At 44.8% G+C, this 72089-nt stretch overlaps 1 protein-coding gene across 1 annotated transcript; it reads right to left on the bottom strand.

Moving 5' to 3' along the window:
* Positions 1 to 25943: 25943 nt before the first annotated feature.
* Positions 25944 to 63401, bottom strand: CYB561D1 (cytochrome b561 family member D1). The gene is made up of 3 exons (XM_078644765.1): positions 62369 to 63401; positions 47005 to 47042; positions 25944 to 32876 (listed from the first exon to the last, which is right to left on the bottom strand). Exons 1-3 carry the CDS (start codon positions 62541 to 62543, stop codon positions 32373 to 32375), a joined length of 717 nt encoding a protein of 238 aa, XP_078500891.1. The 5' UTR covers positions 62544 to 63401; the 3' UTR covers positions 25944 to 32372.
* Positions 63402 to 72089: the final 8688 nt, after the last annotated feature.

Below are 72089 nucleotides of genomic sequence, written 5' to 3'. Positions count from 1 at the left end.
TGAAGAGACGGGCCTTCCATATATCTGTGATACCCTGGCCGCTGCTCTTTTGGCTTAAAAGTTGGTTAAATAAAGATCTAGACCTTACCCACAAACTACTAAAAGAGACTCTGAGCCTGGACCGCATGACTGATATACCATGGCTAAATTATCTAAAGGGGTGCTTTAGTGAGCTGGGCCACCCTGACCTTTTCTTATCGCCCAATCGTATCACTAAGGCAGACGTGGCTTTTGTGAAAGAATCTTTTATAATGCGTAAACAGGCGAAGCGAGAAGAGACGGAATTGATGAAAAATGGCGTCCGTAAACATTTGATGCTTAGAACATCTCCAGCAATGGAGCCATACCTCTGGTGGCCTCTGAGCGATTTTTACTAATCAGGTTTAGATTGGATTTCTTCCATCTTTTATTAGCTGTACCTAAGGGGAGCTACAAAGGAAAAGTGTTAGCACCCTGTGGCTGCGACAATATGTCTCCTCAGTACTTGCTACACTTTGTGTTCTTTTGTCACTATTATGAAGCCCCACGGAGCCTGTTTTTAAAATCACTTTTAAAAAAGCTAAACTTTTTACAGGTACGCCCCGCTCTCTATTTTTTGCAACTTTTAAAGCCTAAATATATCCGTTTGTTGTTGGCTTCTTGAAATGCTCCTTAAGGTATAGGAAATGTTTGGAACCCTGAATGACTTGGATGCTGTATTTTTATGAATTGATTTTCATTACTAAATAACGTGATGCCCTTTGACCCTATAATCACCGGATGTAAAATGGAACAATTGTATTTTTTAACTTGTATATACATTTTTTACCCTGTTTATTTGTTATCGATGTTATGGTTTTCTATTATGTGAACCGAATAAAGTTAATGAATGAATGACTCAGAAAGCTGTAGCACATGATAGAGAGAAAAAGGAGTTAGGGATGTGACGTGAAGATAGGAGGTTTCAATTACATATCGATAAATCGTATGTGGCCCAAGAAGGAAATGATACCTTCGTGGAGGAGTTATTAGATAATTGACCCCCAACCCCTTACGCCGCTTAAAGGATATATCCCACTGTTCCTTGTCCTCACAGCCGCCTGTTATAGTTGCTTCCACTGTCTCTGTTCCTGTATCTACTGCTGCTTTTTCAGCGGCCGTGACATCGGCTCCTTCTCTTCTTTCTCTTCCTTCTGCTTCCTTGCCGTCTGCAGCAACTGTTATGTTATGTTATGTGATTTTTTGTAGAGCGTACAGCTACTCAATTGAGTGTCCCGGCGCTGAAGCAGGATGAAGGCTAAGCCAGGTGGGAAAGCTAAGCTCCGGAGTTTACAGCTGAAACAACCAAGTTTTTAGGGATTTCCTGAACAACAGGAGATCCTGAGTTAACCTTAGATCCACGGGTAGATTGTTCCACAATTTTGCTGCTTGCACCTGGAAGGAGCGACCCCCAATACGTGCCCGAAGGTATCTGGGTTCCGAGCAAGTTGCAGTGCTACAGACCTGTGCTACAGACCTGAGTGCACTGTGTGGATGGTAAAATTGGACTCTCTTTGTGATGTACCCAGCTCCTAAACCGTGGAAATCCTTAAAAGCCAGGACCATGGCTTTAAAATGAATCCTTGTGCGGACAGGGAGCCAATGTAGAGATTTCAGCTGTGAGGCCATGTGGGCTCTGGGACCAAGCATGAGTATGGCTCTTGCTGCGGCGTTCTGGGTCACCTGCAGTCTAGTCAATAGATACTCAGGCAACCCCTGATAGAGTACATTCACGTTGTCCAACTTGGAGATTATTAATGCCTGGACCACCGTTTTTCTGTGGGTGATGGATAGGAGGGGCAGGAGCTGTTTCAGCATTTTGAGCAGGCCAAAGCACGACCCAGCCACAGATTGGATCTGAGCCTGCATGGAGAGATTTTCATCAAGCTTCACCCCTAGATTTTTCACTGTCTGTAATGGAGATGTGGGGGGGGGACATTATTATTATTATTATTATTATTGTGTCTTTTATAAAGCGCGCAGCTACCCCAACGGGGTGTCCCGGGACATGTCAGCAGGCCACCAACTGCGCCAGTGGTTACTGGGGCGGTGTCCGAAGAAGATAATCTCCGATTTACCAGGATTGCATTTAAGCTGGATGTGCTGGAGCCAGGAGAATACTTCTGTTAGACAGCTGTTAATCATGTCACCCTTGAAGTCCATGTCTTTTCTGCTGGTAAAAAGCAGCTGCGTATCGTCAGCGTACGATACAATTTTTGTGCCGTGGTTCTCAGTCAGAGTTGCTAGGGGTGTCATATACAGATTAAAAAGGATGGGGCTCAACATGGAGCCCTGGGTCACACCCACCTCCAGAGGGGGGATCGGAGCAGCAAAAGGTGGAACCCACACTGTTTGCTGGCGGTCCTTTAAAAAGGAGGTGAACCAATTGAGTACCGTACCCCCAAACCCGCACTCCCGGAGTCTCTGCAGGAGGTGGTTGTGGGGGACGGTATCAAAAGCCGCCGGTAAGTCCAGCAGTATCAGGATGGCTTTGCTGCCTCTATCCACTTCCTCCTTTATAGCTTCAGATACTTCCAGAAGTGCAGTCTCTGTGCTGAAGTTGGCCCTGAACCCGGAATGACTCTGGTGGAGTAGGGAATTCGTTTCGATAAAATCCGTGGTGACCTTGTTCACCACTTTTTCCAGGGCCTTGGACATAAAAGGAAGCAGAGATATAGGCCTGTAGCTGGAAGCTAGTTCAGGGTCCAGGGTAGTTTTTTTTAAGAGGGGCAAGATTTTGGCTCTCTTCCACCTGTCGAGGACCTGGCCCGTCTTCAGGGAGAGATTCAAGATCTGGTTGAATGCTGGATTAATAATATCCGCGATTGATGCTAGCGTATGCGCCGGGCAAGGATCGGAGGGAGAGCCGGATTTAAGGCCTTTCATGACTTCTAGACTTTGTCCCATTGAGATCAGTGGGAATTGTTCCAAAGGAGGGCCCCTAGCTTGATTTTGAGGGGGACTTGGTACACCCTCACTCTGCGCCAGGGGAGTGGTCAGGAAGGATTCCTGGATGCTTACAATTTTGTCATGGAAATAGGACGCCATGCGACTCGTCCATGCCTCAGTAGGAGTGAATGACTTAGCTACCACTGCCGAAGAGGAGAAATCACTAACTATTTTAAAAAATTCCTTATTTTTGTTTGACGCACGTTCGATTTTGGAAGATAGGTCTGTGACTGTTAGCACCCACTCATGTCCATTATTTCAGCATCTTTCTTGTCAGCTTTTTCTCCTGTGACGCAGCCCTCAGCATCGTTGGTACCGGTCACTCCGGTTGCCTCTCCTTCTCTGGTTTTTCATCCTCCGGTTTCCTTGAGTGATGGGACGCCTGTGTGCGGGTTTGGAGACAAAGATTGGGCATAGTTTAAAGAGCACATATGTGCGATCTGAAGAGGGAGATGCAGAGAAAATGGGAGTGGCTAACCAGCTGTGCAGTGGCCCAAAATACCATTTACAGCGTGGAAGTTGTGTGGAATTTGATTTAAGATTATGAGCCCTTTGTACAACAGCATGCCCTTAAGCCTATGTCTGCTACTCTGATTAGTCTTTTGGAGCAGTGTTTCAAAGATGCAGCAACACAGATTTTATATGATATTAAAGATTGTGTACTTGTCAGTAATATGGAGCCTGGTAAAGTTTTTGCCAGTATTACAACATTGATTGCTTACTGGGGTAGGCTACTTGAGAAGAGCCCTACTTCGGTATCTCAGTATCACCCCGAAATTCTAGAGCTAACGGATCAGCTCAGTAATGTTACTAGACCAGGTGTGGCGGCCTGTTTCCAAGGACAATGGGTTTATACTCCATGGAAAAGAAGTGAAGGTTTGTCTCTTAAGACTCAGTTACCTGATCCTAGGAAAAATCCTCCTGCATATTATAAAGAATTGACTGAAGTTGCCTCTTCAACAGTCATGACACTTGCTGATATTGAAATGTTCTTTGGTTTACCGGTTCTGGTTGATATTTGGAGGCAAGTGCACACACAAGATCATGTTGCGAAACTGGGTGGTACATGGGATCAGGAGAGGAAGCCCAGTGATAAGCCTATGGCAGAGATACTTGCCTTGCCCGGCCGCAATATCATGTATATGCATTCTCTTATTACACTGAGGATGGTTGATTGGGACAAGCTTATAGCTGGTCGCCAGAAGAAAGATGAGAGTGTGTCTGATTTTTTGACTCGGTTTGAAGATGTGTTTCTGGAGTATAGTGGGCAGGATTTGTCTGTTGAGGGAGGTGTCCGGTTGTTAGTTAATAGGTTTGTTTCAAATTTGCTTCCCGAGGTTGCAACTCGATCGCAGGCTTCCGAAAGCACTTGCTCCACCTCTTCCCCTTCTGTTATTTTTAATATGGCGCAGTATTATGAGCATAGGGAAAATGAGGACAAGGAAAGGACAGAGAAGAAGCACAAGGATTTGAAGACAAAGGTGTTGTTGCAGCAGGCTTCCAGAGGCAATGGTAGAGGACGTGGTGGTTTGGCCCGACAGCTTCCACGCACTAGCAGGCAGCCGAATACTATGCCTTTAGGGCCGAATCAGTGTGCGTATTGTAAGGAGGAGGTGCACTGGCGTAGCGAGTGTCCCGTGTTGCTGCAGAAGGTGGCTGTCCCTCAAAGACGAGGTTCCCGTGGACGGGGTCGTGGAGCTGGTGGGGCGGACAGGGTAGTTCTGATAATAATTACTTTGATGACACTCAGGGCGGATAGTATTATCATGAAGATTATGACACAGATAAGGTGATAGGCAGTGGCAGTGGCAGCCACTTCATTAGGGCGTTGGAGCACCATTCCACTGCTTTCTCGCAGTGCGAGAAGCAAAAATTAAAATGGTATTTTAAATACCATTTTATTTTCTACTTCTCGCACTGCGAGAAAGCAGAAAGCAGGGGTATTCCTGCTTGGTGGCGGGTGGGAGGGTATGCCTGGTTGGGGGCGGGCGGGTCAGGTAGGAGTGGCTTGCACAACTCTGAGTGCCCTGATTGCTTGGTCGGCCCTGGGGCCGACCAAGGCAGTCATGCACACTCCACATTTTCTCTATGTAGACTGCATGCAACCTACATAGAGAAAATGGCCTCTCTACAGGTGACTGGCTGGGTGCTGCCCGGGACTTCCCATCAATCACAATGCTGCATGCTTGTTCCTGTTTAGGAGCAGGAGGGGCGGCGCGGGGCTAAGGAGCACAGGTGGCGTGGACCAGGTCAGGTAAGTTTTCTTTTTTTTTATTTTAACGTCCCCCCCACCCACCCAACTCTTGGTATCCCCGAGTGACCAATCCCCCCCGCCCGTGAGAATCAGAGCCGAGACTGGCTAATTAACACTGATGAGCTACCCTATCAATAACATTTTGTTGGTGCACTCCAGCTGTGTTTTTTAGCTTAATTTCTACCTGTACCAACTGCCACTGTTATTTGTTCCACTGTAATACTCACAGTATAAAGGTTGATATTTGTGTCTGAGTCTTTGGAAGCTAATAAACATTCCCCATTCTAATCTCAGAGATGCTGAATAAATGAATTATTAAATACATTTATTGCCTATTGTTTTTAAAATGGTTCTTTTGTTGAACTAAAGTAGGTTTTGATCGTCTTTCTACAATTGTATTTCACCAGTGAGGTTGCAGTTCAAAACCTGCTTTGAGCTGTGCTAATGATGATGTTCAGTAGTGCGTTCCGTCGCTTTGTCCAAGAGCCCAGCTCTCTTGAACACCTCTTAATTTGTCTGAACGAGTGATGAGTCCGTGCTTTGTTGCCATACCGGAAGACAACTGCCTTGCACCTGATTTCTAAGAGTTCAAAGGTGTCGTCACAGTCTGGGTCTGTGGAGACCATGCAGTTACTGAGCCGCAAGAGTTCCCTGAGCAGGCTGAACTTCCAATTACTCTTGTCCCTGATTAGCATGAGCACAGCATCCTTCACCGGTCCCTGGTGAGAGGCGGCATCCCGGGGCATTCCCTCCAAGCAGGACTTGGACTGTCGCCTCATGTTCGCCATTAGCAGGACCTGCAGGTTTTGAAACTTTAAGACTTTACTGCCCTTTCTGACCCATTGCCCATCTGTGGGTTTTGCAAGTTGCAAGGCGCCTTCCATAATGAATTGTGTCTCTTCTCTCAACCAGCCCACTGTCTTGATGGCCTTCTCTCTGATCTTAATGTTGATAACCTCCCTGTTCTTCCTGCTTTCACAACAGAAGGAATGCAGAGTCCATGCATTTCCTGCAGTATTGGCACACTCAGGGGCGGTGGGTGACATTTGAAAGTGGTGGGGCGCAAAGTGATTTGCATACAGCACCGTATCGAGCGAGCGTAGCGAGCGAGCCCGAACCCCAAAAGGGGGGTTTGGGGGGATAACCCCCCCCAAGAAAATTTTAAAAAAAAAGAAGAAAAATCGTGCATTTTCAAGCAAATTTGAGAAAGCAGGAAGGTTAATAAAGCAATTGTGAACGTGCAATTATTACATTAATAGATGGCATAACATAGGTAGCTGCTTATTCAGTATAACCACAGAGCTTCATACATTTCGTCCTATTACGCTCAGGTGCTGAATTCAGACTATAAGACTTTCATGAAAATCTCAGCTCTAAGAGTAGAAGAAGTTGCACGCAGTTGGGAAACAGCCTTCACAAAGCTTTGGGAAAATGAGAGGCAATTACTTTAAAGCAAACTGAAAGCAATGCATCAAGTAGTAACTTAAAGCAATGCATCCAGCAAAACAGTACCTGCAGTCAACCATACAAAAGTAAACTAAAGCAAGTGTGAACCTGTGAACCTTCACTTTGAAAGCAGGGTGCTAGTCAACAAGCCAGTCACATACATTTAAACTGAAGAAGAGTACACCTCAGCATGCAGGCACCAACATAAAAGCACCAAGCAAGTCAAACAGTTTAATGAAAGAAAAATGAAAGCAATACATCCAGCAAACTAGACAGTGACTCAAAAGTAAACTGAAGAAAGTGCACACTGAAAGGAATGTACAGTCATAAGTCAGACATTCACATAAAAGCAACTTACCAAGACACCCAATCAATTACATGGGAAAAAACTTGAGCCAATGCACCCAGAAAACCAGACCAGCACACCAAAGCATCCCACCCCTGATAGGATGGCAGCTGTGCTCTTAGGGTCACCCCTCAGTTTTTTGGCAGGGTTGAGAACCCCTCAGTTTTATGCCCTGTGCGCCTGAAGGGGAGACAGGCAAAAGGGGTCATAATGGGACATCTGGCACATCCACTTTGTAATCGAGGTCACTGACCCAGCTCAAGACTGAGTTACAGGCTGATCTTAAATCTTTAAACAACCACAAGGGTCACCAGCTAGTTGGTTCTTGAGCCAAAAGAGTCCTCAGCTCACTCTTTACATCGCGCCTGAGATGACATGACAATGTCCAATAATCCGGAGCAACTGTGGGGACTGGTCTGGGTCTGACTTGGTACGAGCAGGATACAAAAAGTAACGGGTAGGTGGTAATCCACTTCAAGTGAAGGAGCTGTAAGGAACCTAAGCGCGCTGGTGTTGATACCACTAACAGGGCAGCTCTGGCTTTCTCAGGGTGGGTATCAGCTGTGTGATGAAACCAGCATGTGAAGCAGTTACCTCAAACAAACTAAAACCAATGCACTCATCAAGACAAGGAGTTACATGAAATCACATAGAAAACCACCATCAAGCCAGGTAGTCACCTAAAGGCAAATTGAAGTGACTGCACACTATGGGAAGTGCACTTCACCAGCCAGCCTATTACACTAAAGGAAAATAAAAGCAATGCTCCCAGTCTGCTAATTAGCTTCCGCAACCCATGGATGGGTGGGGTTGGGAATGGGCGTAAAGTGCCTTTTACTTCAACTATATCACTTCTGTAAATACAACACAATTTCCAGTAAAACCAATAGCATTAACATCACAACAATATGGAGAGGAAAACAGATGATCAGTAACAGTAAACACATTGACTGATCAGGCAATGTGCCTTTACGGGCAGGGAATGAACCCTTGGTAATGTAATGTGTACTCTGTTTTCATGCTGGTTTCATACCCTTTCTGCTAGATACAGGAATCAGAGACTGGCTGATTGTATAGCAGTCGTGAACATGTAAATGACTCTACCATAACTCCACTGGATGGAAAACATGCTGATTTCTTAAATTGCTAGTCCCTCGCCGTTGATTGCTAGACTAGTGTGTTACATCTTCTAATTTGTGTATATGCATAGCCATGGACCAGAAAGGGATGACAGTTTGGAGCAATATGCACTTCAGTAAGAAGTTGAATATGAACAATATGAAAGTTATGTCAAGTATATCCTAAAAAACCATTGCAGAATGGATCTGCGAAGGTGTCTCTAAATTCCCCTTTATGTATCCCTTGTCTTTTGACAATTAGATATGCCTTGTCAATCGCTGCATCATTCATGCATCCAAAAGCATGTGGAGATCTAAATTCAAATTGAATTGCCAAAATTAAATAATAGGACACTTGCTGTCATAGCCATCATCTTTTGCCCAATCTCCATTGCTCCATCCTCAGCAAGACCAATACGTCACTAATCAATTATGTAGGAATCACAACCTGTAGTAAATACAATATCTAACATGACAAAATTGATATAAATGATAAACCTGGCCGGTCTGCATGCCACATTGAAAGGTATGCTGTCATCAACTCACTTCATAAATCAAAGGCAGATACTGCCCTTAATATGCATCCCTGGGTATTCAAGAAACCTGCAATACAGCAGTGCCTGTAGTGAGGGAAATGTTTGTGTTTCATCACTATTCTGAGCATACACAGATCTAGACCCACCTCACACCACAAATTGGGCCCTCCTACTACCTCTTACCTCAGGTCACACACGCCCAACACCACGGCAGAGCATGCATCATGATCATAAAAGTATCATATATGGGCCTAGAGTTGCAGCACATTGAACTCGACACCACAATCATAGCACCATTTTCTGATTGAGAATTTCATATTGCTGGCATGGAAGAGTTAAAAACAAAATCTATTACGAGTCTGCTATGGAATTAGAAAGCCATGTTCCCTTGTTGTGTGTAAATGCGTCTGATTCCTCGCCCTCTTTATTTCCAAGAAGGCTCCTAATGTAGTCACACCCACAAGGGCCATTAAGCTACAGACTTTGTTTATTTACCATATGCTGCTAAGCGTAAATCTAAGGCCTCCTAAGCTTAATTAAGTTGTAATGTCTCAGACCTGGCGTTTCAATTCTTTGTGGGAAAATGCCTAAGAGTTGGCCAGCAGAATAAACCGATAGGATATGATAAGAAGCATTCCAGGGTAAGCAGTGTGTTTATGTTTCAAAAATATCATGCATTAACCACAGTTAAATCTAGAGACGGAAAGCGCTACATATTTCAAGGAGCGAGCCTGTGCAAAGGGGGTCTGTCTGTCTGATATCCCGTGGATCTTTGGCGGTGCAACCTAAACGCCGCACTGAAAAAAAAGAAGGGTGAAACACTGATACTTTGCGCGATCGTGCTCTACCCAGGAGACAAATGGATGAAATATAATATATATGTAAGAATGGCGTTTTAAAATATGTAACTTTTGAGTCGAAGCACTTCACAATGTTGAAAGATAGCAGCCCCTAAGGAATAATGACGACACACACACTAGAATAGTCATGCAGTTAGCCCTTTACAGTTTAGGCTTGGGCATTTGGGGAGCCTGAAGAGTCCAGTGACATAGGTTTACGTACGCAAATGTGTTTCTGTTGTGCAGACCTAGCTGGAAAGCATGGGAGTGTTGTAAAACATTCACCTTGGAATCAGATCTGCTCGGGCATATACTTTCTAGAAAAGAGGTGTGGTCACTGACACTGAATCCTGCTGGACTAGTGAGACATATGAGAGGGTAGGGGAAGAGGTCTCAGTACATTAACAGGGCTCTTGTGCTCTTGAGCAGATCAATATATGCTCAGAAAGAAGAGCTTCTGGTAAGCAAGCCATTCCAGAGCGTACTGCCCTCATTAAAGATTCTACGGCTTCCTATCGAGGGCAGCTGTAAAGCATAAGGCCAGGGAAGACTTTTATTTGCTGGGGTAGTAATCTTATGCTATGAGGGAAGATACACTTGTGGGCAGCGTAGGAGAGGGCTCCATGTTTTTCACTGTGGAGTAGAGTTAAGCAGATTCTGATTTTTAATATAGGCTTCTACCTACAAGAAACCTTATCGTGTGTTTTATGCTGTGCTTTCAATGCCAAGAGCTATCAAGAACCATGGCGCCATCACTACCTTCTTGATGTCTTTCACGTGCCTATGGCCTTAGTAGAGCTTAAGGGCGGTCCGAGCTTGAGGGAGGAAGGGATGGAAGATGCAGGTGTGTGCGGAGTGGTTTTCTGTTCTGGTAAGCCTCATGGTCTGGCAGACTCTGAGGAAGCCCTAAGAGGGAGAAATGAGGGCCCACCTCATTCTGGGATAAGATTTGTGATAGTGCTGCAGATGTGATTGGAGTGTATCTCTTATAATCCCAGTGTGAACCTCTCAGAAAGAGCGGAGAAGACAGGCTGCCATTAAAAGGAACTCACTGATTGCTGGGAAACATCAAAAGTAAACAGCTACTTATTATACTAAGCTGTTAAAGGGGTAAATGTATATTATGGGTGAGAAAAGAGCCTCAGACCCCAACGAGAATAAACTAAAGTCCTAATCATATTATGCAGCACAAAGGATGTAAAGTATTCACAAATACTGTCACTGATACCGTAAATGATACCCAGATTTTATCTGACAACTCAAAATGGCCTACTCACTCTTAGGTTAAGTGAGCATAAAATTCTCAACATTAAGAAAGGCAAGTAACAGATTTGATGCAACATTAGATTAACAACATGGTGCCTGGCTTTTAAAAAGCGTTTTCCCCGACACTGATATTACCCATGCCGTGACCGAAAGAAGGGCAGAATGTATTGTGCCTGGATTGGAAGCTACAATTGGTAGAGAAGAGAGACAGCTGAAAAGTACAACGTGGGACAAATTAAAAGACCTGAACCAAAGTAAAAAGGTGGGAAGGAAGCCTCTCAGTATTACCTCCAAAACACAGTAGAAGCTAGCCCCCAGCAGATGAAAGGGAACGGACTTCTGTGGGAAAAATTAATTAAGACTACAGTGGTACTAACTTTTTGACCGAGTCAGGGATGGGAGAGGTCGAGGAACATATTAAAAGTATTATAGCAACAGAAAATGTATCCCTAAAAGGTAGTGAAAATGCAAATTCACACGCCAGTGTTAAACCAGAGCAAAAAATAAAGCAAGCTCGGCAGTGCATAAGATGGCTTAACATTAACAACCAAGAAAGGTGCAGTACTGCTGAGGTATGGAGCAGACCACTGCTGGCTCGGGGAGGACTGACTTTAGGGACTCTCTTCACCACAGGAGGAGTTTGTTCACTGTGGTTTTCCGCAGATCCGCGGTGAACCACCGAAGGAACTCTTAAGTGGTTGCACATGTTTGCAGTGTTTAGTACAGAGTTGGCATCTAAGGAAGGCTGCCCTCCAATCATGGCCTGCTATCATGGCAGCGTCCCTCCGCCTAAAATCTGGAATTTAAAAACAATATTCGATTCCTCAAAACTTCAATTCATTCAATGGCAAAATAAAATAACTTTAGGTTGCTGCATGAACATAACACCTAATCCTGCACGTGAAAAAACGTGAGTTTTTACAATCTTTGGGCGAGAGGTACAGAATAAATTAAACTTTTAATAAGCACCTTGTAGAGCGCGACTGATGGTTCCTGACAAAAGGAGTGAGGCCTTGCCTCAGCCGGATTAGCGCTTAAATTCTGCATGACACAAAGTGAGATCTGTGTCTGACTGCCAGGTGTGCTTTGTACCGTTCTGGCACTTTCCTGGGATTCTGCGGCGCTGATCTTTGCAAACGTCATCATTAGGAAGTTAACTGCCAAAGACATGAATAACAAAGGAAGCTCCAAACTAGAGAAAGAAATGACGCTCATTAGGGAGCGAAGCATTGAAGGCGCTCCATGGGAAGGACACGACCTCTCCCGTGAAAATGTTCATAATGATGAATATAATGGAGAAAGACTCAATGCATATCGCCTGCACCAGAAACACGTAATGGACGGTGGAATGGGGCGGGGGTTGGGCAGGTAAATACAAAACCAGCGTCCATCCACTGCTGAATCCGACCCAAGGCTTGATTCGGAAGCGGTCATAGAAAACATTCCAGGAATGTAAAAGAAAAGCTGACGCTGTTCATATGTGAACTTCAACCTTGATAATGACACTTACCGGAGGCGAGCGCAGAGCCAGTCCCAGACCCCGAACGTTGAGTGGAGACATCGCTCCCGGGCCCTTGAGCTGCAGGCGCACTGGCATCCGTACCCCGCCCACCCAGGCACCTACACGAATGCCGAGCCACCCCCAAGAGCGGCATCCAATGGCAGCGGGATGCTGCGCCGGTGGACCAGCCAATCCTGGCACTTCAGCGCTAGGAGGGCACATTTGCTGCTCGCCCTGTCGGCTGTTGAAAACCCGGGCTGTGGCAAGAAACAAGCACCCCTGGGTCCCGCTGGGGAACTTACAGTGCGCATGCTTGAGAAAGTTGTCAACTTTCTCAAGAATGCGCACTGTAAGTTCCCCAGCGGGACGGTCTGCTGCAGCCTGAGTGTGGACTGTCACTCAAGCTGCAGCAGGCCACGCCCCCCTGCGCAATTCCCGCCGGCGGCTGATTGTTGCTTGCAATAATGCGATATTTAATTTAGAAAATACCAGGATAGGATTGCGTCCGGCAGCCGCGATGCGGGTCCATGGTGGCTGGCGGGGCTACGCCCCTACGCCCCAATGGACGCACCGCTGCTGGGCACACTGCAGCCCACTCTCACAGATAAAAGAGGCGCGTGCAGTATCCGTTACCATAACTGTGTATACATCGCCAGTGCTACTCTCTACATCATTTCTACCCACCCCCCACACAAACACACAGAGAAACTAAAAACCCCTTCCTTCCAGTGGCTCATACCGCTTCAGTTGTTGTGACTAGATAACACTTCCGGGCAGAGCTGTCTGTGCAGGGACACAGGATCTGACTATAGCAGAGGAATTCGGCCCCATCGGCATGCTGCACACAGTTTGTCCTTCTCTGGTCAGCACACTGCACAGGGCTGCCACACTCTGGGAAAGCCTGCACAGCTCCATCATGTATTTAGTAAATGCCTTGTACTACTCAGCCCTTCCTTTGGTAAACACACTCCACTGGTCTCCTATTTCTTTGATAAATATACGGCACAGCTCTTAAAACCCTTTGGTAAAGAGACTGCACGGTTCTTCCAGTTCTGTGGCGAACAGACAGCTCTTCCTACCTCTCTGAAGAAAAACTGCCCATGTAAACAAACATCCTGGCACCCAGTTGTGCCATGGGAACACTGCACTCACTGTTGTGTGTGAAATCCAGTTTGTTAAAATATTAAAGTATTGCAGAAGTGTCACATTCGCAGCAGGGATATTATAGATAAGGACCGCTGCTGATTTTCATAGGTTTTTGAAAACACACTTAGCGGTCTCCAGAGAGCCGAGGAGCGCTTGTGCTTCTGTGCTGCTGCCGGAGCATGCTGAATTTTCTCTTTAGGGCTGGTGGGCACTACCCAGGATCGGAGGGGCCTTGTCAGAGCACTGTCACAGCACTAGAGTGCACTGAATACTGTAAAGTATTTTATTTGTCATGTTTCTAGTGGTACAACTTCCCACTATAAACACTAACACTCTTTGAAGTGCAGTGCTTATAGAGCAAGAATGCAGACTGGTGCAGAAAATGTTTCTCACTCTGAAGCTACAGGCCCTGCCACACGTGATGTACCTCTGAGAAGCATACATACTGAGTGCCAGCACTGGGCCTAGCTTCAAAAACAAAACAATAGAAACGTTTCTGACGCTAAGCCAGGCTGGCACACAGCGTGTATATTGCTCAGAGGTGCATGGCACTGGCAGGGCCTAGCTTCAGAAACATTTCTATCTATATGTTGTTATATGACATCCTTGTATTAATGTAATAACTGTACTTTCACAATTGCTTTATTAACATTCTTGCTTCTCAAATTTGCTTGAAATGCATTATTTACCCACTCTTTTTTAAAAAAAGATTCTCGGGGGGAGAACCACCCCCCCACGAACAACCCTCCTTAAGATGTTCGGGTCGCTTGCTGTGCTTGCTCACCATGGTGCATTGCGACAGAAAGTTTACGTCGCACCACTTTCAAATGTCACCAGCCACCACTGGTGACAGGAATGTCTTACAGCTAGGACAGCCAGGGACAGAGTGAGGGACTGCGGATTTGCATGGCTCAGCTACGGAATCTTTAGTCGATACAGGTGCAACAAACAGTTCTACTTCTCGTTCTATGGTCCCTCGGGTGGCTCTGTCTGGCCATAATAATGTTTCGGTAGGTTTCTCTGATGTACCGGTTGTAAGCCCCATTTCAAGACCTCTTGCTTTGACTATTGGTCCTTTCACTGTGGATTCACCATTCTTATTGACATCTAATTGTGGAGAACATTTGATGGGTTTGGATTTGTTGAAGAAATTGCATTCTACCATTTATTGCTCCACGGCTGGTGTTTACATGACAATGGGTCCGGATGTGGTACGCGCTAAACAGTGTCTGTCCAAAGATGCGCCCCTTCGTACTGAATTTAAAGATGTGCCACCAACTCTGTGGGCAACAGGTGACACAGATGTGGGACTGTTACAGATATTGCCGGTTTCGATCCAAGTTAAAGACAATGCTATTTTGCCTCGTATCCCTCAGTATAAAATACTGCAAGCAGGTGAGCTAGCCTTATTGCAAATTGTACAAGATTTGATTGAGAAAGGAGTGGTTGAGGAGACAACTGCTAATATTTGTGATAGTCCTATTCTTTCCATTCTTAAATGGACACCTTCAGGTTCCTCTGATGATCATGCAGATGTTTATTGTTTTGTGATTGATTGATTTGCGCAAAGTTAATAAAATAGTAGTTCCCCAGTTTCCTGTGGTCCATGACATTACTACTCTTTTAACAATGATTCCTTCCACTGCCAAATTCTCTTCTGTCATTGATTTGACTATTCATTCAGACACCAGGTATTTGTTCGGATTTACACTAGCTGGCAGAAGATTTAGATTCCGTCGAGCTCCTCAGAGCTATACTGAGAGTCCAAGTATCTATAGTCAGGCTTTAAAGAGCCAAAATGGATTCCCTTTAGCTTCCTACAGGTAATGTAGTGGTTCAGTACGTTGACGATCTCCTCATAGCTTCTCACACAGAACAAGGTTGAAGGGATAGTACAGTTGCATTGTTGTTGCATTCGGCACGGCACGGACATAAAGCGTCCCTTTCCAAATTTCAGTACTGTCGACAGGAGGTCACCTATTTAGGTCACCTACTGCTGAAGGAGGGTAGGAGATTGACTCCTGAGCGCATCAATGCAATTGTTAAAATGACCATCCCACAGACTCAGAAAGATGTGCGCTCTTTCATGGGTATCACTTCCTAATGTAGGCAGTGGATACTGAACTACTCCTTATTAACCAAACCCTTGCTTGCACCAACCACTAAAGATGTGCATGAGCCCCTGCCTTAGACGCCCGCATGTCAGCAGTCTTTTGAGTACTTAACAGCTGTGCTTTGTTTGGCTCCTGTGCTTGGCACACCCAACTATGGCAAGCCGGTTGAGTTGTATGTCCATGAGATGGCTGGTTGCGCGCTTTCTATTTTAAAACCAGACTTTGGAGATAAGCAACAGCTGTGTGCTTATTTCTCCTCTGTCCTTGACCCCGGTGCGAGAGCCCTTCGGAGCTGACTAAGAGCGGTCGCGGCTGTGGCCATTTCTATTAGACAATCGGCTGGACTCGTACTCGATATTGATCCCATAGTCATGGTACCCCATGCTGTGGATATACTTTTGAATAAGACCAAGACACAGCACCTCACCAGTGCACGTCTGACAGGTTATAAATTAACATTGTTCGCAAAACATACTATGATTAAAAGATGTGCCATGCTGAACCAAGCCACATTGCTGCCCCTCCCTTCTGGGAATGATGAGATTGATAAACATGATTGTATCTTCCGGACGGAAGAAGAGACAAAAGGACGGGTAGACTTGACTGATGTTCCTTTAACTGATCCACAAGGGGAACTACATGTCGATGGCTCTTGCTTTAAATTACCAGATGGCACTACAACTGCTGCATATGCTAACACCATGCTGCGCACAGTAGTTGAGACATCTTGAGTTCCTTATCAGTCAGCTCAATCTGCCGTGCTCTTTGCCCTAATCCGAGCTTGTGACTTAAGTGAGGGACTGGTTGTCAATATTTATACTGATAGCCAATATGCTTTCGGAGTCGCGCATAACTTTGGGCGGCTCTGGACTGAGAGAGGGTTTCTTACTTCTCATGGCACCAAAATCCAGCGCGGGCACCTTATATTGCGGCTTCCATCTGCTTTGACACTCCCTAAGAAATTGTCCATAGTGAATTGTAGTGCTCACCAGAAAGTTACTGATGATGTATGTAGGGGAAATGCTTTTGCTAATCAGACAGCTAAAGAGACGGCCCGGACCAAAGTGAAAGTAAAGTTTGTAGCAGGACCTGCTAGGTGGGTGCCTGATGTTACTATGTTTGAAGACACGCTTGAAAATGTGAAGGAGATTCAAAGCAAGGCCACAATAGAAGTTAGCAATGTGGCAAGAAGGTACAGCACAATTGAACGAGGAGGGATGTTGGATTGACAAGTCAGAAAGCAGAGATGGATGTTGCCAGATGCGTATGTTCTCCCTGTAGTTACAATGGCCCATGGACCAGCACACTTTAGTGCTCAGGGTATTTGCAAGTTGCTAGATCCTGTAAGGCAGAATGATAACATTTCGAAGACTGCTGCACATTCAGTGTAGTATTGTATGGTGTGCATGATGCACAATCAAGGAAAAAGTACTCCTATCCCACCCAGCAACTTCGCACCACCTACTTTTCCTTTAGAAGTCCTTCAGATGGACTTTATAGAGATGGAGAAGTGCAATAATCTGAAATTTGTTTCAGTAGTTGTTTGTGCTTTTAGTAAATGGGTTGAAGCTTATCCTACTAAAGACAATATGGCTGTTATGACTGCAAAGGTATTCCTGAAGGAGTATTTTCCTCGTTTTGGCTTGCTCCGTTTGATTTGGAGTGATAACGGAAGTTATTTTAATGCCAAGGTCATTCATTTAATTTGTGATGGTTTGCACATAAAACAAAATTTTCATGCTGCAAACCACCCACAGTCAGCAGGTTTGGTTGGGAAGTACAATGGTACTGTCAAGCTGAAGATGGTAAAGATTCAGGAGACAACAGGGTTACAGTGGCCAGATGCTTTACCATTAGCTCTCTTGTCGACAAGAACAGCAGCACATTCTAGGACAGGATTGTCACCGTACAAGGTCATGTTTGGACGCCTGGCAAATGTCTGGGGCATCCTGCGTCTTCGGCGGTTCTCAGATATTGAGTATCCGTTGTTGATCGATTACCTTTGCCAGTTAACGGAAAATTTGCGTTCTATTTACCAATAGGTCCGAGAAGCCCTGCCAGCCACACGAGAGGGGCCCGGACACGACATTCAGCCTGGTGAGTTCATCCTGATATGTCATTTTCAGAGGAAGAAAAGTTTGGAGCAGCATTGGAAGGGGCCACTCCAGGTTTTGCTGACAACTCACACCGCCATCAAAGTTTCTGGACATAAGAACTGGATTAATGCCTCCCATTGCATGAGAGTGCCTCTACCTTTGCCTTATGACCAATGGATCAAAGATGGAGTAGGGGACTCCGAGTGTGAGACAGTGCCTCAGTTTGTCTCCTTTCGGTGACGCCAAGCTGACTTGGACCAAAACGGATGCGGAAAAGGATGAAGTGCTGAATGCAGCAGTTCCACCGGAGATCCAAGATGCCTAGGAGCCTCTTTTCACTGATCCATCTGTGCCTGGAGTCACCAGGTACAATTTGCGACCCCAACTGGGGAATAGTGCACAAAAAGGAAAAAGTCAGATTAGACAGGGATGGACTGTGTAAATTAGGTTGTACTTTGCTGTAGTACCAACAGAGTTAGTTTAGGGTGATGTGAGATTGGTGCACTGTTTTGACATTGGATATGGTAGCTTGAACGTACTCTCTTAAGGAGTACATTGTCCTGATAGATGTGGGATACATCAAGAGCTTATGACAGAGCAAGCTCCACCGCCGGTGATCAAAAGCACCAACGTATTGATGAACAATAGGAGCCTGTACCAGTGAGGCTCTGATGGACACTGGGAACAATTACCTTTACTATCCTTTTTATTGCATTATCAATTTTAACTGCATTTCTTTCCTTGCCTAATTATGCATCCCTTTGGTCGGCCTATTGATGAGGAGGATCAGCCATTTGAACCACCGCATCTAATGAGGGGTTGGTTGACAAAGAGTAAAATAGTTTGCATACTAATTGCTGTGATTGCAATAGCGACAATAGTTGGAATATCCTGGTTTCTGGATGAGAAATTTCCTGTACATTCCTTGGTAGGTACTACTCCCACTCCCCCTGAACACATTTTTGTTACTCTAGCCCCACACAAAGAAGTACATAGGCAGTCCTATACAGATAATGTCTTCATACAAATGTTGCATCATGCTCATAACTAATTGTTGGGTTTGTGGGTTGCTCCCTTTGGTCACTCATAGGAGCGACAATCTGTTGTCTATGCCACAATAGTATATTGGTAGCTGCGAGGGTTGGTATGAATGGTTTTTGGCTACTGTACTTCCAATTTCAACTTTCTACTTTGGATATACCATCCACTGATTCTCACAACGCGAATGAATATTTATGCTTCTACCAAGGGTTTACCCCCATAGGACTGGCAGGACAAACCTGGTTGTTTACCTCAGCTGTTTAATCCTCTATTATGTCAGTTTGTCTTCTTCAATTCAGGCAGCACCTAGACGCCTTTTCGATAAGTGTTGTGCTTTATACATTTAAATAAAATCTTAGTTAAATAATTTTTACTCCGGCACTATCCGCAAGGCATTCAGTGTTGTGCAACAAACATATATGACACATTTATAAAAGACTAATTACATAAACATCCCATTAAACACAATGTATACACAACATACACAATTATTTCATGATAAAGTGTGGTGACAATACATTTATAAGTGTCCAACACAAATAATCACAATTTTTGAGAAAAAGTGTCCAGCATTGTAATCCAATCAACGTTGCATGATTCTTTAAACTGGAAACATGTTCTAGCCCTCAGAAGAAAGGGGTCCAAAAAGTACCCGGTGGCCCTTAGTGTTTTCGCAAAAAAACACCCAGGCCTCACAAGAAGGTTAAAACGTGTTGGCGTAAATTTTGAAGTGGCCAGGAGACAGCCATTCCTAATTAAGGAGAAAAATAATACATACATGAAGGCAAATAGTGGATTGACACCTTTATGACCTTCTGAGCGAACTTCGACAACTAAGGGCCATCGGGTAACTTTTGGACCCCTTTCTTCTGAGGGCTAGAACATGTCCCCAGTTATATCTTATGTAATTTGACGGTGCATAGATCCATATCAAGAAGAGACGTGTGGAAACCCAGTGGCTAAAGAAAGGTCTATAAAAAGAATATGATGTCTTAATTGACAACCACTGATACGATTAATCAGCATATCTGGGTAGAAATTAGATTTAAGATTTATGGTATAGGGGGTACATTCTTTTCCATTACATTATGTTCTTCCTATTGGCGCCCATGCCCGACGCTCTCCTCAACGGCAGAAGAGCAGTACAAAATATATACTGCAACTTCTAACTAGCAAGGGGCGAAATGGGAGCTTTACAAAAAAAAACCTGGGGTGGGTCTGGGTCACATGCCTATGCACATTGCTCCCAGCTGAAACAGGATACTGGGTCAGGTGACCACTGACTAGTACCTGCTCCTCCGTGGTCTACTAATGCAGAACCCATGGAGGAGCAGGTTTAGGACCACTGGCGAGTGATCCACTCTTACATGGCCCACAGAGAGGCGAGTAGAGGGGCAACATGGGCAGGACAGCATGGAACGGATGAGAGCTGTAGGGATGCTTGGTCGAAAAGAAGGCTGCAGAAGGGGGCTATGGAGCACACAAAGGCCCTGCAGAGGCAGGACAGGGCGGCACACAGGGACTGAAGGGGAGCAGAGACTGCAGAAGTCCAGAACACAAACAGAAAGGCAGGTGCACATACAAGGACTGCAAAGATGATGCAGCACATAGAGGAACTGCAGAGACACATCACTAGAGCAGCACACAGGGATTGCAAAGGGGCAGCTGCGCACAAAATTGCTGCAAAGGAACGGAGCAGAGAAAGCATATGCAGGGTAAGCCAAGGACTACTGGCGGGGTTGGGCACAGGAGCTGAGGGGGAATAGGAGCACACAAGGGGTTGAACTGGGGGTGAAAATAGACCTGGACTCCAAAATTAAAGTGGTCCTAATCAGGGTATCAGATTGCTTAAAGGGTGGCACACATTTGCATATAGGGCAGTTGTCAACTAGTAAAGACATGGGGTGTAGGTGTTTTGCAAAGTATGGAGAGTTGCATGAATTTTGCTTGCTACACTCATTTATACTAGCTGATGTTTGTGGTACAAAGAAGCCCACTAGATCATACAACAGGCCCACAAACAGTCAAAAACAACCCATACACTGACTAGCCAAACCAGTCCTTCTGGCACGGCCAGTTTGCCTACGGGCCAGTTCAACACTGGTCATGCAGAAGGGCAGGGGTTAGAACGAGGGAATGCAATGGAGGGAGAGGGCAAACAGAGGTGTAGCAGGTGGTGTTTGTGCCGTGTACAGTTACTGCCGCGAAACACTCAGAAAGGCAATGGAGGGATCTCAATATACAATTACCTAAAGGTATCCCTACGTCTCTAAATATTATTACAGGGGACCGTTGGCAATGTTAAGTAAGAGGCAATAATGTTATGTAGGATGCAATGTGCTCAAACATTACTGGTCTACATGCTTTAGACATTCCATTTTGATTTACTGATAGAACAGCTTTCTTCAGGACCGAGTTTAAGAACCCTAGGCTGATCCCTAATCTGGCTATATTTAAGATTGCTGCGTACTCGGAGCTCGCCTCATTTAACTCATTGCACACTCATTGCAGCATGTTATTCATACAAACTGTACTGAGATTTCTTCTCAGCTGCGTATCTGTAGGTCAGAGATGAAACATCTTCAAACAAGGGTGTTAAGACATATGTTCCAAGTAGTGATCGCACTCAGTGGGTATTACACACCTATCCTTTTGGTGTGATCACACACATGTACATACAATTTATTTCCCTCCTTATCAGAGTGCATTGTCACTATCAGTACTATTTGTCTGAATAGTATGCTTCAACGAGTGTGGCACCATCATGTGTCCACACGAAATGCATTTCACATCTGCATATCCACCATCCTACACCAAAACACCCAAGCTCACATGCACCCATCTCAAACATCCCCACAACCACAATGATGAAAAAATATACCCATCCCTGTACACCCACAAAACCAACATCATATGCCAACACTGTCAACATCATATGCCAACACTGCCACCATTCCCATAAGGATGTATTTGTGTGTGTCAACAAACTCACCGTTATACCTCGACATACCCAACATCGAAACCTTCACACAACCAATATCATATGTCAACCCAGCAACCATCACTGGTCCACAATATCACATGCAAACATAACAATACACACCCTCAAAACGCCAAAGCACCCACCTTCGCATGTCCACACAAGAAAAGTAACATCAAAAATGTCCACACAACACATTACACATGCTCACCATCATATTCCAACATCCACCATCATACGACCACCTACCCAACAATAATGTGACTGAACATGAACCAATGCGTGTCTGTTAATATACACCTACAAACACCTATTACACAACAAAAACAATCTTTATAAAACCACACCCACTAATATACTTCCACATGCCTACTAGCAAAAGTCCACACCAACCACAATCACCGCAGACACACACACCATTATGTCAGCATTACCCACAGTTTATGCCCACCCCACCAGAGAAAACCACACAGCCACATGCATATACTTCCATCACATGTGCATACATCCAGCACCAAGAGTTCACAAATTCCAATTTTAAACTCCACTATGTGTCTCCCAATATTAAATCATCCTTAACTTCCTCCCTCAGCTTTAGGGTGCACCATATACCCCTTAAAGGAAAAACTAGAACACTACACAATATATAACATCATTAAGGATACCATACGCCAACACACTTACTATCTCATATATTGTCACACAATTACAACATCGTCCTTCAAACCAGATTCCACCAAACATATGACAACGCACCCACAATCAGTCAGCCACCCAAAATCATACACGACCGCAGATAACCACAGCATGTATGCACAACTACCAATAGACGACCACCCACACCCATACTGATATGACCATAGCCACCAACATACATCTACGTTATTTACATCAAGGAGAGTGCCCTCACTGCAGCACTTCAGCCTTTTTTGGTTCTTCGTTCCTGCTTACTAAAGAGGATTTTTATTGGTTTTTAAAGGAATCTTATCCACTAGGGTTACCAGTGGCTTCATCATCAAGCTCTCACCCAGGTATAGTCTGTATCTGGGTGGGCTCATCCTTGACAGTCAAGGGAGTGTATATCGTAGAGGGATGTGAATATAACATTTCGTAAAGGTATCCCCAAGTTGTTAAAGTATATTTCAAGTTACCTTGGGCAAGGTTAAAAAATAGGAAGTAATTGTATGAAGTTTGCATCATAAGTCAGATATCACCGAGTCTACATGTTTCAGTCTTATAATTTTGCCTTACTGGTCAAACGGCTTTCTTCAGGATAGAGTATAAAATCCCTAAACTTATTCCCAATCTGAGTAGCAATATTTGAGATTGTTGCAAACTCTGAAATCGCTTCATTTTTCTCGTTCATCAGCACTCATTGCAGTATGCCATTCATTTAAATCGTATCAAACCGTATTAATGCAGGGACCATGATTTTCTAATATTGAAGATATTAACTTTCTAGAAGAACAAGTACTGGTATTTCTCTGAAGCCATGATGTGCTTGCAGTAATCACCATTATTCTAATTAATCTAATTAGGCTTTTGATAAGCAAGCACAGAACAATGTGCATTTTTGACATTTTCCATTCATCCTTTTCTTTATCAAAATATGTATAAGAAGAAATTATGTGTTAAGAGACCATATAATTATCAACTATAATGTAGCACCAGAAACACAACTGTTCACAAGATCGGGCCATTTTCTATAAAAAGATGTTGAATACTCGCCATATCGTCATGCGTGATCCACTGCTTTCATGTGACACATCATCTACAGATGCATACCACGTCACACGGATAGCACAGAAATAGCAACTTGCAGGCAAATGCAGACAAGATGAGAGCATACAAGAGCCAATTAGATTCTTTGAGGGTGCGCACCTTTGAAGACGTAGGTCCTCGGGGGCAAAGGGTGCATTTTTTACCTTATTTACCCATATGAAGGCATAGCGGTTTCTTACTCATCTACTTCATTTTGATTTAGAGTGTAACTACAAGCTCTTCCCCCTCTAATGCCCTATGTCATGAGCATGTATTCGATAGCTTGATGAGTCAGAATGGACGATGAATTCAGCATGGATAAACAGTATTGTTTATTTATGTTAGAGACTTGTAAAGCGCGCAGCTACCCAAAAGGGTCTCCCGGCGCTAGCGGAGACAACAAGCAAGGTAGTATAAATCCGAAAGCAGAAACCACGAAGCTCAATCAGGGCAGTTGAAGAGCAGAGTTCTCAAGTTCTTGCGGGACCTAAGTATAGAGTGGCTGTTACTGAGAGCTATAGGCAGGAAGTTCCAGTATTTTGGGCCCAAGTACGAAAAGGAGCGGACTTTCATGCAGGCCAAGCAAAATCTGGGCATGGTACACAGGGTGAGGTTGGTTGATCTCAACGATCGGGTGGGCACATAAGGTGACAACAGACTTTGGATGTACAAGGTGCCTAGCTCTAAATATATAGCATAAGGGCTTGAATTTAATGCGCTTGTAGACCTTAAGCCAGTGTAGTTTGTGGAGCAAAGAAGAGACAGAAGCATATCTAGGCAGCCAAAAGAGGAGGCAGGTGGCCGCGTTCTGAATGATATGCAAGCTATGGATCACTGATTTATCGGCACCCAGACACAAAGCATTCTTGTAACCAATCTGGACGTTACCAAAGCCGGCAAAACGGTTCGTTGGGTGTTCAAAAGAATCAGCCAGAGGATTTTCTTGAGCCATTTGAGAATGGAAAAACAAGAGGCTGTGAGTGTGGAGGCCTGCAGCTTGAGTGAAAGGTTTCTATCAATGAAGAAGCCAAGGTTCTTAACTTTATTAACCGGCGTGGGTAAGTGCACCAAAGAGACCGGCCAGTGGTTAACTCCCCAGAGTTCAGGATTTTTGCCCAGAACCATGACTTCTATTTTATTGCCCTTAAGTTTTTAAGCTTTTTTGTTCATCATGCGGGGGAAATTGCCTGAGTGGGGAAGGATCTAGATTCTAAGCATTCGATAGTGAGAAAATAATCTGGGAATCATCTGCATAGGAGAACAAGGCGAGACTAGACTCCTCAATCACGTCCATCAGAGGGTGTAGGTAAATGTTAAAAAGCAGGGGACTCAAAATGAAGCCCTGTGGAATTGCCGAGGACAGTGAGGTGGTCTTGAATGTGTTATTAGCTGTTGAGACCTGGAAAGTACGATCTTTCAAAAAAGAGGACATCCACCTCAGGGCCAGGCCCACAATGCCTAGCGCCTCCAACTTGTTTAGTCACCAGGCTCCATAATGCAGTTTTTACAAATATGACCGGATAAAATTAGAGAAGGAGCATGTATTGGGTGTTTTGGAGAGAGTGTATACATGACGAATCCAACACGGTTTCAAAATCATGTTAAGTTACAAAGCTTCACAATAGCCTTTAGATAATAGCAATACAGTCTGATAAGAAGGGAAAAGAACCACATGTACACTTGGGTGCTCATACCAAAAGGATATGTGTGCAGTGCCCACCGAATGTTGTCACTACTTGGGACACATGCCGTAACAGACTTGTTTAATGATGTTTTTCCACTGACCTTCAGATACGCAACACAGTACAGTTTGTATGAATGGCATGCTCCAACAAGTGTAGCTGAATGAGTGAAATGAAGCCAGCTCAGACTATACATCATTCTTAAATATAGCGACCCAGACTGGGATCAGCTGAGGGATTTTAAACTCAGGCCTGGAGAAATATGTTTGAGCAGTAAGCCACAATTATGGGGCTGAAACGTGTAGAGCCAGTGATGTTGGAGTATATTTCATGTTTCATAACATTCCCCCCTGTTTTATAACTTTGCCAAAGGCCCCCTGTAAAAAACTGAAACTTAGGGATACCTTTACACAATTTTATATTCAGACCCTTCTACAACAGCACACTAAGAGCTGCCTTGATTATAAAGGTCGAGCCTACCCAGATACAGACTGTCAGTATGAGGGCTCAATGACAAAGCATGGCCCTGGTAACCCGTGGTGGGAGAGTCTCCTTTTAAAAACCGATAGGAACCTCCTTTGGTAGGCAGTAATGAGGAACTACAAAAGGATGAAGTGAGGTAACTCTCCTTGATGATGTGGAATGATTAGTTGGGAAGTGGAGTGTATCCACTGCTAAACGTCATACTCCCTCTTTTTGATTACAAATTTGAATGTGCCTCCAAAATCAAATAAATAGCCATACGATACGCTGGCTATCCTAGTGGGTCATGTAATTTGATACTTCAGGGTGTAATGCACTATAATCAACACAAAAGTAAGTAAATACAAAGTATTGCCAGGCCATCAAAGTCATAATATAAAACAAGTTTAATGTAGAAAGGAGCAGCCCATACACAGTGCAATACCTCCTGCAACAGAAAGACACCTACACTGTGGAGATTCTTAAATCCAGAAACCACAACAAAGCTTATAGAAAAATATGAGATAAATAAATAACAGATAAGTAAAAATGAATGTCAGCACAACGTAATATACATAAGGCATTACACCAAGTGAAATTCAATGTAACAGTACATTTTTTACTTTAAGGTTAATTACCACGGGGGCAGACCAAATTAGCAATCTTTTGGTTAGGACCGTATCCACATTTTTCTACCCGGTTTCATTTTCTAGGCAGAGAGTACAGTTTTCAGTGCCTACTTATATTCGTAGTATCACAAGATGATCTTTAGACAAACGCTGAATGATTAGAGAATCATCAGCCCACTTCTGGTCTTTGCACAATAGAGGTGGAAGTAGAAATGGGAAGTTTGAGATGGTTAGGTTAGCCTTCTTTACGGAAAGAGTTAGGCCGCTTTCTCCCCAGACTTTTTATTGATAATTTTACTGCAGATACCTGCATTACAGACTGACCTGCATTACAGACTACGAAGGGATTCAGTGTAGAATTCTACGATTTACTAGTTTAACTAAAACGTTCACATAAGATATTACATTTCAAGTTAAACAGACAATTGGGTCAGTTACTCTTACTGGAGAACCTAGAAAAGAAAGGCAATACCAGAAACTAGGGCTGGGTGCATTTTCTGTTACACCTGCGTATTCTGACAGAATCATAACATTTTGGTATATGAGAAGTAGATCCAGGTTTTCTAATATTACCCAATGAGGCAAGACTTAAAAAAAACTTACACCATTTGGTGCTTCAGTATGTCCCAGGAGGGGACATCCTCAAGCATGAAAAACGGATAGGCATGTTGCACCCTCTCACAACCACCAGCAGGGTAGCTCCTGCATACTGTAGAAGGGACATGGACATGCTTGCTACAAAAAAGGAGCCTGTCCAGTGAGCCTAGGGGACGCAGAGTTACCTTTGCTCAGCAGAGGGAGCGGTGCTCAGAGGAGCAGTCCAGGGTTGTTTGCGGACTAGCACGAATTAACCCATTATTCAGCACAGAGATACCCCTGCAAGGTGAACGACAGCTTAAGTTACGATGGGAAATTTTGTAAGCAAAATAGTAATATGAGAGAAGGAAGGCTTTTGGCCAGCGTTAAACTTTTGAAAGGTGAACACTGTGGGCCTGATTCTGATGCGGTTAGGACGGCTTCCTAATGGCATTTGCTCCTTCCAAATCAGATCGGGAACTTGTCTTCCCGACCCAGGGCCCAATTATGATGCGGTTAGGAACATATGCTCCCATTGAAGTCAATGGGAGTCCAACCAAATCCTATCTGGAAGCATCCAGATGCATTGTACTCCGTCGGTCGGACTCTCCCGATCCGAGTGGGTTGGAAACCATTTCCAAACCGATTCGGTCGGGAAGCTTTCCAACCCGCATCAGAATCGGGCCCTGTGTGTTGTACAAATGTGTAAAGATGAATGGAGTTACCAGTTGATGGCAATATTAGCGTGGGAATGGGTTGGTGAAGTTCCATACTGTATATCTTATGTTCCGACCGTAGCTGTTGGTCAGCCTCCTGACCAGCTGCATGGCATCTTCTCTGCAGTATACTCAAACATTCACCGGGAAGTTGTTCCTATACAGTTTGAGCCTCCCACAATCTTCATATTGAAGTAACGTGCCCAACATGATTTAACTTCAAAGATACATACCCAGCTTTTGTGGTGTTCACACTTACATAATTGTGCTCTGGGACAGAAAGGTATTTCTGCTTTCTCTTTTACTGTGAGCTTGCCATACTGGTGTTTCATAATGCCATGACCGCTTTCCGCACTGAATTTGTCATAGTGCTAATTTATCTCACCAAAAGTTAAGGAGATAGAGTGGGGGGAATGGAAGACAATCAATCAGGGGGAACTAAAAGGAAATGTAGTAAGGCACTGGAAGAATACATCAAAGGCAAAAGAGGACCATGGTCCTCCCAAATAGACTCACATCTCCATAAATGTGACCTACTTCAGAATAAATATACACTGCCTATATACGTACATGATATAATAACGGGCTTTAAGTTGAAAATTAATCCAAACTGATAAACCCTCCGGAGGCACGTCCCTGCCTAGAAGTATGGCTGGCTGGCAAAAACATTCATACTAACTGTAAGTCACAATATCAGAGACACAGGTTTCTTTTAATAAAAAATTATATCATAATCTATCAACGTTTGCCACTCTGGCAAGGACATTTTAGTACAAAGGCCCGCTACATTCCAACTTAAGACCCTAATAGTAGTCAGGTGCTTACTAAATCTGGAGACAATTAGTTCAGCACCAAAATCAGATACGCGGCAAATGGAGAATTAACTAGAGGATTTAAAACTTCCAGAGGCGTGCAGCAGCGTTGTGTGTTAGCACCCCTGTTATTTATATTATGTATTAACAAGTTAAGCCCCTACCTGTGAAGCCTGTTTAGATACCCCTAGGATTGATGGATCACCCGTGCCAACCTTACTTTACATAGATGATGCGGTTTTGGTATTGACTGTTTTCACTAAGTTGATGGCCGACCTAGAACCCTGCACAAATGTAACAACATTTTACATCATGGCATGTGGCCCTAAAAGAATCAATGTTTGTTCGATGACAGTGGGCAATAGGTGCTTAGAAAGCATTAACGGCTTCCACTACCAGGGGGATATTTTTTATTCCTCTGGGTCCTGGGTGCCTGATATAGCGACCTCAGATAAACTAATTTTCCCTGTTAAACATCTTGTAACAAAAGGCTTGTTCAAATATACCTCATGGGACATGCATTGCTTCCCTCACCCAGCAATATCCAGGCTTATCGATAATCACAGAAGATAGGTGACATTTTGTGACATTCAGTAATGATTAGGCCTAGGCTTTAGAACATGCAGAACAAGTAGCATGTCCAGGCCCTTTTAGTTTACACAATGACATGTCACAAGGTGTACAATTTCCGTAGCAAGTTGTTGCCATAATTTCTGAGCAAAAAATGTGTCAATCTATGTCTACATATAGCAAAGGCCAAACCGAACGTTTATTGCACATGTATAGTGTAAGCCTGTGTATTGAGACATTTGATGATCCCAGCAATCAGGATGTGTAGAAACCTTACCCATTGCCATCTTGTAGCTTGCATGTATCACGAGATGTCATTCCAATGTGATTAGTTGTATGCTTAAGGCTTGTATAATTCTTGCCTCCTGTGGGCAGCAACAGCCCATGCATTTGTTCATAATGTTAGAGAAATAGTATTTCCTGTATCATGACTGGGTATGTATTTACAGGCCTTTTGTGGTTTTAGTGTATAAAAGAACTGATTAAAGTTCCGCAAATTGGACATGCTGCTGCTAAGCTCATTTGTCTCTGCCTCACATAGAAATGTTGCTTATGAAACTTGACTATTGTCTGTGTTTCTCCATTTCAACTTCTACAGAATAGAATTGCTTCTGAAGAGAGATTTTATGCATCCCTCCGACATCTTCTCATTAGATATGTCATAGGGAGCTTGAACACAGTTATATAGATATAGACAGTTATTAGGCCTATTTTTCTGTGGATTTCCAAATGGCGGATTGAGGAAGCAGTACTGAACCAACGTATTATTAGAGATTACTTAGCTTGCAATAAGGTATCAGCATCCCTTGGCTTGCACATAAACTCTTTATGGCCTGAGCAAACTGCAATTACATGATGGTTCTTGGAGAAAAAAAATATTGAGACCAGCTGCAAATTTGCGCACAAGCTTGCAGGTTATCTAGTGATGGTAATAAATGCTTGGGCTCAGTCAATTTGTGTTTAAGGCCAGCCCATGTCTTGGAGGACTATTTGAAAGTTACACATGGTAGGTGGCAGCGAATGTTTTTGTTTTGTTTAGACCTGGCACTGCTGGGGATTTATGTTTTCTGATGGGTCGCTCTCACGTGGCTAAGACTTGTCCTTGCCCCTGAGATGGCATGCCCACCCAGTCCCTGCTACACTTTTTTTCTGTAGGTTTTATTTGAAATTTACTAGATAATTTTTAATTGTATATATCAATAAGTGTAATATACAACATTGTAGACTAGCTTTGTATTACCTTCGACAGTCGGCGAAGTATGAATGCTGTTTCTTTGCAGGCTCTCCGCTCCCCAAGCACTAAGCATGTTGATAATTTTTATAGGATGGAGTTGTTGCAGTGATGTTTCATTTTTAACATTTACATCTGTTTTATTGTGTATTAGATGATGGACTTTTAAGCATGCTTTATGTCTCCGAATAAAGGATTTATGACTAGCTGATATAAGAAAGGGAATACACTAAACACAGCATAACTTCTTTATTTAGCTCAACGAGCCCTATCAAGAGGTAGAACATATTTTACTGGGAATATCCCAGGTAAAATGCAGGTGTTTCTAGATAAAAGAGTAACGTGTCAATTTCCTCCATGTGGATTTTATCCTTCCATGGATCTTGGTCCATCTCATTGACACCAAAGAGGTCCAATATGTGGGAATCCACCTGGTGATCTAGTACATAATCCATATAAATGAGTGACAGTAGGGTGAAGTCCATACCTGGGCCCAGAAGCTCCGCAATGCCCATGTCATGCAGGCAGAATGTGTCCTTACTTCTTGCTTTTATGAAGTGTGCACCCCTCAAGCACTTCTGAGCTCATGAAGTCTTTCTGTACTGACCCCATCAGTATGCGACTACAGATTAAATGTAGGATCACAGCTGACAATGTGACTGCAAGACTAGCCCTAGATTTGCATGTGGGAGCACTGGGCTCAGTGGTGCAGCTCTGCTTGCCTGAGAAGCACAAATCCCTTTGGTGTTGCTCTGCCAGGCTGGTGAGCAGTTCCAAGTGGTGTCCCCTGCTACCCGGAGGTGCAGGAGTCCAATAGTGCAACTTAACTAGGCCTAAAAGCACGGTGCCCAGAGTGTAATTCTGCTAGTCAGAGGAGCAACTCCCAGTAGTACAGGTCTGCTGCCTCGAGGAGCACAGTAGTGTAGCTTGACAAGCTGAAGGAGCACAGAGCATAGTGTGCAGCTCTGCTACCTTGAGGAGCATACAGGCGCGTCGCAGTAGTAGCATTGCTCTGGGAGCTCGAGCAGCAGATCCCAGCAGCATGGCTCTGCTATCTTGAGGGGCACCGTGCCCAGTAGTCCAGCCCTGATACCTCGAAAAGCACAGAACCCAGGCAGTACAGCCCTACTACCTCGAGAAGCACAAGCTAAGTAGTGCAGCTCTGATACCTCGAGAAGCAGAGCCTAGTAGTGCAGTCTTGATACCCCGAGAAGCAAAGCTCTGTAGTGCAGATTTCTCATAGGATGCAAAGCTTTTCTCTATCGACAATGAATAAATATACTCAGGTGACCAGGCTTCTCAAGTATCCCTGTAGCTCATCAGCTTATTATACTCTGTGCACTGCTCAGAATTACAGGAGCGAAGGAGACTCATTCTGACAGCACACAAAGGGCAACAGTATCAAAATATCACCTGTACACTAGAGATGAAAACACACACACACACACACACAGCTTTTGATTGGCTCACACAACAAACTGTGAGGAAGTTCATATATGACTAAATGTGTGGGATAAACACAAACACACTTTCACAGACTGCGAAGGAATGGGGGGCGAGGTGTCACATCCATAACAAACTGAGCCAGTGTCAGACACTGCCAAAATGAGGGAATTGGGGCCATTTGCATGTGAGGGTTCAAAATACTAACTGAACTGAGGGTACAGTCACTCGACCATGAAGAGGCATAAACAAACTCTGAAGGGCTGAGATTGCACGGCAAACTGTCAGATGTTGTGTCAATCAGACATTAAGGATCAAAAATCAGACGTGATAGTTAAACGCAACAAATAAATCAGATGATCGCTAGATGGAAGAGGCGGAGAGAAGGCAAAAGACAATGAGAAAGAGGAAAAAGGGGTAAGGACAGAACCTGATAGGGAGAGAAAGTAAAGAGGAGAAACAATGTGGCAGAAAAGAATGAAAGGAAAAAAAGGAGGGAAGCAGATGGAGAGAGGTAAAGGGGAATAAGGATTAGGCTTTATAAATTGTGAGGTAAGGATAGAGGGGCAGAGAGAGAAGGGTGGCTGAGAAAAAGGTGACAGGTGGGAGAAGGTGAGACAAAGAAAAACGGTCAAGCGAAAATTGGATAAAAGAAAAGGAGGAAATATAAGAGGTAAGTGGGAAAGAGAAAATGGTTTTGAAAAGGGAAAAGAAATAGTTGGACAGAGAAGCATAGACAAAAAAGTGGAGAGAGGTGTGAGAGAGAAAATAAGAATGTGGAGCTAGAGAGTCAGAGGTGAGAAAGAACCAACCAGCGGAGAGAAGGAAACAGCCTAAAAGTCAAATCTGCACCTTCTTCTTGGGCAGGTAAACGTTCAGAACCTGATTCATGATTATGAGGGCAGGGTAGAGGGGCAGTGCTATGCATATGTACCAGGCCACGCCTTTAATTTGCGCCTGGAACCAGTCCGAAGAGATGCCCAGCAGGAGCGTGCATGTGGCCAGCAGGTAGACGAGGAGTCCGCATGTGATGTGGTAAAGCTTCAGCCGTGAGACCGATGAGACCTTGATCAGTTCAGGGAAGAGGAGAACCAATCCTCCCAGGGCCTGGCCGCACGTGGCTACAATCGTGCTCATTCCCAGGACACTGTGCCAGGACGTGAAGTGAGGCAGCTCGCTCCGATTTTTGCTGGATACAATGAAGAACAGGCCTGCCGAAGCACACGCGATCACTGTGCCCTGCGCGAGCCAGTGCAGGCGCACCTTCGCCTTCCGGGAGCAGAAACAAAATGGCGAATTATCCGGAGAGAAGAGGAGAATGGCCTCGGTCAAGGTAAGATGATACTGAAAATACAGAGAACAGAGAACACATCAGGTATGACATGAGCACTGAAATCAGCACGTCAGAGTCTAGAGCCACACAGCCGACCACCTTTAAGACAATAAACGCCCAAGGGATCCAGAGCCACTCACCCACAGGAATGGAAACATTAAGACTGCTCCAACGACACAGAACGTGTAACTCCTTGGGCTGTGCGCTCGCGAAAGCCTGCCACCGATAGGGCACAGGGCTACCGAACCTGTAGGAGTGGACGGGCACGAGGATAGCACAGGCAGAACACAATTGCAGCCTCATGGCAAGCCTCCTCAAAGGAGGAGACCCCCTGAGGTCCATGGGACTGCCACATGGAACAGAGCCAGCCGGTTCTAGGGCTGGGGAGCTCCAACGACTGGTGCAGGGATACACACTCTTTCAGCCAGGGCTGGATGGATTCAGGAGAAGGGTACAGGGAAAAAGTAGACTATCATTGAAAGGATGGAGAAGTTCAGGGAAGGGAGCACTGACCCAGGAACAGCGACTGAAGCTGAAAGTCTGTCAAGATAGCACAATGTACAGCTTGAACTTAGTTACAACGTAAATAAAAGTTCCAGAAATCTGGCACCATTCTGTGCTAGATGTGATGTATACGACTGCCCATTTGTTGAGAGTCGGAAGTGTAGCCTTCTCTAAAATGTGCACTTTAAACTCCTGTTACACGTGCAGCACATACCTATAAATCATTCTAGTCGCAGGCTTAGAACATCAGGGCCGCACAACACAAACTGTTCTCAACCTCCATGCATAAATATCTCCAGGTAATCTACATGCAAGGTTCTGTATGCATGTGTATGCCTACGAACGCACACACACATATATGCATGCATGAACATACAAGTATATATACAGTTGCGCAACCTTACACTACAGTCATATTATTGCAGGTAAACACGGCTACATTTACACTGACACACACAAACATACAGAGCACCTCTCCGGTCACTCATACATGGCACAAAAACTTTCCAAAACACATACTGGGAGCAAGTACATCTTTCACTCCTTCCCCCGTGTATAGTGCTAGCCATCCGTTAACGCACTATGGTGCTCCACAATACGGTGTAATGCACCCTATAACATGGATAGGGTCACATGAAGCTACAAGAAGATCAAGACAATGAACATGGATTTCTGTGCTTTACAAGAAAATGGGGAAAATCAGTAGATCAGAGACGCACCAGCAGAGCAAAGCAGCTATCAAGGACTCGGTTTGCTGTTGGATTGTGACCATATTCTAAAACGCTAAGTGTTTGAACTCTGACATACCACTATCTACAGCTGTGACGCACTTTTCAAAAACATCATCAAAAGATAAATCCAGAAACTGGATACACCTTCTGCCCATGAACAGCCTTTAACACAGCTCACCTCGCATCTGGACAAGGCCTATCGATCTTCTGGTTTTTTGCATATACTGAAGGCATTATGGGCTGATCCCAGCAATGTTATCATAAGAACATGTGTTCTACAGCAGGTATTCCAATAATAAAACCCAGATGAGTCCCTCTCAACAGCCTCCATTAATGACTATATCAAAAGATCATTGCTCCCATGTCAAACACAATTTTTCAAGCACTTGAAGATTCACAGCCTTACCTAATGCAATCCAAACATCAGATGCGTAGTCAGTAATACATAGGTGGTTTCGAGCTCTTGCAGACAAAAATTCTCTACAACTTCACAATTTCATCACTGGGGTCACACATGAAAGAGTGCAGGTCAAATGCCCCTATCTCAGAAGCTGCTGTACCCCTACAATTAATAGAGTCTCAGATTGTAATCTATTTCCGTTTGCTTTTTAAAAGCCATTAGATTCTAAATTTCCACAAAGGGTCAGAGTGCAGTTTTTCATTTGGGGCTGATCACGTAGCTGCTATTAGACACTTATTGGAATTGTTATGCTTCTCTCCATGCCGTTCTGTCTATATACTCTGGTGCTACAGTAACCACGAAACAGGACAGAAGGTGTAAGCTCCACACAGAAATGCGTCACTGGGACTCTAGTGAATCCCTGTCCAGTGACGTGGCCAAAGGCATTTAGAACTACGAGTTTGATGATGATGTGAGAGGAGCTTCCAGTACCCCAGAGAAACAAGTACAGAGACCTATTTCTATATGACCGCAAGACTCCAACTCAAAAGAGGTTGAACTCCAGGGGCCCCAACAAATGCTGCATTCAAGACCACACCTAATGTTTCAGGGACTGACTCTGCAACGCCACTGAGATATGAAGTGATTTGACGCATCCCTGTCCAGATCCTTTGCACACTAATGGCAGTTGCCTGGCTCTAGTGTTGAACTTCGGACTACTTAACCAGTGCATACTATGAAACAAGGGTTCGGTGGCAAAGCACATCTTGGGCCATTCAGGATTTAAAGGCCCTACAATTTTGCATTATCAGACAATCTGAGCAACGGTCTGATACATGCAAGGGCTGGACTTAAAGAGGTATAAACTCCACTGTTTCTAGTCCTGAACACATGGTTCAAGGAATACAAACCAGCATTTAAAAGATCACTCTAGTGACATAGAAAACGCCCCAGCAACCTGTACAAACAAGCCACAAATGTAACCACTGGCGCAGCTGGTTTGTAGGGCCGTAACCTATTACAAAAAAACTAGAAATAAAACAAAAAACAAAAGAACTTCCAATTTGTTCACTGCCTTGAAGATCTTGCATTTAGACAACCATAACTGTGTATACAACTGCATAATATCTGCAAGCTTCCTTCCATTAATATGGGTGAGAAACTAGGAAAAAGATTGCAAAAGAACATACACAAAAATACAGAACTTATGGTCAGATGTACAAAGCCATTTAGCAATTGAATAGCCTACGATCCGTCAAACCACAGGGTTTGCAACCACAAAATGGCTTTAACAAATGTACTAAAACTATTTTGCGATTCGGTAACGGTAACTGGCAAAATTGGTTTGTAAATACATTACACATCAAAATGTTGAAGGGGTGTGTTAAGGCCATCCCTTTCAAATTCTAATTTTTATTGCTGTATATCACAGGTTTGCAACCGTAATTTCAGCCGCAAATCATTGACAGATTTCTGACTCCTCAGAACAGGTGGTAACAAATTTGCAAAGGGGAAAGAGTCTCCTGGGACCCCTTCTCCTTTGTGAATGAAAGAAAGTTTGTGTGAAAATGGGCCAACTCTTAAAGGAACTTTTTTTTTTTAAAGATTTTTTTTTTCTTAAATGCAGCTCCGTTTCCTGTAAGAACAAGCATTTGCAATGCAATAGAGCTTGCATTATTAAAGTTTGAGCTATTGGTGTTGCATTTTTTAGCAATTCCAATAGCTCAAACTTTAATAATGCGAGACCAATTGCATTGCAAATGCTTGTTGTGTTTTGTAATTGCCACTGGCTCAGCGCTCTACTGTTGCTGCTCATGAGGTTTGTTTGTTTGGGTAAATGTATGCATGCCTAGCACGTAGGAGGTTCTACCTGTAGGTCTGCTTGTCTGTCTCTGTGTGGTGTCAGCACTGTTTGCACAACAAATGCCTCTGACAGTCAAGAGATTAGTGCTAGGAGACTTCCCGTTTTAGCTGTCAGAAAGTGGAGCGAACCGAAATGGCCTGGATAAAGTGGCCTCACTTGGAAGCAGCTTTCAGTGCCATGCCTGTTGTTTATTGAACATTATCTTTAGGCATGTGCATTGGGGTGCTGGTTGTGTAGTTCCACGGATATGTAGTCTCTGTCACTTTGGGGGAGATGATGAATAATGGTGGCAGAGTTTTACAGGTGCTGCCTTTGTCAATTTACCGTTGGCGAGTGAGATTGTATGTGGTAAAAGTTACGGTTAGCACTGGCCGCCATGGTGGCAAAGCGTAATATAGTGAGCTGCTGGGGAGCAGTCTCTCCGCAGAGAGTGGCTGACTAGAAAACAGATCTGGATTGGTGCTGGCGAGCTGAACTTACAATATATATGAGTAGAGGGTGCTCACTCAAATGGGAAAAGGTATAGGGAGATTGGCAAGCATACCGGGGTCTGTAAGTAGGGACATCAGATACAGAAAGGAGAAATTAATATAACTTTCTTATGATGATTCAGTCAAGTGATATTTGATTTGACCGTTGTACTTGTGGCTTACTGATTGATGATATACTGTGTGATGTGTCCTTCATGTAATGTTAACTGAGCACTGAAATAAAAAGAAGTCTTAAAAAAAAGATTGTGGGTGGTTACTCTGTTCCCCAAACCCTCCTCTTTATTGCCACAGTCCCTTTGAGAGATACAATTGGATTATGGTGGAGCGGTCCGCAGTATGTGGGTCCGCTAAGCTTGAAGTCAGTGGGAATGCTAAGATTGCAGTATGTGGGTACACTATGCTTGCAGTATGTAGGTCCGCTAAGCTTGAAGTATGTGGGTACACTAGGCTTGCAGTATGTGGCTACGCTATGCTTGCAGTATGTGGGTATGCTAAGATTGAATGAAGTATATGGTATTGCTATGCTTGCAGTATGTGGGTATACTAAGGTTGAATGAAGTAGCAGTACGTGGGTATGCTAAGTTTGCAGTATGTGGGTACGCTATAATTGAAGTCTGTGGGTACACTATGCTTGCAGTCTGTTCTGTGGGTATGCTAAGATTGCAGTCTGTGGGTATGCTATGCTCACAGTATGTGGGTCCGCTAAGCTTGCGGTACGGGGGTACACTAAGCTTGCAGTATGTGGATACGCTATGCTTACAGTATGTGGGTACACTATACTTGCAGCCAACAGGTAGACTGTGCTTGAAGTATACAGGAATGGCATGCTTGCAGTCTATGGATACACAATGCTTGCGGTCTATGGGTATGATTAGATTATGCTTCGAGTATACTATGGTTGGTTGCATTGGCTTGCCGTCTGCAGACAAACTGGTGCCATTACATGGGTATGAAGGCAGTGTGTATGTGATACTTGCAGTGTGTGTGCACACAATGCCTGCAGTCTGCTGCTACTCTCAGATTACACTAAAGGTGTGCTATGGTTTCATAGACTTTCAGTATGCAGGAAAACTGGTGGCATGGTCTGGGCATTCTCAGGGGTGTGATATTTTATACTTGAGAGATCTAGACGCACCATGTTTTCAGTATGTAGGCAAGCTTTGCTTCCAGTTTGTGAGTACACAATGCTTGCAGTCTGTGAGCACACTCGAGATTACACTATAGGTATGTGATGGTTGCATAGCCAGTGGGTAAAGTGGTGGCATTGTGCGGACATGCTGTGGTGGCAATGAGCAAGTATGTTACACTTGCAGAATAAGGGTGCATTAATGTTGCAGTACGTCGGTAAGCCATGCTTGCAGTATTTGGGCACTGGTGCTTAATTTGAGCCGATTGTTTCCGGTGCTCAACGCCGGCACTTAATTCTCAACACCGCACTAATGATAGTTCACCACACGGTGGCACTGTCTATATAATTTTGAGATGAGCACACGAACAGTGTTTAATAATTCAATGTATATTAAATATGAATGATACCCGCCACCTGTGCTATGCTTATAGCCTGGAATATTTTGGCTTGTCACAGGAGTTTGATGGTTTTGTTAGTACTTGTACTGAATAGTGTCATTGGCAGCGCTAGCAGGGTCAATAGGCCATGCAAGCTGCAGTGGCCTCCTGTGAAAGGCCCTGGCACTTACTATTCCACAAATTAAGCACTGTTGGCACGATGAACTTCATAGGTGTGCATCACTTACATACACTACTTGTGCAGTGCCTACTTGTAGTGAATGTATTTACATGATGATGCTACACAGAGTTAACTAAAGTCTATGGTTTTCTGAAACGGTCAACACGTCTACCTTGCGGTAGTATCATTTCAGGTTGCCCCAGTTCAGAGTGCATGACACCCTCGTGAATGTGTGTCCCTTCTAACACCTTACTTCAGACATGAAGTTCTCAGTGCTTGTAGTACACCTGTCATTGAAGGAAGACAGGAGGGAATGTTTGTCCAGTAGAAGAGTGCTTCAAAGCCATGGCAGCCAATCAGAGTGCCCGGAGCCAGAGCAGGCAAAACACTGATGCGGACAGATCGACCAATCAGAGGGCTGCCTGCCGCCAGCCCTGGTAAGTGATACAGCAGAAGGAAGGGCACAGCGGCCATAAACGTGTGCATTATAAATGCGGGAGCACTCGAGCATGCACAAAAAACATTCCCACGTGTGTATCCTGTGTGCGCCAAGCAACACGTTTATCATGGACCTCTCAAGAGTCAGCCACGCAACTGTTGGTGTAAAAAGAGCACACCCGCCCTGGCTAGTTATCTCCCTGTTCTGGCAACTCCAGATTGTGTATGAAATTTAGTCTTGGTGCAAAATTCAAAGACAGTCCTTGTATCTGGTGATTTTCCACGCGGTTATCTCTTTTAGCCAAAGCCCCGATTAGGCGCTTGTTCATAACCCAAATCTTGGGTGAAAAAGGGACTGAGGGGAAACCACACCACGCGCCCAGAAAGGGTGAGCGGGGCTGTGCATTGTATAGTTATTTATTTATGTGTTTTCGGAATGAAAGTAATTTAAAAAAAAAAAAACGGCGCGCGGTGTCCCTGAAGCGGGCACCATCCTCAAAATGAAAGTAATAAAAAAACAGTAGTGGTGCATGCAGACCACAGAGGAGAGGGGGGGAGGGAGCGTGGCAGGAGGTGAATGCGCCCTGCTGCACGTGCTGGCCACCGGTGGGAATGGGAGAAGCAAAGGCGGGACATTGTCCCGCCTTTACCCAATTGCGCGCTGTATTTATTTTAAAAAAAGCATGCAAAGCCAATTACAGCAGCCGAAAGCAAACCCACATGCACAAGCGTGTGGTTAGCTTTCTAAAGCCCTTTCAAGAGGTCTCGCTCTGTGTGAGCAATGCTGTGCACTGCAACGCTAGGCGCGAGACCTAAAAACTGGCTGCATGAAAAAAATGTACTTAATTTAAATATGATCACAGCCACTGTGTTCTGCTGACACCAGCAGGCCACCACACCTTTAAAGGCATCCAATTGCAATTTGTGACTTGCCTCATTAATATTCATGAGGTAGGTCGGCCTACGACCCACTCCAAATGGTGATTTTCCAAACATACATACTAGCTAGATTGGTTTGAAAAATCAGATTTAATTCACAAAAACGCAGTGCGCAATTCAATGTGCAACTGCTTTTTGCAAATGAAATCTTAGTACCTCTGGCCCTCAAGACGGACTGTAAGCAGCATGTGTGTTTATTCTTTTTATCAGTATTTTCAACACGTGTGCTGTAAATGTTGTAAAGTACTTCACTTATACTATTCATTTGATGTGGATATGTTATAATAAGGGGATCAGTTGATGGTAAGTCACAGCAGCTCAATGTTGCCTTTCCTTAATAGGGCAGTCGATTTTGTAAGAAGTAGTGCTAATGCCCCTGGGATCTCATTTACAGGTTGAGTTCATTTCTGTTTTGCAGGGCTCCCAGGAGGCTCCTTGCATGTTCCTTTCCAATACTTGTAACAAAAGCTGCTGCGTCAAACTCAGGTGAACGCTACTGTGAAGGGAAACTGCTCCCTAGCTTGTCTATGTTCCAAGGATCACTTCTGCGGGCACGAAAAGATGTCCAGCCGCCTTGCAGCTCACAGATGCAGGCATGTAACAAGGCTGTAAAAATTACATTTTTCCAACTATTCACCTGCAAGGTTCAACTGGACTCGCTCTACGTATTTCACTTTCCACCCCAGACCAATGGTATGTGTTTGGTCAACTTATCCATTTGTAGTCAAGCGTTTTCAGCCCAAACAACCTACACTCACCTTCCTACTTTTCTTGCATCTTCAATTATAGCCTGACCTCGTCAATCCTTCTCTCCGCTCTCATCATTCTTGGCTAGCTAGGTTTGCCAGAAGTACTGTACATGACAACTAAATAAGTCATGTAAAATAGGCAGAACCTGGATCACTGTGAGCACAGTAGAGCTCAGGAAAGATACAGCTCAAGGTTGGCTGAATGTTTCAATAGTATATATTATGCTTAAGTGTATGCATTGCTGAGGCAACAGAGTATGACGGAGGATATGAATGGTAAAGCTTAATGTGTGCACATTCACAATACTCTATACAAAGTGCACTTGCGTGCAGCACAGGGTGGCGGGCAGTGTGCGGTTTGCTGATGGCATGCAATGTCTGCATTATAAAATGGTGGCAAGCCAATAGCTTATTTTCCTCTACCATAAAATCACAAATTCCTAAATATTGTAGGCTTCTAAAACACAGATTTAAGGAGAGACTGGTTGTCTACCGGGAAAGAAATCTTAATGTTTACCAATTTTATAGTCATGCTCATTTGAAATCAAACTTTTTAATGATTTTGCATATTGAATAGGTTTGTTTAAGACTTCACCCCCACCCCTCCATAGGATGCTTGATGAGAAAACATTTGTTCAATAATTAACCTTTATACACAAGTGTAGAGTGTTTCCTTTAAACACATGTGCCATGTGCCCAAATGAAAAACATGTTTATTCGCCCTGGACTTTGAAATATTCACATCAGTGTTTTATCTATTTCAACATAACTGCTATAGGTTTGCTTGTGTTATAGTATTTGTATTTGTAATAGCACACTATCACCCGAGAGGTTACTCTGAGCTAAGCAGGTGACAGCCTCACCAAGGGTGGGCAGTGGGGGGCTACTCACATAGACAGGTCTTCAACTTCTTGTGGAACCCAAGAAGAGAGGACGAGGCTCTGATGTGCAAAGTAGGACAATGCCAGAACTCGGGATCTAGTTCTGCATATGTGTGCAAGTAGGAGTTCAACCAAGCGGAGGTCCCTGGAAGGGTTGTGAAAGGAGATGTGACTGTTCAGGTAGGCGGGCCGATGTTGTGTAGCTCTTTAGAGGTGTGGCAGAGAAGTATGAGCTTTGCACGTTTGGATACTGGGAGCCAGGGAAGCTCCTTGAGGTTCAGCGTGATGAGAGTGCTGTGCATGAGATTGAGAGAATGTCTGGCTGACGAGTTCTGGAAGGTTGACAGCCTTCTGGTCAGTTGCTGGCAGCGGCTCAGAGGGTGTTGCCTTAATCCAGCTTGCTGGTGACAAGGGTATGTGTGACGGTCTTGCAGGTGTTGCTAGGGAGCCATATGAAGATTTTCCCTGCATCTTCAGGATGTGGAAACAGGATGCTGTGATTGCACTGACTTGAGTGACCATATCCTGCTTGCTGTCTATGATGATCCTGAGGTTCTTGGCATGGGTGCTTGGGATGGAAGTGGGTCCTAGTTCGGCCGACCACCAGGTGGAGACCCATGGCAAGGATTTCTTACTGAAGATCACAACATCTGTCTTGTCAGTGTTCAGTTTGAGACGTTTCGACTTCATCCATTTGGCGACTTCAATCAAGCAGGCAGTGAGCTTGTTCCATGTGTTAGGAGTCTTATCTGAGAGGGAGAGTATGAGTTGCATGTCATAGGCATAATAAAGGAAGTTGATGTCAGGAGCGCAGATGACCGTGGCCAGATGGATCATGTATGTGTTGAAGATGGTCGGGCTGAGAGACAAGCCTCTGGGTATTCCACAGATGAGGCTGCCATCGTCTGAACAGTAAGGGGCCACGCTGACTGCCTGAGTCCTGCCAGTCACGAAGGAGCAAATCCAGGGGAGAGCGGGAACTTGTATTACGATCTCATGTAGGAACTGGATGAGAATGGAGTGGGAGACAATGTTGAATGCTGCAGAGAAGTCCAGAAGGATGAGGCTTGATGTGTCTCCTTTGTCCCGGTTCATGCAGATGTGGTCTGTGGCTGCAATGAGGGTGGTTTCTGTGCTCTGGTTGGGTCTGAGGAGGATTGGGTGGCGTTAAGGAGTTGGTGATTGCTGAGGTGGTCAGGGAGGTGTTCGTTGACAAGTTTCTCTGGGTCTTCGGCTGGGAACAGTAGGAAGTCAAAAATCTGGCATAAGTTTGGAATAAACCTGAACAAACAAGTTCCAAGTCAGTCCATCAGTATGTATGTAAGTAAATCACATGCTGTGCACATTCCTGCCATCAGGGGCCGGCTCAAAATGTTACAAGTTGTTTTCGTTGAAGTAGTAGTTTTCAATTTAACGTAACAAATGGTCCTTTCCCTCTACCCCGGAAACCACAAGACACAGACACCACCTTGCATTGGTTTTTTTTCTGACACTGGATTCACACATGCTTAGATCGCTTCGTTATCGTTGCAAACTAAAGACAGCTTTCGACAACTGAAAACAAGAACACTTAGGACTTCCTTTCATGACACTGAGCAGTATTTTAAGAACACCAACTGCTACGTGATCTTCTGATTTGAACTGCTGGGGCAGGTCATATGAGAATGACTAATTTAAGGGGAGAGTATTGCCTCTCTTGCAATAGCAGCTTTATGTGGTCAGACGAAGATTATGTCTGTAACCTCTGTCTACAAAAGAACCCTGACAGGACCGACTGTTTGACATGCGACACAAGATCCAAGAAAATTATTCAGCAAGGACAGGGCATAAGGTCAGTGGATTATGCAGAGATGGAAGACGAGTCCCAACCGCCCATCATCTGTCAGGGCAAGGCTGTGCTTGCAGCTTCCACACTGGGGAGAAATAGCCAGGGTTTACCAATTCCTCCTTTAAAATCTCTGGTCCCACCATACAAAAGAAATCACCTCAAAATACTGATGGGAGAGCTGTCAGCATTTTGTCAAAATGGGCCAATAGAAATAGGCCAACACATCATCTGGCACAAGGAGAGAATTCTCACTAATATCTACCCCAAAAAGGACAAAACCGTAAGAACCATCTTGACCTTGAGAGCACTCGAGAGCTCTATCACATTTACTCTCTTCAATATGGTCACTGTTTACTACGCCATCCCACTCCTGGCTGTGGGAGACCAAATGGCAACACTCAAACTCGCCTACTTTACATCACCTTACATCTGGCAAATTGGCTGTATCGAGTTTGTGCTTAGTGGAACACGTTATAAAATCTAAGTCCTACCATTATAACTACAGCTCAATAAGTGTTTACCAAGTGTCTAGCCATAGTGGCAGTGCATTTACAGCGAGCGCAGCCACATTCATGTGATTCCAGAACTCGATTACAGGCTGGTAAAAGTGATAAGTCATTCACAATGCCTAATCCCCACCAGGTTGTTTCCTTCTCCACAAATTAGGATTCACAATAAATGCCAAGAAATCACTCCTGTACCAACAACAGGCCCAGGGTTTTCGGGAGGAGATTAGTTGTGGGGGGGAGGGGAGGCACACGTACATTACAATTATATAAACAATCATACGGAAAGTGGGCAGTGGTATCACGCTTATCAGGTTACCAGGCGATGTCATGGAATGTCAGGATTATGATGGTTCCCTCGGGGATGGTGGAATGTGCCGGGCATCTAACAAGGGCCGGGCATCTAACTACATCTGCTCCGGGTGGGGTTGTTTATTTATCCATTCAATATACAATAATCCCTCTCTTAATTTACTTGTGTTTTCTGTGTATTTCTACATGCCAACCACCTGCTTCCCAACACTTGCACCAACGAAAGAGAGGTGGCATTTCAACGGCTGCTTCCCCTTTACCAGAACAGTAAGAATGCTAATGAATCTGTTGGGAATGAGGGCAGTTACTTTATCCCAATCTCGAGTTGCTCAATCTTGCAATTTTGCAACTCAGATCTTAGAATTTGTACATTCGCTCCTACCACAATAATAATGCAAACTCTTAAACAAGCTAGAAAACCTATTACTGGTGCATGTTATGTTATGCAGTGAAATGGAAACGCTTTGTGACATGAACCCCATTGGGACCTTTACAGCTCAGATACAGTACAGCACACGGACTGTTACCAGTCTAAAGAATGTTATTTTTTCACCACAGCCTCAATCACTAGCGGAAAAAGCACTACACATGTTAGCTGTCTGGAGAGCCATCTTGTACAATGTTAGCCATATTTGCTCCATTAGAAAAAAAGTTACAATTTGTGTTGCTTTTGCAACACACAAATTGTTGCTTTTGCAACACAGCTGCATCTTGTCAACCCTATATTTAAAGCGGACCAAGCAAGATGGACTGTCAGATGCATTCAGCAATGTTATGCTAAAGTCAAGTGCACAAAACGTGATCTACAAAGATCGTAATCCACTCATAAGAAAGGACCCAAAGTGGCATTTTGGGGAATTATTCCATTAGCAGATTTTGTAAGGTTGCCACCTGGACTTCCATTTACTAAACAGTACTGTGTGGGCATTCATGTTCGACAAGAAGTATTAGTCAGACAGACTGTGCTTAAAGCAGTGCTCCACACTACTTCACTTCTGCTCACAAGCCGCAGAATCAGAGGGGTGGCCAATGATGTTCATTCCATGTCCAGCCTGTGATCTACAGCTAGACAAGCTGCAAACAGAAAATGTTACTTACCTGTAACACATGGTCTGTATTATGATGCAGTGCTGAAGAGTTACAATAGCTCTACCCATCTGCCTGAAGGAGAGCACCAGATAACACTCGTGATCTTGATTTTCATGATTTCTACTCTAGTATTAGAAATGTGTCTTTCCAGTACACCGACATTACTTCATTTCTACACACACACATTTACACTTGAGGGGGGAAAACATGATCTATGTTGGAGTCTGTGTCCTGATCCAATGTGGTTTCAGGGAAGGGGCCGGAAGTCACAGCAAGTGATTACGGCACTAGAGGCTGCACACCGACTGTTATAGGTAGGTAACGTTTTCCTTCTCTTATCTGGGTTGCTGTGAAGGTACGCCAGGGAATAGAACAGTACAGAGTGTATTTTCCGAATACAAGCCCAATTGGGCTTGCCTGGCCTTTGAGTTTTTAAAATTCCCGCCTTTCATTGACGCACACACGTCTGGACGCGGTAGCAGCTGCCCAGTCTCCCCACAGGTACATGTGGCACTGAAGCCCAACAGGTATGTGTGGCACTGAAGCCCCACAGGTATGTGTGGCAATGTGTTTGTTCTACAAAATCTCTACATAAAAAATCATGGCAGTATTTGATAGGTTGTCAAATTGTCAAGGACCGATAATGTGCTTTAAACCGTCCGTCTTTCCTTCCATAAAAGATATAAGATACCCTGACTTTGGGACTCCGCGTTTTGGGTACTATTTTTGTTGTAACGAATCCCTGGTCCGACTGATATGTGGGTCTATTTCTTCCTTGGCAGCGTCACAGGGTCAGTTGATCATCTTTTTTTAAGCAGTAAGGAATGAGTGCACAGTGCGGGGGTTCACATGTCAGGGCACTACGGATAAGTGTGCCATTATTGTCATATGCACGGATATCGGTTCCTTGGTGTTAACAGCAACAACCTTTTCTTGCTGGGACGCTGGTGGTCCTACTGCTTAGTTTGAATAGGGCGCCACCTTTTAAGGAATGAATTATTGAAAATTGGCACGATTATAATGGCTTGCTCGAAGGTGAAATGTGAACACATAAAATATTGATGTGTCTGCATGCTCTTAACTGACTTCTTGTTTTCAACAGGCTGTCCTTCAAGAGGTATTTTTAGCCTATCGCAGTAGTGGGCTTGCGGTGAATATATTAGGGTTTGTTCTGTATTATCCTTAGTGTGTGAATAGTAATACAAATGCCAGGTCCTGATCCTATGTTTCCTTTCTCGATCTCGTTTTAACTATTTCAGGTCTGTGGAGAATCATGCTCGACATGCATGTCCTCAGACCCTGATGAAATTGCCATCAAAATCAGAGGCAATGAAGCTGTTGTAACTCTTGAGCCTCAACAGTAACTATTGTGATGCACTAAGCAACCTAAACCAACTCAATTGCTCGGTTGCATTAGATCCATGTTTAAGCCCACAAAACAATAAAATGAATATCTTTATAGACAGAGGGCCATCACAAATTGAGGAAAATGGCAATGCTCGGCAACATCGACCAGGGAACTAGTGGAGAGAAAATACATGACCCTTTCATGATCACTGAGGCATAAACAAATTGAGCTTACTGGTGTTGTTCCAATTTTCATGCGGGAAATAACTACTAGATCGTAATCGAGTTCGGTGACTTATAGGGGCTTTTTGTGAGATTACTTTACACACTCCCACAGACCCAGATGTATTATATTTTCGTGCATTATACTTACCGCCACAGCCATGAAGACTGGATGCCAGGAAAAGAAACCTGCGAGGAGAAGCAGTAAAAGAAGTCAGCACCAAAAACAGGGGCTACAGACGATATTCCACACAACACCACTCTCCCCAGCCACCTCCACTGCCGCTACTGATGACTGCAACAGAGATGCTCACAACATCGTCTAGAAATCTGAGCTGTTCATGTTGCCCAAAGCTATGCAGTGGTGGCTATGTGCTGTGAGCAGAGCATCCCAGCCCACGGCCACACCTCACAAACACGCTCTCCTAATTATAAGTGGTAAAGTGATAGAAAACCACCCATACCAATCAGAGAGTGAGACATTACCAAGGTTGCTGCCCACAACGTGTGCCTACCATTGCTGAACAACTGAGAAAACATCCAGTGCTGCTACCCACAAGCAAAACCAAGAACTGACTATTCTTGAAATGCCCCATGTGATCGTACGTGTACTTGACTATCAAGACCACCATGTGGCATTATCCGGCGAGATGGAGTGTTCACAGAATGGGTTTTAATTTTACTTAGAGTTCCCCTCAAGTATCAAATTGAAGGCTGCAGGCTGTAATCAAATTTTCTCTCGAAATGGCGCCAGTCTTGGTTATAGCACTGACAATTGTTTATAACTAAAAAGAGCTTTATTTGTGACCCACACAATCATTTCATTGAGTGACAAAAGACACAAAAGAGCAAAAGCGGAAAAAAGAAGAGGAAAAAACAGTGCTGATTACCATTACTTTATGAAAGTGTACTTTCTGCAGATTATGTCTAACTTATAGTGTTCAGGTTGCTATGTTCCAAACAGTAAAGGAGGTCTTGTGGAATACAAACTGTCCCCCTATCACTGCTGTCCAAAATTACGTTTTCAAAAATCCACAATTATTTACAGTTAAAAGGTAAATAGTGATAGGGTGAGGCTGGGGAACTAGTGGCAGAGCTGTTTGGGAACTCTTCAGGGGTTAGCAAGAATCCTGGGGGGTATCCTGCAAGGAGGGGTTGCCTAAAGAAAACTTATCTTTTAGCTCCTTGCTCCCGAAGGAAAGAAAAGATGAGCACTGCCGATCAGGACTAGAATAGCTTTACAGATCCAAGGCGCATAGCAAATGAATGCCTATGGCCAGCTGCATTTCTAATTTCCAGTCTGTCAGGAGTGCTCTGTCGGATGATTTAAGCGTGGGGGATCAGGAAGGGTGGGGTACCAGAGATCATTGCCTTATAGACTGTACAGCAAGTCATGAATGTGACGTAGGCTGGAAGTGGAAGTCAGCTGTGGTGTGATCCTGTCATACAAGCGAAGAGCTTTGGCGAAGCGTTCTACTGTAAATGGGGACACTCTTCAGTACAATCAGTTGGATCTCAGGGACTCCCGCCAATCGTGTGTCCGTCATTGCCATGGAAAATTTCCTCACTCTTGATGGAAGATCTGAAGTCTGCTTACAATGGGAAGGAATTTCCTCTGCATAGCAGGGACAATTAATGCAAGTCATTCTTCATCTTGAGTGCGACCAGAGCCCTGAAGGGGAGGTTGGTGTCAATGTTGAAGCCAAATGAATAGTGCTGTTGATGGGGCTAAAAGTAAAGGAATCCTGAGTTATCTGGGAGAGCCAGATCTCTATCTATTGTTTGCCGTTACTGGTAATGACTACACATCTCCGCTTGGCTGAATTCAGTTGAGCTAGACCTTCCACAGTAAATCCTGGATCGTCACCAGGGACTCCTTCAGGTGATCAATGTCATGGCGAAATAAGACTTTGGAATATAGCTCCACGTCATACCTTTACTGGTGGATTCAGAGATCCTTGAATGCAAAGACATGTTGAAGATAAATGCTTAAAGGAGGGATTCTTAAGGGAAACAACAAAATGAGACAAAATGGGTTTTGGTCAGAACAAACTCACCTGGACCAGTTGGGCTCTGCCTTCAAGGTGTAACTCAAACCACTGCAAACTAATGCTGTTCAAGCCCATTTGCAGTCAACAGCCTTTGCAGCGAACAGGTCTACAAAAAGCAGATATGCTTCTGGACAGTAATTTGGGAGGTCATAAGTGTCGCATTTCGACTTCTTCAGGAGAGAAAGGGTCTGTACTGACATAAGGGCATTCAGGAAGGAATCTTAAGTGAAGGGTGTGTTGGCTATGTTAAGTAAATGTGTTCCTCACTGGGGATGTCCTTAACTATAAATGATGGGCAGTCTTTACCCCCTCAATGAAAATATGTTTAATCCTAATAACCAGGGCCCTTCCATTCACAAATGTATATTGTGTGGTGATGATAAGGTATGATGATCATGTGCAAATTGTGCAAGGCAAGACAGCGGTAATAATGCTTTGATTTTGGTAGTGCTTTGCAGTGCGAGGTCCTAAGGCAGCACATGGATCAGCTAGTCCTGTGGTTCTGGGCTTGGATAAGGTAAGCTCTTAGCACAGCAGGCGGTCCTCTGACTTTCACAGTGTCAACGACAATAGGACTTTCCTCAGTCTTGGAACCCAGTACTCCTTCAGGAGACACAACAAAAGTCCCTGCTTTTACAGAATCATTTCCTACATGCTGGTTCACATGGTTTCTTAAGGTTAAAACGTGTATTCTGTATTTCTTACAAGACCCAACATTTCTGGCTTGTATTCAGAAACAGTAGCTGAGGAGTCCAGGGCAAATGGTCACCTAGATTTGTAGACTCGACCATCGCATCCTGTTGGCTACCTGTGAGACGCATTGAGCATTTCATGGGAGCTTAATTTCTCCGGGGCGTTTGGCAACCATGCTAGGAGTACTAATCACTCACTTTAAGTTCAGGTATTCATAGAGTAGTAGTGTTAAGCATTGCTACACCTCTATCATAAGTCTGTCTTTTTTCCTCATTTGTTTTATACTACTTTGTTGCCAATATCACAGTTCTTTTACAGATGGCACGATGCTTTCTTGCTTCTGCTGCTGATTGATACAAAAATCTTTTCTGTTTTTGGTAAAACTGTTAACGTTTTTTTTTTAAGTAGACTCCAAGTTCTGCAGGAACAAATCACTACTGAGAGAATCTTCTTAGAGGTGGTGTTCAGCTCTATGAAAATGAACTTCTCAAAAGGTCCAGTCATTCTGGTTGCTTCACTGATGGTGTTCCTGCATGCAACCAGAGGCTCATGCTGGTTGTTCTTCTGCTCTCTTGATGAAGCTGAACAGAAGTCCATTGGATTTGTTAAGGTGTTTTACAGAGACATTGCCTTTGGCCACCATCCTTATATAGGAAAAATAGGCCAGCATTCTTTCTCACTATCACTACCCTGGACAAGGGAGCTTTAGAGGCTATTTCTGGCACCACCATTGGTGACCATGCATTATTTCTCCCTCGCCCCATATCATTACCATGTTGTTATCTGCCCAATGCCAGTCCCATAGATGCCTAGAGGTTCTAAAGCTATATACCCCAATGTGGTATCTGGCATTAGTGAATGGAGCCACCTATGATTATTCTTGAAGCGTGTGAACCAACTCTAAAACCAATATGGTTCTGGAGAAATTGGCATCTAAGTTATGTTCGGTCCCTAGCCCTAAAAACCAAGTCATAGATGGGAACTAAGAAGTTTTGAGGAACAATGATTTGCAAACCAACGCTGGAATATCTTAACCACTACAAGCCGGTGAAGAAGTGTGATACTCCCTACTGGTTAGAGTAGGCACGGACATAATGCTACATATACCCCCTAAAAAATGTATGTAACCAGTTTGGTATTAATTGGTCTTAAGAAGCGAAATGTGTCCTAACATTATCCTATATTAGTGACCAGATCCTTTGTAATCATTGGACTGGGAAGACAGATTTTTAGCACTCTAAAATTCCATCATTGCATTTACATGAATGGGGAGCAATGTTGGCAGTGTGTTTATTTTCAGAAGAGAACCCAGCAGTTGGAGAGTGAGCCCGTGAGCTGTCTGTGCTACATCCAGAAACAGAGACCATTGAAGTAGAAAAAAAGACATAGCGCAGCAATTCAGCTATTTTATATACTTTTATCTGCCACCGCTGTCCCCTAGAAAAAGATCTGACAGTAACACAATGGAACACCTGGAGATTCTGGCTGTACACGGAGTCAGGCCAAACACAGCCCAGGTGGATAACGATGGACACAGCAATCAAGCACCTGGAGCGCAAATACTGTAAAAATATTCTGGGGCGGGGGTGTATTTCAACTCACGAAAGCATTTGATTCTTCTGGCTTTCTTTGTGTATCACATTTTTTGCTGTTATTTTTTACTTACCTGTAAATTAATGTTCTACTCTCCTTTTAAGATACAAAACTGGGTGAACATTGAACTTTGTTGAAGTGCATGCTTTATTTGAGTTTCTGGGCTTTGCCACCCCTAGAATAATCAGAATGATTAACAAAGTGAGCATTTTGGCAATCCAAGTGACGTGCAATAATATTGGTGGCTGTGGGACAGAAGTGATAAATTACACTGACCACATAGGCTACTGCCTCCTACCCATTGCCTGCCCCAAGAATCCAAGAATAGACCTTCTAAAGGAGTCTGTAAATCCAATTCTGGCTCAATAGCACCAATGGCCCCCTTTTTATAAATATGTATTGATTTTCACACAACAAACAGGGAGGAGAATGAAGGGGGGGGGGTGAAAGGGGCAGGGAGGAGTAGGGCCTTACCTTACAGAAAGCAATGCATCATGAAATAGGAACGGCAGTCATTTATGTATGAAACGCACAATGGACAGAGTGGCAGCACCAGCATACAGTGTAATAAAGCAAAGGGTCATGCAAAAAGGGCACTCTCCTGAGCAGGGCCAGTCCTAGACGTGTTGGAGAGGAAATGAAGCATAAAGAAATAATGTTATAGCAGAGCAGTAGAAAGCAATATCAAATTATATGTGGTGGAAGAGCAGTGCAGGGCCAAAACTCATATTGATGCCAGAGAGGTGAAGAGTTCACTAGAAAATAGACTTCATGACCTGCATGGTCTCAGTTAAAGGAAAACCCATGTTTGTGACCTTGAAAAAATGTATTGTCTCATTACATGCACGTAGTCTGTTGTCCCAGTGAGTTGAATTCATGATTGAATAATAGGAGCAGGAGATTGAATTAGCCAAGAGTACTCAGAATCTGATAAGAATTCTTGGGGGTAGAGTGATAAAACACACATGCAAATACACATACATTCAAGAGATGTAAATGCGTGGCTAGTTAAGCATTGTTAGATATACAATGAAGAACGTGTAGGAAATAGGTTAAGAGGTTAGGGACACATGTGATGAGATGTTTTCTGTAACCAATATGTAACTGTTAAGTAACTAATTAGATGACTATTTGTAATAAGCATTGTTCATGTTGCTATATAAGTGGCTGCCTGTGAAGCAGCAAATTGAGACCAGCTGTATGTATACCTTTGTGGCGATAGCTACTTTCTCTGCCGTGACAGTAAAAAGCTGTAATTGCCTTGCCAAGAAGTCTTGTCTTTTTCTTTATTTTAAGTGTCCCTGCAACATACTGATTCCTCTCAGAAGCCTGGGTCAGCTGCCGAAGGAGGCAGGGTTTTCATATCACCCAAGGCATCAACCGCATCGCACAATCTCAGATGCTGAACGGGTGAAGCCCAGACGACCTTTGGCCGAGAGTGCATCGGCATGAGTACCCAGTAAGCAGGCAACTGTACCTGCCAGTATATGGCATCTCACAGCCAATCATTCACCTTGGGAGCGGGCTGCCGCCCCAGTGCTCAGCCACCCTCTGCCTAGCCAGCAAGAGCAGCATTACAGTATGGCACCAAGGCCCAGGGGAACTTCCTGCACCCATCCCAACAAAACCACTGTCAAAGTCTACATAACCGGTGATCCTGGCTACCTTAGTGTAGACGCTGGACCAATAACATGCAACCCAGTAGTAAATGGCAAAGTACACCACTGATGCCCCATCGGAAGTACCCTCTGACTGCTTCATGATCTTGAGAAATTAGCCGGACTCCAGTACAAAAAAGGATGTATTCAAATATGTTTGAATGCAACATGGGTTTTAATAGCACAGCTCAAAAGTTAATCTAGCCCAAATGAAGGCACTAGAGGCTTACTGGAAAGTCAACAATCTGAGAGTAAACGTTGCTAAATCAAAAATTATGGTGTATAATCTCTACCAGTAACAGAGGCAGATACCCACGTTTTAGCAGGAGAATATACATCTGGAGGTAGTTAAGATTCAACAGATAACACCATAAATTGAAAACTGCATATTCAGGCAGAATAACAAAGGCAGCTACAAATGAGGTTGTTCTGTAAGCATGACAATTTGTTGCCTTGCATTGACAAAACGTTAACTACATAAGGCATCTGGGCTGTGTTAAGAAATATCAGGTACATTGCCATACAACACAAACTAGTGATAGTTTTTGGGCTTACCAAACCTTGTCTGCTGTGAGCGTCTCCTGATTGCCAATCAGCTGAGGACTAAGCAGGGTGCACCCGGTGCAGTCTGGCCCAAAGTCGGGAGGGGTTTATTCCCGCAATTAACAGGGAGGTTTCTCGCGTGCGTCCTGTTCATGCAGGACATTTTTAGAGTTGGAGATAGACTGCTTGTCTGCGAGTCAAAATGCTGACCAAAGGCATGTTTCTACCCAATGCCAACAGACTAACACCATCTCTCCTGCCTCTCATTGGCTATTCTGTATTGGTACTTTGGCATCTGATCCTGAGAGCTTGATTCTAGAAATTCTACATGTAACTAGATTAGAGCGATTTCACCATAGTAGTCCTATGAAACCTTTCCAACATCCCAACTTAACATGGCAATACTTACTTTCTATGAGACCTCATATCATCTTTTAAACTCTTCCTATTTAAGCAGTTTTGGGACGTGATTCAATGTGTTGCAACATTGTTCCTTGTTGGTTACTAGCTAATGATTCGTCTGACACTTCTTGTTCATGCTACATCTGGTTTCTTTTGCCGGTCTTGGTCTGCTTAACTGAACTTCCAGAGGTTTTTTCTGCTCTCAATTCTCCCTTTGAAAACTGGAGTTTTTGCAATTCTGCATTTCTCTTGCTCTCCTTATTTAGTATCAATGTTTCATTCTGTAGCAAGGAACAAATGACAAGAGTGGTGGGCCATGCCTTGGAACCAAGAGAAGAAATGCAACTTGACCCTTTCAAAGACCGGTCACTGAAATGAAATCAAGCAGATGACTTAACATTTGGTCGACAAAGACTGGGCTGAATGTTTAAAGTTAGAAGAACCCTCAAAGTGGTTAAAAACTCTCAAACAGCGGCACCTCTGTGCCTCAAACATGGAGAATCTTTTGCAATCAGAAGTATGTTTATTTGAGAACAGAGAGAGTGTGTCCCCTGAAGAGTTAACTACTTCAATGAAATCATTCCCGACAGGCACAGCTGTCAAAATATGAACCCCTCGTATGGGATTGCATGTAAAGGATGGACAACTAACAACAGCCCTATTTGCAGGGGGAACAAGTAATGGGCTCCCATTGACAAGGAATTTGTCAAGACGGAAAATTGCAGAGAACAGTGTAGTATCCTGGGTTGCTATCATTTATGCTGTACCTGTGGAACCCTGCCTGGGTGATGTAAGATGGAATGTTGGGAGTGGGAACTCACAGTTGGAGAAGGGCTGAGCGCCTGGTTGGGTGCTCCTTGTGGGGCTAATTTCTACTGTACTACTATGCTGTAACCAACTTGAATAAATCCTCATGAAATACTACTACCAGCGTGGACTTGGTTACTACATTTTTCTGGCGACGATTTAAAGAAAGAACCTGCGATTTCTAACTCTCAAGTTCTAGTGGAAGTGTCTGGGAACCTCAAGCTTTCTTCACTGCTGTCAACCAACTGCCAAGTGAGCCCCACCAGTGACCTCTGCACTGGTCGCCCTCATCAAACTTCACGTTTTTTCCCGTGCTGTGCCTTCAGCGAGGGTAAGCAAGACACTCTACAACCCTTGGTTTTGGCTGTGGTTTCTGCGAGGGTAAGAAGCCACTCCTCAACAACGTTGTTCATGTGCTGAATCTTCAAGACAGGGTGAGCTTACTTATATTTCTGTCTCATGTGCCTGTTCCAGTTTCTCCTGTGAAGGGAAGCCTGACAACGTCTGCGTTTTGTGTGGTCAGTCTGCCATCAACATGCCAACACACTGTCCGGTGAAGGAGTGTGTCTTCCCATGTTTACGCCAGTTACAGTCTCCTTGCACCTCAAGTCTTGTCCAGCTGTTCCTACAGCGTGTGAAAAAGTCTATCCTTTCAACGCAAGCAGCACCTCAAGTGTCTCACAAGCTAGTTTGTGTGCCTTCACAGCGTCCATTCATGCAAGGAACATGGATTTTTCATGTCTCTGTCTATGCTGAAGTGCCAGCTTCTTTTACTGTTCTAGTCTCTACCAGTTACTGCCGAGTCTACAGTTACAGCCTGTACTCATGTGGTTTCTTCTGCCAATGTCAACAAACGTTTTCAAGAACAGGTCAATTGTATACAGTGCCTCTTTAAACAAGGTAATCTGTGGTTGCCTGTATTTCTGCACCAGTAAGGGTTAAACGTTTGTGTGGCGATTGGCATTTTGGTAAAGTATTCATCGTGAACTACCTGCTGTTCACAAGAGAAGTAGTCTCTGTGTGTTTGGGAAGCACCTGGGCAATCTGCGAGGTGTTTATATGTTTTTGGGGACATTTTTGAAATAGTTTCAAATCTCCGTTCTTTCACGACATATAAACGGTCACTTTGTTTTGTATTTTCAAACTCGGCGCGTGTCTCCCTCTGCATGTGCAACCTTACCTGTGGCTCCTCGAGGATCCTTCTCACTTCTTTGACAGGAATATATGATGTTACCACGATTTCAAATACAACGCGTGGCTTTACCACGCGAATTTTACATCGCTAGAGTCTTTACCACGCAGAATAATAGAACGCAGCATTTTACCACGCATAAATACGTTAGTATTCATCCAGCGTCGATTATGCCCAAAAAAACACTGAAATAAACATAATGAAACGGATAGGCAAAAAAAATATGTCTTCAGTAGTGACATTGTTTGTCTTTTTTCACTTTCACTGACCCTCAAGCAAGATGGCTGAATATTTCGTCAAAGAATATCATTTGTTTATTAGTAATACACGTTTTATTTACACATTCAGTTATATTTTTTAATTGTTTATTAAAATTAATTCTATAATGTTTTTTGTTGTTTGTTTGGGGGGAGACCCCCCCAGCCCCCCTTTTTTTACATTTTTTTAATTTGTTTTTTTTTGGGGGGGGGGGAGAAGAGACCCCCCAGCCCCCCTTTTTTTTTATTTTTTTCCATTTCCACCCATCCCTTTACTACTTATCACGTATTTAATTTATGCATGAAAACACCTATCAAAATAAAAAAAGGACTTTTCTTTTTACGTACACGCAGAACGTAGGATTGTTGACCAGAACGTTTCTTTCGTGGTAAAGACGATCGTGGAAGGCGTACGCGTGGGAAAGACGTTTACGTGGTAAGTGCCTTGTTGTAAACATTACGCGTAGTAATTCCTTCGTTGTAAATGATGTTTCCCCTTTGACGGCATTCTCAGATCTCCTCACACTGACGCCTGACAGCACGGTGAGATTGGGAGCCATCCGGCGCGGCGTTGCCCGTGCGTGCCGCCATTGTGGGTTTGGCATTTCAGATTTACTTTCTACCATGGCTCCTACACATGCTGACAACCACGTTTTGTTCATTTTTAATAAAGTTTTATCATTTCTAGCTTGATCGTTTTCCAGGTCGCAGTTTATGGATATAAGTCTTTCTTAATGAGGAGATTTGCAGCGGGACATGGATGAACAGCATGACATCTGGTGTATTATCGGAGCTCCTGTTAGTTTCTATCAACATCAATAACTCATTTTTAGAGGTGGCATTGGAAGTGACTTTGATTTTCTCGAGAGCAGCGTAATATTGTAAAAATGGTACAATCTAGTTTACATGCAATCTTTTTTCTGTGATACGCTGCCATCTAGTGTCAAGCTGTAAATTGTCTCGAATTCAAGTGTAATCTGTTGTTGCAATCTCTGTTTTCTTTGCCTCACTGTTCTGTATGTTTTTGGCAACTTTAACATTTTTTTTATGAACATTTTCCTCCTAGGTGGTATCAGAGCTTTCTGTCTTCCTCCTAGGTGGTATCAGAGCTTTCTGTCGACATTGTGGTGCACATTCACATATACGTTTTGTTTACCTTACTTTAGGTATGAGTTTTTTTCTATACCTGAGTCTTATCTATAATTACTCAGTAAATGGTGCATATTAATTTTTGTGTTGAATAGTGCACATTTTTCGTTGCCAAGAGTGAGTCCCGCATTTCAATGCTCAATGTTTATTGACCTCTCTGTGAGGTGTCTTTGTTGGGTTTCTCCAGCGGACTTTCACACAGTGCACAATATTATAATTTATTTTTTACTCTACACAGAGTAAATTCACACAGTGCACAATGTTTTTTTTACTCTACATAGGGTATCCTCACACAGTGCACAATGTTATGGTTTACGTTTTACCCTACATAGGCTGTCTCAAGGTTCTTACCTTCACACAGTGCAACATTTATTTTCCTCAAGTATACTAGGTGTTGTGTGGACTGTAGTCCCACTCACACATGCACAACTCTTGACCTCTCTGTGAGGTATGCTTTGGTTTTTTTTTCCGCTTTCATGTGCATTCAGTTGACCTCCAGTTGAGGTGCGTCGCGCGGACGGGTGTCCCGCATTTTTTAGGCACAATTTATTGACCTCTCCGGAGGTGTGTCGTGGGGTTCTTCCCCATCTCCCTGTGCATAGCATTTTTTTACCTCATCTAGAGGTACGTCCGTACATGGACATCACATTACATGTTTTATGCCCTCACTATAGTGCACGTTTTACCTTTCTTTAGGTGTTTAGTGTGGGTCTAGTTTTGTTTTGTAACAGTGCACATATCTTTACCTCCACTCGAGGTTGCCCATGCATAAGCAAAGTTTTACCCTTAGCGGGTGTATGGTCTCAGTTGCCGTAATGCATGGGTTATGTTACTCTGGGCGTTTTTCTTCTTAGTACTAGTTTCGTTTTCAACACTGTAGCCCAGTTGTATTTTCTATTTGTATTTCATTCTTCAATTATTTGATGGAGAAGTAGGAGTATTTGCATTCTTCTTCTTCTCTGTCGTCTTGTTTCCTCCTGATGTGAGATGTCTTCATGCATGCTTACCTGGCCAGTGGGTGTGCAGAGGGCAGTCATTGATGGTTTCTTTGTCTATTCATTGCTTTTTTGTGTTCCTGTCCTGTTGCCATTTTTGGAGGGGAAGATGAGTTTGGTTTATGTTATTCTCAACTCCCTTCATTATGTTTGACCTCTACTTTCTCTGGTACTCTCCGCTATTCTAATTCTTTTAGCCTGCGTCATGGATGGTTTCTCTTTCTATTATTTGTCCTTTCTGTTTTCTTTTCTTTCTTGCTTTGGAAGGGATGATGTGTGTTGTTCTATTTTCTTATTTCCTCTCCCTGCTTCTTACCTCCTCTTGCATTCTTGTTCTGGACACACCTTCACTTGAGTTCTACTCATCTTCTCTGGTCTTTCAGCTTTCTTTGTTCCTCTATGCTGCATCCACTTCTTCTCTTTTGAACATTGTGTTGTTCCTAATATGAGCGTTACTTTTTGTAACAAAGGAGGATATGTAGTATCCTGGGTTGCTATCATTTATGCTGTACCTGTGGAACCCTGCCTGGGTGATGTAAGATGGAATGTTGGGAGTGGGAACTCACAGTTGGAGAAGGGCTGAGCGCCTGGTTGGGTTGGGTGCTCCCGGTGGGGCTAATTTCTACTGTACTACTATGTTGTAACCAACTTGAATAAATCTGCATGAATACTACTACCAACTTGGACTTGGTTACTACAAACAGCATACACAATTATCATTTAAAGCACCCTGTACAACTACAACACTTTCTACAAATGTTTCCACAGTACAAAGTTATTTGTTACATAGGCACAAGGAAAGGAAGACATAAAAGTGAGACACCCATCCACAGCCACTGCTGCTTTCCCTTAATAATGCGATTGGCTTAAACCGTCCCAGTTTCTGATTGGCTTAAGCTTCCACCTATCATCCTCAATGAACCATGTTCTTGCAATGCAACTTGTGCATGCTGACAAACAATGGAAATGGATAATATCAAGAAAAGGATGTACATAAGCTCAGGAAACTCAAGTCTCGCTCATTTGGATTGCACCATGAACTCTGAAACACAAGCTCACTCATTCAAAGTCTGTTACATATGCACCTTGTTTTTTTCATCATGAGTAATGATGCGTGAATGTTGTGAGTGGGGAATGTGGGCTGAGAAGTGAGTTAGGTCTGGAGGGTGAGCACATAAGTCCTTGTTCTGGTGGAGTTTTCTGCTTGGAGCTTACTTACTTCTTTTCTCTGTAGCATGTGTGGAACTTTACATAATAAAGAACTATCCTAAGTGAACTGGTGAGTCCTGCCTAGGTAGTACAAAGGTACTTGGATTACAACGCCTTGACGAGATCTTGAATGCCTGAGTGTTACTAACACTCCAGAATGTACAATAGGTTAATTAATAATGTGGGTTATTTTCTCAGATAACCAACACCAAATACCCTGAATAGATGCTAACCCTGCAACTACCGTGGAACACTGGAGAGCAAGAGAAACTTCTCATATAATAAAATATTTAAATAATAGAGACTATTTCTTGACCATACCAATAGGACACGGGATAAAGAAGAGGAGAATGGGAAAAGTATGGAATTACCAAAAGAGTTTAAGAGGGACCCACCTAGACCCAAAGTAAAATTACAACACATATCCCTTGTCGGGAAAACAAGAAATTAATCTCCAGTCATGCAATCTGTGCCACATGGGAATGTTTTTGGCCGGATTTGTTTGTTGATTAAATCTCTTGTTTAAATCTCTTAAGTTTGAACCCTTGACACAACACTCTCAGACCTTAATAGCACATATATCTTTACTAGTCTGCCCATGCTCCATGTTTGTCCATTTTCCGACTCCAAAACATTACTCCTCAGTCTGATCATTTTTAGAGGCGGAGAAAAAGGAAAGTCCTTCTATTTGTTCAGCTATGGTTTCTTAATTTGAATACACTCCCCAACCTTCTACTTTCGGTTTTCAATACAATGCATCCTGACATATTGATTTTTTGCAATTTTGCTGATGAAGACAACCCTATCCTCTTGGATAGTGTTACCAACATCCTGCAAACTTGCTGCCCAGTTGCCTGCTTTTAGGAAATAAAGGGTGAGACTACAATCATATTGTTGGGTGTCACACACTAGGACCATAACATGAAGGAACTTTTGTATACGTTCACATGTAAACTGCACCCCATAGTCTGTAACCGGAATTTCTGCTGCCCCTTCAGCAATGAACATATCTCATAAGAAACCACTGAGAGCATTAGTCGCCAATTTGAGCGTTATAAAACACTGTAGGAGGCAAGGAACGGAACACCTTGCCAGAATGCTCACACTCCGATTGTCATGGAATGTTGGCGAGCGGCAGCAACCTACTAACAAAACAGAATGTTGCAATAACAGAATATTCTGAGACCATAACAATGGTACATATGAGGGGTGGGCTGAGAAAAGAGCTGTGATGTCCCGAAAAAGAATCCATTGTCTTTTTAGACCAGACAGCCTCAGATTTAGTTCTTGGGCTAAAGAAAGGGAACTGTAGCCCTCTGAAGGTCAAGAGAAGAGACCTGCTGCAGAAAAGTGGAACTACTGCTTGGTCCACTTGGGGAAAGACAATTGCACTTGTCTGAGAAGAATGGGATGAGAACCACAATGAGGATCTTCCTGCTAACTGATCACAGCACCTCTGCCACAAGAATGGTGCGATGTTTCCGGGCAGGATCATGGAAAATATACCCGAGAGCGGAGGCTGTGAAATAGCGGAATGACAATGGAACGCACATTGGGCAATGCAGAAGACGCATGCAAACATTTTATCATATTAGATTAAGTTTCATCCATGCACGAGGACGGTTTTTTGAGGGATCCAACCAAGTCTTTATAAATAACTGAATCAAATATGAATACACTCCTTCTTCCCAGCATATAGAAATCTGAATGCTGTACATTTCTGATAGCTGCGTTTTATACTGTGCTTTTTGCAAAACACTGGTTCTATATCATCTCACTTTTTTCAAGTCTATACAACATCATCTTAATAAATATATGTGAAGTACTGGAGGTCAGTACTGCTGAAAATTAGTAGAATACCATTGGCATACAGAAGAAAAGTGATGTAGGGATTATAGACACCACGATAAAAGTTTAAGAGGTCACTGAATTAGGGAACAGTAAAACATATGAGAACAATAAGCGAAAAGAGTATGAAGTGCTGTTATCTGGTTATAGTGTGGAACATTGAGGAATTTTTGGTAGATGAGGGTGTGGGGTAGAACGTAGAGCAAGGCAGCTGGACAGGAGTGGATGTCCATAAGGATGCTGGTGGAGAGCTGAATCCTACCTTCTGAAAATAAAGCTGTTCCTGTTTAAACTAGGATCATGCTTTCTTTAATTACTGACACGAGGATCCATGGATTGGGGGCAGGGCAATAAATGTCCACAGAAAAATGGAACGGTTTGTGTCTAAAGAAACGTGTGACTTTTAAGTGAACCATGAAGCAGGGCTGAAAGTTATGAATTATAATTAGCTACAGGACAACGGTTTGATGTACATAATAAACTGCATTAAGGAAAGTATGTGGTTGTCATTAGCATGCTGTTAGACTGGAGGGAGCTTCTGCAGGAGATCACACCAAAGATACAGGCATATGTTATGTTACTGGCATTTCAAAAGAGAACACTCTACATTTAGAATTACCTCATATTTCTTTTTTTTAACATTTCCATCCTTATGTATCTATATTTATTTTGTTTTTAGACTAAATGGAGTCATAAAATGGTATATTCTACTTGTATTTAACCCTTACATGTGCACTCATAGGTGGAAGCCCGTTGTGGTTTAGAAAATTCAGCAGCCACAAATAACATAACACTACACCCATAGGTGCATATTAGCTTTATACTACAAATATATGTTAACATGTGCTTGTACTTAAGAAATGTTGATCCTGTTTTGTTACTCCCTATCTGTTTATCAGCTCAGCTTTTGCCTGGAATTTATGAAAGACAGCATGGCGAGTATTTCACAAAAAGCACAATTTTCAGTATTTTTTTTCGCTTTTAAAAATTAACACAGACAGGAAACACATTGTTTTCTATCTGTATTTATCTGTAAAAATCAGTAAAAAGCGAAACTTGGGAGCCTTACATATAATTAAGCTTTCTGTAGACTTTGATTCAACAGCCTGCATACTTACTGGTTCCTGGGCGAGACAGTACTAGAAGAAAGATGGTAAAGCCCACAGCCACCAGATGGGCGAGAATTCCGGTGAAGCATCGTATCCATCGGTAAAGCCAGTAGTCAGTCATCACGAGCCCTTTGGCTGCAAGTGAAGTATAAATAGCATTCGAATTCGCCATAACACATCTCATCGGTACAATAAATCAAGTGTTGGGCACGACAGAATGACTAAATGCGATGTAACTTCTTCAGTCTGTGTAGTAAATGCTAATAATCTACTACGTTATAGAAGTCGAGTTTCCAGGACATGGGTTAACAGCACACAGACTTAGAGTGAAGAATGTCCCACCTTGACAGCAAAACAAGTCTTGTGAATAAAAGTTGCTTATCCAAAAAGTGACGGGCGTAGAGTCCTAATTAAAACAAATGCAAGTGAAGGACGGACACCCTATCTCAGGGACTTTTGTGAGGAAGTTCTAGATCCTTCTTCCTGTATCTAAGGAACTCTGGTTTTACATGGCCCAAGAGGTAAGTGCTTGTGGGCTCTGGAGGATGCTAGAATGGACAACTGGACCCTGTGGCAGGGTGAAAGTACTGCAGACTTCGGAGGCAGTAGGAGGATCCTTGGACAATAGATCCCCAAGAGTCAGATAAAGGGACCAGAGCTTACTGGCTCCTTGGGGTCCTTGGATAGGATGCCTTCCGGACAACTGTACAGAAATCCTGGTTACACCAGCGGTCAACCTTCCTCATTCTTTTGAGGTTCTACACCCTACTGCCGCCATTGAGTGCGTAATGGCCTCAGCACTAGTCCATTATTACTCGCCTCAGTGCTTCATCTATACCCAACTTCTGCCTCCTCCCTTTAGAGTTATCCTTCTCCCTCACTGCAGCCCTCTCCTCCGTATTGACCCATGACTGCTGTCTTCGGATTCACTCGGTGTTAACCCCTTCCTCGTTGGTGGCCTCTGCTATCCTGTCAAACCTCTTCGCCGCCGTGCTCACTTCCTGGTTTCTACAATCTTGTTGCTACCGGTGTTCTTAGTTACAAAACGACAGCAATCGCACGTAAAACAACACGGAAGCTTTGAACGGTGAGGATGGGTTATAAAATGGAGCAAGGAAACAAAAGCACAAAGATGGGATACCCATCCAGAGGCAATGCAGGATGCGCTTAATCATTTGATTGGCCGAAATTTCTCATCCTCTGATTGGTCCAAATTTTAACCTATCATCCTATCAGATCAATTTCTTTCACTAGAGCTTGTGTTGTACGGCAAAACGAGGAAACATATCGAGAAACGAAGAGTACGTAAACACTGTTAAATCTATCGCAGAAGCTTAGGCTTCGCTCATTTGGCTGGTAGCTCGCTCTCTGTAGCACCATCTCTACCGTCGTGTTTTTTCGCGGTTTTATGAAGCGCGAACTCGACACTAAGGTAATTCGAGCGCTTCGCACGACCGCCATTTACATTAACTAAGTATTACACAGTTGAACAAGTTGGTTGTGAGTCTGTTATTTCCGCGCCTTCACTTGGGGTCTTAAAAGAAGTTAATGTGTTATATCCAGGGCCACTGGAATTATGCGGCTGAAGCGGGCCAAATTATGTGGCCGTGGTGAGTAAATTACCGGCAAGAAAAGGCAAAATATGGCACATTTTGTAACAGTATTACTTAATTATTTCATCATTTTTAAACTTGGAAACACTGGGCATTGGTTGCACCTCCTCTGTACCAGTTTAATACCCAAATACAGCAATAAACATCTGAAAGGTGATCAGTCCAGCTTTGCAAAAGGCCTTCCACTGCACAGCTACGTGTTGATGCATTTTTAGTAACTTTTGAACCGAGCTAGAAACAAAAAAAATTTGGAGCAAAATCTGCAGATTATGTAGCAGATGATGGGTTATGTGGCAAATGCGGCAAATCTATAATTATGCAAAAATCGCTACAGCCGCACAATCACATAATTCCAGTCGGCTCTGATTATATCTATAGCTAGGCGTGCAATACCAATTGGGCTGAAAGGGCATTTTTAAATATTAAAAACAAAGTAACCAACCTTGGTATGGGGCCCTCATAGAGAGTAAAACATATAGGTAAGTGATAAGATGTTTATCATCCTCTATAAGAAGCAGCCATTTCTCGAAGGTGGTCAGGAATGACCCAGTCTTACATCCCAACAACATCACCCGATGTCTCAGCTGTAATAGGGCATCACATCCAACGTGAGTAGAGAATAGTCTAATCTAAGTTGGTTGAAGGGGAGACTCTCACTCTGATCAAAAAGAGAGCCCACTCGTTTGCATCGGCTGTCGAGCCATCAATTAAACACGTCTGAGTTTTGTCCCGGTGTAAAGTGAGGGTCAGGCATTCTATGATGTCATGTCATGTCATGGACATTCTATTCAGTGGAGAAGAGTAGAGAAGTAATTTACTACATATTGAGGATTGGTGTCATTGGGGAGGGAAACATTGTTTAACCGTGCTTTAGGGTTACAGAGTTCCACACCATCAGTGTTGAATTCGTAACTGGTGAGGAGTACAACTCCCAAGCGCGATGTCTGCGGGGCAGCCAGACCTCCCTCCATATATTGGAGCTGGCAACTGCTTGATCCATGCAGGACCCGTGTTTTTCTGAGAGGGACAAATTCCACTCTACTGTGTAGTAAAGCTGTGCGGCTTGGTAATATCGAGCAATCCAAGGCAACCCAAAAACCTTCATACCTCCATACCTCCCGGGAACATAGCAGTTTATGGTGGAAGTGTGGCTTTTTCCCGTCCCAGATAAATCTATTATTAGCTAATTGCAGTGAGCAAAGAGCAGTGGAGGGGGGACCAAAGGGATAGTTTGGAAGACAAAGTATGCGCGCCAGCACTGTCATTTTGACAGCTGCAATACGGAGATCAAAAAGAAGAGATGAAAGAGGACACCACTGTGGAATAGGGAAAGTGGAAGAGGATACGCCATTCAACCGAACAGAGGCACAGGGAGCACTTTAAAGCTCACAAATCTATCACTAAATCCAAATTGTGGAAGGGTCTCTATTAGGAAAGGCATGTGAACGCAGTCAAAAGCTTTCTCTGAGTTGATGGAAAGAAAAGGAACTTCAATCTGTGACCGGCGGGTTTTGTCAATAAGGTGCATAAGACATTTTGTGTTATATCCACATTGCCTTGTGGGAATAAAGCTGTATTGGTCTGGATCAATCAGACCCGGCATAAGTGGGTTCAGGTGGTGTGCTAAAATACTAGTAAAAAGTTTAGCATCTATTTTGAGAAGAGAGTTGAATCTATATGTCCCTCAGTTAACAGGATCCTTGCCCGGTTTGAGTATAACTGAGATAGGCGCCTCCAAAAAAGAGCCTGCCAGGTAACCTGTATCAATGCATGAATTAAAAAGCCATGTCAGAAGACGTACAAGGTCCTGACAAAAGGTTTTATAGAATTGGGTGGTGAACCCATCGGGCCCTGGTGACTTTGAAGGCTGAAGGTAGGCTCTAGCGGTGATTACTTCATCTAGCCGTATAAGTTGATCTAGCAAGGTCGCTTCCATCGACGGTAATGGCGTCAAGGCTACCCCTTGTAGATATTGGGAGGGGTCTCCCCTTGGGCCATCAGAGGAGGAATACATGGACCTATAAAAAGCCTGGAATGATGAAGCAATCTCCACCTTTGTATAGACTTTGTTTCATGGTCTGTGCTTATCATCTTCACAGAACCGGAGTGGACTTTGGTTCCGAAACAATGAGCTAAAATGCATTCACAGTGATCACTACCTAAATAAAATGTATGTTTTAGGCGCAAGAAGGCACATTCTGCCCTGTCCAGATCCAAACAAAGCGGTACAAAAGGGGGTGGTCATGGACGGAGCATCTGAACCAATCAAACACTCACACCCAGTCAAAAGATCTGGGTTGGGGGCGAGGCTATGTGCTAGGACGTGCATGCTGCGAGCTCCGGTGCCCCACTGCCCATTTTAGCAATCTTTGGCGGATTTGGGGGGCAGAACAGTGACCCTGAGACCGGTGGGGACCCCTGAAGAGTGAGGGCGCCTGCGGAGTGCAGAGGGCGGTCGATTGCCCTACCGGGGGAGCTGATGGTGCCCAGCGAGGACCGTGGAAGCTGCCGCGCCTGACATTTTGGGTGATTGCCTGGCGCTAGCCCCTCGCGCCCTGGTCCCGGCTGTGGGCTAACAGCGGGTCCTGGCTGGAAGCCGGTCAGCGGAGGAGGGCGCCGGAGTGCAGCATCGCCGGAGAAAACACCGCGTTAGCCCGGCGGACTCAGGTGCCCGGGCGAAGGTCGCGAGGCCCGGTGTGGCCTGCGGAAGCCACGGACTGCAGTCGCCTTGGACCCTGAGACCTGGCCGGGTGAGCGGGTCTGGAGATGCGGCCTCCTGAGATTGTCGGGAAGCTCCTGGAGAGCGGAGGCCCTCGGCTGGATTGCTGGTGGCCTGCCTGGAGGCCGGGGCGGCAGAGTCGCAAGGTGGGCTGTCCTGCGCGCCGGCGGCTCGGCGACTAGCCTCGCCCGCCATTTTATGCCCCCTACTGCAGCGGAGGAGCTTGTAGCGCGCGGCCTGCCAGCGGAGGAGCACGGCGCCGGCCTCGGACTGCGCGGAGGGCCAGGAGGAGTTGGCGTGGGGGCGAAGAGGCGGCGGTGAGCGGTGACTGTCGGGGGCCTCGGGCCCGATGCAGAGGTGAGCAGCGAGAGACATTGGACTGCTGCGGGCCCCCCAGGAGAGAGGCGCGGATCCGGGCCTTTGATGGTGGAGTTGGGCCTTGCCTGGCTTGCAGACGCTGTATGGTGGCAGACAGAGGCGCTATTGGCCACGGTGCTCTGCTTGCTGGTCTGGGGCCCCGGTGCAGCAGCTTGGAAGTTGGGCCCTGGCTGAATGGAGAGCCCGTGAAATGGTGGTGTGGGGGTGCTGAGGCCCTGGGAGCCTGATTCGAAGACAGAGCCAGAAGCGTGGTGAGCGGTGAGGGGAGGCGGGCTGCTATGAGCTTCTTGGAGGTGAGGCGCGGCGCGGGCCCGGGCCCTTGGTGGAGAAGGTGAGCCTCACCCTGACTTTACCCGCGGACACAGCGCTCTGCCTGGTGGTTTGGGGCTCCGGGCGTCACGTGCTGCTTTCCCCTGGGTCCCTGCCCGCTGGCCCCCTGTCCCCATGCGCTGCAGCTGGAACCCTGCCCTGAGTTGCCGGGCTCTCTTCAGTGGTCGTGATGTGACTGTGTGCCCCTGAAGCATTCCTCAGCGCTGATACGAGGTGGTCCTGGGAGCCCCTGTTTCCGCTGTTTGTGCTGTAGCTGCCGTGGGGATTCAGTGGGGCCTGACTGATTGGGTGGACTGTACATTGCTGTTGCTTGCCGCATCGAAGCTGCAGTCTGGGACCACCACAGGAGAGGCGTGGGGCTCTGAGGAGGCACGACCTGGGGCGGAATCCCCCTCTCCTCTGCTTTTTTGGGCCTACTGGGCTGCATCCTGCCTGTACTGTGCAGAGCGCGCTGCCGGACCTAGGCCGCAGACCTGGCAATGACGTGGTCCAAGGGGGGCAGAGTGGACTTGGCGGCGACATCCAGGGACACCTCGGTGGTAGCCATGTGGGGCAAGGCTGGAGCGGCGGCATCAACTGAGACTCCCTCACAGTCTGCTGTGGACTCGCCGCCGGTGACTCAGACCTTTATGGCCTCCTTCATGTCCGAGCTCAAAACGGAGATAGGCTCCCTGCGCTCTGAAGTGCAGTCGTGTGTCAAAGAACTGCGAAAGGAGGTCACCGAGCTGGGAGATAGGGTAGATGGGCTTGAGAAACTGGTTGATGTGCGCACGGAAGACCAAGAGCAGCTGTGGCAGAGAGTGGCGGCGCTGGAGGAACAGAACATTGAGCTACAGGCCAAGCAGGAGGACCTTGAAAACTGAAGCCGCCGGAACAACCTCCGCATTCGGGGCGTTCCGCTTGAAGCGGTGGGAAACGATATCATGACCTACGTCGCGCAACTCCTCCACGAGGTCTGGGGGGATGAGGACGCCTCTCCGCCGACCTTGGACCGTGCCCACCGGGTCTCTGGACCAGCGGGAAGAGCGGGCCTACTCCTGGACATTCTGACACGAGTGCACTACTTCACTGAGAAGGAGGCCATTCTGAAAGCGGCAAGGGACAAGCCAGACCTCAGTTACGGAGGCCACAAGATTCAAATTTTCCAGGACCTGTCCCCCAACACCCTGCGCAGGAGGAGGGCTTTCAGACCGGTGACAGAGAAGTTGCGGTCTCTTAACATCGCTTACCAGTGGGGCCATCCCTTCGCCCTTATCTTTCACTGGGAGGACAAACGCAGGGTCATACGGTCTTACCATGAAGCGGCGCAGCTGCTTAAGTTGTCGGAGTCGCCGGCGCGCAGCCCCTCTAGGCCGAGGCACCAGGATAGGCTCCTGGCCCGCCCGGCTTGGACCACGGTACAGCGCCGACGCCGCTCCCCCCGGTGGATGAGAGATCTGCATCGCAGGCTAAGCAGGACATTATAGCGCACATTCGATCTCTCGAGGGCGATCGCGACGGATCGGTGTCGCATCCATCTACCCCGTGACTTGGGGATCAGCAGGAACCAATGCCTCAACGGCTCTGACACTGCGGACGTCCCCTCTACAACCTGGGCCCGGCGGCGAGATGTACGGCTGCTATGACCACCCTTATAGAGCCAGACTGTCCACACCTCAGACATCGGATAGGATGCTTTCCCGGAATTGCCATGACGCACGACTCTTACCGCACTGCAGGGAATGACTCCGACCCCCTTGCTGTGCGAATGTCCTGTGTCCTCTGATGCTTGTGGCACCCCCTCTTGACGACGATGCTGCACTGTAAGCCACAAAGGATGGGCCCTTCTTGTACAGCTCTCGGGGCACCCCTGATCCCACGGAGAGTCCAATTTAGTCGTCCTGACCGGGCCGCTCCGTGTGGTCATGTGATGACCAGTGTCACATTCCCTTGGAGTGTGCAAATGTATGACAGCCCCCCTCTTCAGATCGGGCAGCAGGGGTAGTGGGGCCCAGGGGTTGCTGTCTCCTGGGTTTTCTGTAGGTATTCCCCCACACTGTCCCTTAGGAAGTGACATTCCTGAGTGCGTCTGAACCCTTGGGTAGAGGATGCCCGGTGACAGGGACAGTTCACTATGGCCCTGTTGGCTTTTGTTGACCTCTTTTGTTAGACGGCCTACTCGGCTATTTGTGGAACTTCTTACAGCTGTCTCCTTTCCTATCCCCTTTCTGACTTTCTCTCTTTTTCTCCAGCCTCTCTTCGTGTGTGACGGGGCAGGACATGGGTGGTTTCAGCTTCTTGGGTGGGATGGGGGGGCTAGAGATGCCCACACACATCCACTTTCTGGAGCAGCAGGAGTGGGGGGCATGGGCAGACTTTAGCTGCTGCGCGCAATGGCTGCGAACTCCCCTGGGGCCCTGAAGGTCTTGACCTCAATGTTAAAGGTTTAAACTCCCCTAATAAGCATAGGCAGGTATGGCGTTACCTTCTCCAGCATTCCCCTGATATTATATTCCTACAGGAAACGCACTTGCTGCAAGCGGACACGAAGCATATGGCGCACCCCAAGTATCCTTTCCAATTCTGGGCTGCTGCAGACACTAAAACGGCGGGGGTGGCAATACTGTGCAGGGCTGGCTGCAGGCGGGGAGACACGGGCCATTTAAAGGTGGAGATGGGCGCTTTCTCAAAGCTAAAGTGCAATTGGGGAGGCGCCAGTTTACCCTATGCAACCTCTATGCACCCAACCAGATGCAAGACAGATACCTCCAGACACTTCTGCGGGAACAGATCCCGCGCGGGGACCCCGCCTTGATCCTGGGAGGGGATTTCAATCTAGTCTGGGACCCGGAAATGGATCGTAGCGACGCCACATTTAACGGCACTGGGGCTATGTCATCCGCATTACGTAGGCGAATCTCGGAGCGAGGGCTAATAGATACGTGGCGCTATCATTGCCCGGGGCTGCGGGATTATTCCTTTTACTCGCACGCCCATCGGTCGTACTCCCGTATCGACTTTTTATTTGCCTCGCTGGATCTAGTACGTGACATGGTGGGGGCCTCTATATCGGACATCTCACTGTCCGACCACGCTCATGTTGAGCTGCTCCTACGGGACCCAAATGTGTGCGCCGGTCGTGAGACACGTTGGTACCTGCCGCCAAGCATCTTACGAGACGCCGCGGATGTCGACAGCATCCGGGAGGCGATAGACTCCTATTTTGCTTGTAACGACATCCCGGAAACCCCCTACCCTGTGATCTGGGATGCCTTCAAGGTCCCGATCCGGTGTCATATTACTTCTCTGACGATAGCGCGGAGGCGTGAAGCTGGAAAGCTGGAAGTAGACCTGACGAAGGACATCAAAAGGGCTGAGGTGCAAGATCGAGAGCGCTGGTTGAGGTTTCCAAAATAATGATGTCCAACACTGGTGCGGTGACTGATTGGAGAACCCTGATGAATCTGCCATAAAATACACAAGGCAGTGAAACATGTCGGTTACAGGTAGTGGTATGCGACAGTAAGCTACCAGCCTTTTTTACTTCACCAGCACACACCAGATTTAGTAATAAAGGTGTACAATTGGTGTGGCTGTTGATTTTAATCACTTTTTTTGTGACATCAAGGAGCTATTGCTTCTTGTTTAGCACCTATCTTTTAACTTGTTTTGGACACTATTTTCTTTTTTGAAAAGGAGTGGCAACTGATGATGAGAAAGGGGCATAGAATTGGTAACATCTGCCAAGTTCCCCGAGGGTTGTTCGCCCGTGAGGTGCCTTCCTTTTCACCACACATTTTTTTGTTTGTTAAGGGGTTAAGTGTGGGTGGATGTCTTGTCTCAGTGGGCAGACATCTTTGGTAATGTCGAGTTGAACGCTGCTCGGAATCTCCCATTTGCAGTTCACAAACAGTGTTTTGATGTGGACGGTCAGGCATTAGAGAAGACACACCTAACCGCAAATAGAGAGGGGGTGACGTTGGACTAAAACAGTAGTTTCTCCAACCACGTAGATCCTCATGCCTAATAGATGATTACTAACCTATGTCCAGGGTACAGGGATTTTTTGGTATTGACGTTTGATAACGACGCAAGGGGATTGTAGAGTGATCTGCGACCTCTATGACGGGGGTACACTCAAAACCTTCGACCACTGTCGGGAAGAGTACCGAGTACCAGAAGCCGCAAGGCTGCAGTATGCACAATTGCGCCACTGGGTCTCGGACCGGGAAATGGCTCAGGCAGCCACACAAGACTTTATCCCTTTTGAAAAGCTGGTGCGCTCCTTGGGGGGCCTAAAAAGGTTGACCTCTCAGATCTATCACATCCTGCAACACCCGCCGACTGAACCTGCTCACCAGTATCAGCGCCAGTGGCAGTTGGCGGCTGGGTCGGACATTACACCTTCACAGTGGGACAGGCTGTGGAGAGACATACCCAAGGTTTATCGGAGCATCCCGCAGAGGGAAAACGCATACAAGCTCCTGACCCAGTGGTACTACATGCCCTCAAGGCTACACAAGATGTTCCCTGCGACTTCCCCGTTGTGTTGGAGGTGCCGGTCAGCAACTGGAGACTTTGTCCATATATGGTGGGCGTGCCCGATCATTACGGTCTTTTGGAAGGAGGTTCTCAGTCACATTAGGGGGGTCCTAGGGTTTCCCCTGCCTGAAGCAGTGAGCACTATTTTACTTGGAATTAGGCCCTCTAC

This window comes from Lissotriton helveticus, chromosome 5_1, assembly GCF_964261635.1.
Source record: "Lissotriton helveticus chromosome 5_1, aLisHel1.1, whole genome shotgun sequence".
NCBI lineage: Eukaryota > Metazoa > Chordata > Amphibia > Caudata > Salamandridae > Lissotriton > Lissotriton helveticus.
The sequence above is the reverse complement of the archived record's forward strand: the minus strand, read 5'-3'. Positions and strand labels throughout refer to the sequence as shown.

Excerpts from the sequence above, each read along its gene's own strand:
- CYB561D1 (XM_078644765.1), bottom strand. The coding sequence starts at position 62,543 with ATGAGATGTGTTATGGCGAATTCGAATGCTATTTATACTTCACTTGCA. Across the intron at positions 47,043-62,368 it reads ACTGTCTCGCCCAGGAACCA|GTTTCTTTTCCTGGCATCCA; the intron begins GTAAGTATGCAG and ends TTCTCCTCGCAG. Across the intron at positions 32,877-47,004 it reads CAGTCTTCATGGCTGTGGCG|TATCATCTTACCTTGACCGA; the intron begins GTAAGTATAATG and ends CTGTATTTTCAG.